General features: G+C 37.5%; 1 protein-coding gene across 1 annotated transcript; it reads right to left on the bottom strand.

The window, feature by feature from the left end:
* Nucleotides 1–21,416: 21,416 nt before the first annotated feature.
* Nucleotides 21,417–54,401, bottom strand: LOC119545312 (olfactory receptor 50-like). The gene is made up of 3 exons (XM_037850810.1): nucleotides 53,913–54,401; nucleotides 38,895–38,902; nucleotides 21,417–22,356 (listed from the first exon to the last, which is right to left on the bottom strand). Exons 1-3 carry the CDS (start codon nucleotides 54,399–54,401, stop codon nucleotides 21,417–21,419), a joined length of 1,437 nt encoding a protein of 478 aa, XP_037706738.1.
* Nucleotides 54,402–60,948: the final 6,547 nt, after the last annotated feature.

A 60,948-nucleotide genomic window follows, 5' to 3' on the forward strand; every position in this document is an offset into this window, starting at 1 on the left:
TTTCAAGAAGTGTCATTTAGCTATTTCTTCTTTCATTACTTGTGCTTTGGGATAAGGTCTAGGAAATCACCTCCTGACACAAGATATTTAAGACATTTCCCTACATTTTCTTCTAAAAGTTTTATGGTCATAGCTCTAATGTTAAGATCTTTAATCCATTTTGAGTTAATTTTTGTATAAGGTGTGAGACAGAGGTCCTCTTTCATTCTTCTGGATGTGAATATCCAGTTCTCCAAGCACCATTTGTTGAAGAGGCTGCTCTGTCCCAGTTGAGTAAAATTGACTACCTTATCAAAGATCAATTGCCCACAGATGAGAGGGTCTATTTCTGAACATTCAGTTCGAATCTGTTGATCAGTATACCTGTCTTTATGCCAGTACCATGCTGTTTTGACCACTGTAGCTTTGTAATATGCTTTAGAGTCAGGTAGTATGAGACCTCCCACTTCATTTTTCTTTCTCAAGGTTTTTTTAGCTATTTGGTGTACCTGCCCTTCCAAATAAATTTGATTATTGGTTTTTCTATTTATGCAAAGCAAGTTGGTGGGATTTTGATTGGGATTGCATTAAATCTCTAAATCAATTTGGGTTGTACTGACATCTTAACTATATTTAGTATTTCAATCCATGTACAAGTATGTCCTTCCATTTATTTAGGTCATCATTGACTTCTGTTAGCAACTTTTTGTAGTTTTCTGTGTATAGGTCTTTTATGTCCTTAGTTAGATTTATTCCTATGTGTTTGATTCTTTTGGATGCTACTGTAAATGTATTTTTTTCTTGATTTCCTCCTCAGATTGCTTCTTACTAGTATATAGAATGATTTTTGCATGTTGATCTTGTACCCTGCTACTTTGCTGTGCTTGTGATTAGCTATAGTAGCTTTGTTGGAGATTTTTCAGGTTTTTCTACATATAGGATCACTTCATCTGCAAACAGTGAAAGTTTTACTTCTTCCTTTCCAATTGGGATGTCTTTTATCTCTTTTTATTCCTAATTGCCCTAGCTAGAACTTCCTGCACAGTGTTGAATAACAGTGGCGACAATGGACATTCTTGTCTTGTTCATGATCTTAGAGGGAAAGCTTTCAGTCCTTCCCCACTGAATATGATGGTAGCTGTGGGTTTTTCATATATTCTCTTTATCATGTTGAGGAAGTTTCCTTCTCTTCCTGTCATTTGAAATATTTTCATCAAGAAAGGATGCTGAATTTTGTCAAATGCCTTTTATGCATCAATTAAGATGATAATGTAGTTTTGCCCCTTGGGTTTAGTGATGTGATATATTACATTAATTTATTTTCTTATGTTGAACCACCCTTGCATACATGTAATGAAACCCCCTTGTCATGGTGTGTAATTCTTTTAATGTGCTGCTGGATTCAATTTGCAAGTATTTTGTTCAGAATTTTTGTGTCTATATTCATCAAAGAGATTGGTCTGTAATTTTCTTTCCTAGTAGTATCTTTATCTGGCTTTGGTATTAAGGTGATGTTGGCTTCATAGAATGAGTTAGATAGCTTTCTCTCCTCTTCAATTTTTTTGAGGAGTTTGAGCAGATTGGTCCTAATTCAGTCTTAATTGCCTGGTAGAATTCACATGTGAAGCCGTATGGTTCTGGATTTTCCATTTTGGTAACTTTTTGATGACTGATTCAATCTCTTTCCTTGTGATTGTTTGTTGAGGTTGTCTATTTCTTCTGAGACGATGTTGGTTCATATTTTCTAGGAAGTTGTCCATTTCCTCTAAGTTGTCTAGTTTGTTAACATATAGTTGTTCACAGTACCTTCTCGTTATCTCTGTATTTCTGTGAGGTCAGTAGTTATGTCCCTCCTCCCATTTCTGATTTTATTTGCATCTGCTCTCTTTTTCTTTGTCAGCCTGGCTAAGTGTCTGTATTAGTTAGGGTTCTCCAGGGAAACAGAATCAATAAAAGATATCTATGAATATAAGATTTATAAAAGTAACTCATGCAACTGTGGGTATGCACGAGTCCAAATTCTGTATGGCAGGCAAGTTGGCAACTCCAATAAAGATGTTCAATGAACTCCTCAGAAAACGAACTGGCAACTTCAAGAAACTCCTCGGGAAATGAAGTGGGATCTTTGATGAATGTGTTCAATGAACTCCTCAGGAAACGAACTGGTAACTTTGATGAATTACTCAGGAAATGCTTTGCTGGTCAGCTGAAGAAGAAATGAAAGTCCTCTATCTGTCTCATTTAAAAGTCTTCAATGGATTAATTGTGTTAAATCCAGCCAGCTGCATTCTCTGATTGTGGAAGACATGCCCTTCATTGATATCATCAGTAACAGCTGCAGCCAACTGACTGATGGTTTAATAAACTAGCCTGTTGGTTTATTAACCAGCCACAAACGTCCTTGCAGCAACAGTTAGGCCAGTGCTTGCTTGACCAGACAGCTGGGTACCATCACCTGGCCAAGTTGACACATGAACTAATTATCACAGTCCACCCCTTCTCAACTTGGCAGTTATAAACATCACCTAAAACCATGCTTAATCTCTAAGAAGAGAACAATAATATATTTTAGCTAACAGTACTTTGGTGTGCAGTGTACAACTGGAAACACACTAAATCTCTCTACAGTAGGGTGCAAGTCCTTGGGTGACATTCACTCTTAAAATTGATTTCCTTTATTTGAAATGAACAATACAGCTTATGCCATATGATAACAGGATAAGACAGAGAAGAAAGCAAAGATATTTGCTTTACAGACAAATGCAAACATACTCATAACAAAACAAGGAGGAAATAGTCATGCCATCATAGTCCTCATTTCTGTAACTGGTCACATGGCCATAGTTCATATTTATCACTACCTTCTTCCACTGCCAATTCCATGTTCCCTTTACCCTCAGTGAGCACTTCAGCTGGCTGTGGTTCTTTGCCTTTTGGGGTGACCTAAACCTTCATTCCTGAAGTTTCTTGGCCATTGGTAGTCCTTCCTGGGTTGGGTTGTTGCAGTTTTTCATTGACTTTAATCACAGGGCATGGTAGTACTAAGAGACGCCATAGGGGATCTCCTGTGTTCCAGGAAAACTCTTCTTTACCTCTATTGTGTACTTGCAGTGCTATTTCCCCTTGATAGTCAGGATCAATCACCCTGGCCTGTAGAGTAATCCCCTTCCTTGCCTGTTGACTCACAGGCATAAGAAGCCCAAAGTGGCCAGGTAGCAGTCTTAACTTCAAGTTCACTGGAATTATTGTTGTGTTTCTTGGTAGAAGCACTCCTCCTTTTGGAACAAAGACTTGTAGACCAGCAGAGCTTAAGCTTGCAGGGACAGCAAGCAAAAATTTACCTAGTGGACCACTAGGAGTGATAGTGAGTGCTGCCACTCCTGTTTTCACCCTTTGATTCCTGGACCCATGAATCCTGGCTATGGGAGAAACAGCACCATAGAGTGGACACTGATTGAGAGGATACACAGCCTCCTAAAGAACACTGCCCCAGCCCTGCAAGGTATTGCCACCTAGTTGGCAGCATAATTGAGTCTTCAACAGGCCATTCCACAGTTCTATCAACCCAGCTGCCTCTGGATGATGGGGAACATGGTAAGACCAGAGAATTCCATGAACATGTGCCCATTTCCTCACTTCATTTGCTGTGAAGTGGGTTCCTTGGTCAGAAGCAATGCATGTAGAATACCTGGATGATGGATAAGGCATTCTTTAAGTCCATGGATGGTAGTTTTGGCAGAAGCATTTCGTGCATGGAAGGAAAACCCATATCTGGAGTATGTTTCTATCCCAGTAAGAACAAATCACTGCCCCTTCCCTGATGGAAGTGGTCCAGTGTAATCAACATGCCACCAGGTAGCAGGCTGATCACCTAGGGGAATGGTGCCATATTGGGGACTGAGTGTGAGTCTCTGCTGCTGGCAGATTGGGCACCCAGCAGTGGCTATGGCCAGGTCAGCCTTGGTGAGTGGAAGTCCATGTTGCTGAAACCATGCATAATCTCCATCCCTACCACCATGACCACCTTGTTCATGAACCCATTGGGTAAAGACAGGAGTTACTGGGGAAAGAGGTTGATTGGTATCCACCAAACAGGTCATTTTATCCACTTGGTTATAAAACCTTCTTCTGCTGAAGTCACCGTCTGGTGAGCATTCACATGGGACACAAATATCATGTTTTTTGCCCACTCAGAAAGGTCTATCTACATACCCCTTCCCCAGACTTCTTTGCCAACAGTCTTCCAATCATGTTCCTTTCAAGTCCCTGACCATCCAGCCAAACCATTAGCAACAGCCCATGAATCAGTATACAAATGCACCTGCGGCCAGTTCTCCTTCCAAGCAAAGTGAACAACCAGGTGCACTGCTCAAAGTTCTGCCCACTGGGAGGATTTCCCCTCACCACTGTCCTTCAGGGACATCCCAGAAAGGGGCTTCAGTGCTGCAGATGTAAACTTTCTGGTGGTGCCTGCATATCATTGCAGAACCATCTGTAAACCAAGCGCAGGTTTTCTCTTCCTCAGTCAACTGATTTTAAGGAACTCCCCATGATGCCATAGCTGTGAGCTGGGAAAGAGAAGGTAAGGTGGAAGGTGTGGGGGCCATGGGCATTTGGGCCACTTCCTCATGTAACTTACTTGTACCTTCAGGACCTGCTCGAGCTCTATCTCGTATATACCATTTCCATTTTATGATGGTGTACTGCTGTGCATGCCCAACTTTATGGCTTGGTGGGTCGGAGAACAACCAGCTCATGATAGGTAACTCAGGTCTCATGGTAACTTGGTGGCCCATGGTTAAGCATTCTGTCTCTACTAAGGCCCAGTAGCAGGCGAACAGCTGTTTCTCAAATGGAGAGTAGTTTCCTGAAGAGGATGGTAAAGCTTCACTCCAAAATCCTAAGGGCCTGCATTGTAATTCTCCTATAGGGGCTTGCCAGAGGCTCCAAACAGCATCTCTGTTTGCCATGACACTTCCAGCACCATTGGGTCAGCTGGATCATATGGTCCAAGTGGCAGAGCAGCTTGCACAGCAGCCTGGACGTGTCACAGAGCCTCATCTTTTTCTGGTTCCCACTCAAAACTAGAAGCTTTTCTGGTCACTCAGTAAATGGGCCAAAGTAGCACACCCAAATAAGGAATATGTTGTCTCCAAAAGCCAAAGAGGCAAATTAAGTATTGTGCCTCTTTTTTGGTTGTAGGAGGGGCCAGATGCAACAGCTTATCCTTCACCTTAGAAGGGATATCTTGACATGACCCACACCACTGAACACTTAGAAATCTTGTTGAGGTGGAAGGCCCCTGTATTTTTTGTTGGATTTATCTCCCATCCTCTGTCATGCAAATACCTTACCAACAAATCTAGAGTAGTTGCTACTTCTTGCTCACTAAGTTCAATCAACATGATATCATCAATATAAAGGACGAGTGTATGTCTTGTGGGAGGAAGAAATGATCAAGATCCCTGCGGACAATATTATGACATAGGGCTGGAGAGTTGATATAACCCTGAGGTAGCACAGTGAATGTAAACTGCTGTCCTTGCCAGCTGAATGCATACTGTTTCTGGTGGTCCTTATTAACAGCTATTGAGAAAAAAGCATTTGCCAGATCAATGACTGCATATCAGGTACCAGGGGATATACTGATTTGCTCAAGCAATGATACCGCATCTGGAACAGCAGCTGGCAATTGGAGTCACCACCTGGTTAAGCTTACAGTAATCCACTGTCATCCTCCAAGAACCATCTGTTTTCTGTACAGACCAAATAGGAAAGTTGAATGCAGATGTGGTAGAAATCACCACCCCTGCATCCTTCAAGTCCTTAAGAGTGGCATTAATCTCTGCAATCCCTCCAGGAATCCAGTATTGCTTCTGGTTTACTATTTTGCTAGGCAGGGGCAGTTCTAGTGGCTTCCACTTGGCCTTTTCCACCATAATATCCCTCACTCCATGAGTCAGGGAACCAATGTGAGGATTCTGCCAGTTGCTGAGTATGTCTATTCCAATTATGTATTCTGGCACTGGGGAAATAACCATAGAATGGGTCTGGGGACCCACTGGACCCACTGTGACATGGACCTGAGCTAAAACTCCGTCAATCACTTGACCTCCATAAGCCCCAGCTCTGGTGTACCAGAGTGACATTTTGGGTCTCCTGGAATTAATGTCACTTCTGAACCATTGTCTAATAATCCACAAAACATCTGATCATTTCCTTTTCCCCAATGTACAGTTACCCTGGGAAAAGGCCATAGGTCCCCCTGGGGAAGGCTGGGAGGAATATTAACAGTATAAATTTTTGGCAGTGTAACAGGGTCCTTCCCCAAGGGTACCCTGCCTTCCCTTCATCCAAGAGGCTCTGGATCTGTAAACTGTGTCAAGTCTGGGAATTGATTCAGGGGCTGTGACTCTCTATTTTTGTAATTCAAGGGAGACTTTTGTTCACTTCACCTAGAATTCTTCTGCTTATATAGTTCAAACAAGAATTTAGTCGATTGCCCATCTATTTTACCACTTGGTACTCCGTGATCTACTAGCCAACGCCATAAGTCTCTGCGAGTCAGATTATTTTGATTGCTACTTTGAGCCTGTATTCCATTATGGGAGCCATGCCCACCTTGTCTTTGGCAATTAACTGCAGGCACTTGGCTTCTGCCTACTCAGGAGCCTGTTATCCCTATTGTTTTTTAGATTTCCAGCTCAGTAACAGCCATTCCTACAATAATATATGACCTACATAGAAGGGCGACTGCAGAGCTCTTTAGGGATGATGGAGCTAATCTCACATATTTATTCCTCAAAGTCCTGGTAAAAGGTGTGTCCTCTGGACATTCCAGGGGTGTGTGAGCAGGTCTTCCATGATAAATCCTCTCTAACATTCCAACTTCTCTAAGCCTTTGAATCCCATCCTCTACATTATACCAGGGCAGCTCTGGCATTTCAAGTTCCTGTAATGCTGGCCACCTTTTGATCCATGTTTCATCCAGTCACCCAAACGAACTATTAACACCATTTCTAACTCCTTGAGCCCCATTGTTTTGTGGGCCCATATCAGTAAATTCAGCCTGATCCAACCTTTATTCCTCCCACCATTATCCCACACCTTTCATATCCATTCCCATACATATTCCCCTGGTTTCTGTCTGTATAGTGGAAAACTCATGCAGTTCTTTTGGAGTATAGCTTACTTGTTCATGGGTCACACTTTGTACTTCAGCCTTCAGGGCCTTTTGGGACTTGAGTTATAGATCTTGAAGCAAAGACTGCTGTTGGGGTGGGTCCTGAAAAGAATTAGAAGTATCCCTCAAGCCATTTACCTCAAGATATTCTGTTACATTTTCATCTCTTAAAACAGGATGAATCTCTCCAGACAGAGAAGTGATGGCTGCTTCCTCAAGGGAGGTGATTACAGGATTATCAGGCACTGAAGGGTTAATCTCTTTAGGTGGAGGTTGGATGGCACGCTCCTTAAGGCAGACTGGAGGTGGGGAAGCTGTTTCCTCTGGGCAGCCCACTACAAGTAAATCTAACAATGACTGAGCATAATCCAGGGTTCCAATGTCCTCACTGCCATTATTATCAATCCATATGTCCCCATCCCAAATTTCAGGATCCCATTCTATTGCAGTCAGTGCCTTTACTTTAACAGCAGACACTCTGAGAGGTTGAGATTTTACTTTACATTGTGAATCTACTCACACAATAAGAGTCTGCATATGGTTTTCAGAAATCTCAAGTCTGCAGGCATAGGAAATAAGATTTTCTTTCAGGACACACATAGAAACCTTTACATCTGTCATGTGGCATTTAAGTTCTAAACTTGAAGACTTTAGCTCGTCCCTTTCTCTTACAACTTTATCCGGTGTATCTAAGAGCATTCAGCCAACAACATTATACCTGTTAATTCTGCAAATTTCTGTGAAGGTGTGGAAACACTGTCACCCAGATCCTTGCTTTGTACAAGAACATGATTAGGAGAATCAAACGGTGCTATTTTGTGTTTCTCCTTTGCCAACTCATGCCATGGACTGTCAGTGCCCTCTTGATTATTGGAAATGGAGTCATTAGTACTTTTGAATCTAATCAGAGTAGAAAACAAATTATAAAAGCCCATTTTAAGATTCTGTGTCTCAAGAACCACTCCCAGTACCAAGTTGTACAAGTTAGGGTTCTCTAGGGAAACAGAATCAATGAGAGATATCTATGAATGTAAGTTTTATAAAAGTGATTCATGCAACTTTGGGTATGCACAAGTCCAAATTCTGGAGGGCAGGAAGCAAACTGGCAACTCCGATGAAGATGTTCGATGAACTCCTCAGGAAACAAACTGGCAATTTCAATGAACTTCTCAGGAAATGCTTTGGTGGTCAGCCAAATAAGTGAAAGTCCTCTATCTGTCTCATTTAAAAGTCTTCAATGGATTAATTGGCTTAAATCTATCCAACTGCATTCTCTCATTGTGGAAGACACACCCTTGTTGATGTCATCAGTCACAGCTGCAGCCAACTGACTGATAATTTAATAAACTAGCCTGTTGGTTTATTAACCAGCCATGAACATCCTCACAGCAGTGGTTAGGCCAGTGCTTACTTGACCAGACAGCTGGGTACCATCACCTGGCCAAGTTGACATAAGAACCCAACCATCACAGGGTCCATCTATTTTATTGATTTTCTCAAAGAACCAACTTCTGGTTTTGTTGATTCTCTCTGTTATTTTCATGTTCTCAATTTCATTTATAACTGCTCTAATTTCTGTGATTTCTATCCTTCTGTTTACTTTGAGGTTAGTTTCTTGTTCTTCCTCAAGTTCCTAAAGGTAAACATTTACGTCCTTGATTTTTGCTCTTTCTTCTTTTTTAGTATAGGCATTTAAGGTGATAAATTTCCCTCTCAGCACTGCCTTTACTCCTTCCCATAAGTTTTGGTATGTTGTGTTCTCATTTTAATTTGCTGCAAAATATTTCTGGATTTCTCTCATAATTTCTTCCTTGACCCCAGGGTTGTTTAAAAGTGTGTTGTTTAACCTCCATATATTTGTGAATTTTCCTGCCTTCAACATGTTAGTGATTTCTAACTTCATTTCATTATAATCTGAGAAAGTGTGTGATTTCAATCTTTTTTAATTTATTGAGACTTGCTTTTTGACCCAAGATGTGGTCTATCCTGGAGAACAATTGGTGAACACTTGAGAAAAAATGTGTATCCTGCTGTTGTGGGTGCAGTGTTCTGTAAATATCTGTTAAGTCTAGTTCATTTATCATTTTATTCAAAATCTGTTTCCTTATTGATCTTTTGTCTAGATGTTCTATCCATTGATGTGAGTGGTGTATTCAAGTCTCTAACTACTGTAGTAGAAGTGTCTACTTCTCCCTTCAGTGTTGTCAGTGTTTGCCTCATGTATTTTTGCGGCACTCTGGCTCAGTGCATAGATAGATATTTATGATTGCTATGTCTTCTTGATGTATTGTCCCTTTTCTTAATTCACAGTCTCCTTCTTTGTCTGTTTTAATTGTTTTCTATTTGAAGTCTGCCCCTGCTCTTTTCTGGTTGTTGTTTGCATGAAATATCTTTTTCCAATCTTTCACTTGTTTTTGTCCTTGGGACTTAAGTAGTATTTTCTAGACAACATATACATTGCTTCTGTTTTGTTTTGTTTTATTTTGTTTTGTTTTTTATCCACTCTACAAATCTATGTCATTTGATTGGGGAATTTAATCCATTAACATTTAGTATGATTGCTGTAAAGGAATTCCTTTATTCAACCATTTTTTCCTTTTGGATTTTCATATCTTATTTTCTTTTCTTTCTTTTTACCCCTTATAGTTACCCTTACTGCTAATCTTCATTTCTACACTCTTCTCCAAACCTGTCTCTCCTGTCTTTTCCTATCTGTCTGTAGTTTTCCCTTTAGTATTTCTTAAAGAGCAGGTCTCCTGTTCATGAACTCGCTCAGTGTCTGTTTATCTGTAAATATTTTAAACTCTCCCTCATTTTTGAAGGACAGTTTTACTGGATATGGGATTCTTGGTTGGCAGTTATTCTCTTTCAGTATCTTGAATATATTATACCACCTCCTTTACTCCACCATGATTTCTGCTGAGAAATCTGCACTTAGTCTATTGAGCATCCCTTGTATGTGATGGAATGATTTCTCTTGCTGCTTTCAGAATTCTTTCTTTTTCTCTGACATTTGACAATGTGGTTAGTATGTGTCTTGGAGTAGGTCTATTTGGATCATTTCTGTTTGGTGTACGCTGCAATTCTTGGACCTTTAATTTTATGTCTTTGATAAGAATTGGGAAATTTTTACTGATTATTTCCTCTGTTGTCCTTTCTGCCCTTTTACCCTTCTTTTCTCCTTCATAGAAACCTCTTGACATATAGTCCTGCATTTCATGTTGTTATTCAGTTCCCTGACACCCTCCTTATATTTTTTCATTTTTTTCCCTATTTGTTCTTTTGTGTGTAGGATTTCAGAAGTCTTGTCCTCTAATTCATTAATCCTTTATTCAACCTCTTCAAATCTGCTGTTGTATGTCTCCATTGTGCTTTTCTTCTCTTCTGTTCTACCTTTCATTCTCAAAAGTTCTGTCATTTCTTTTTTCAAGGTTTTGAGTTCTTCTGTATGGACACACTGTGTCTTCTTTATATCCTTCATCTCATTTGGCACATTTTCTTCCAACTTGTTGATTTAATTTAGAAGATTTGTTTGAACATCCTTAATTAGTTGTTTCAACTCCTGAATCTCATTTGAGGTGTTTTTCCTTTGACTGGGCCATATTCTCATGTTTTCTGGTATGACTGGTGATTTTTTTTAGACATCTAATTTTCTTGATTAGTTTATTCTGGAAGTCAGTTTCTCTCTTTTGCCTAGGATTTTTGTGTTGCTTGTCTTTGATCTCTATCTGGTCTTTGTTTCTCTCACCAGCCAGTTGTCAGATTGACCTTGCCCACCTGTATCCCCCTCTCCAATCAGCAATCAGGTACCCAAAGCTGCATGCCTTAGGGAAGGAGGGTAGGCACTGAGCATGCCAGCAAGTTCACTGTGTGTGGTAAAACAAATCTGCTGGCTTCCAGTGGTGCTCTGTTTTTCAACAGTCAGAAAGACCTGGGTTTGTTTTAGAATGCTTCTTTAACAGTTGGGTCTTCCATACTTCTCAGCCAAGGTTTCTGTGCAGGGCATGTAGACCAGCTCCTGTGGTCCTAAGAAACAGTGTGGAGCATCTTTTTTTTTCAAAATTTCTTATGGAGTTTAATTGAAGACTGTCTATATAGTACAACACAAGCTTTTTAATAAACTTTTAATTTCATTTCTTACATGGATAAAACAGGATGTTTCCTCTTACTGAGTAGAAACAATAAAAGGCAGACATTATTTGGATGCTGAATTAGATTCATTTATAACTCCACTTTCATATATTTTTGTTCATTACTACAATCTCATTGTTCTGGTTGGCTGACTTTGTAAGGAGTAAATATTATAAATTTGAACCTCTAACTTTATACTGATCAAATGCTGCTTTTTGGTTTTATTTAATGTCTTATAGTTTCCATAAGATTTAATGGGGAAAAACAGGTTCTATTACTAGGTTAAATTAGAAACCCATTAATATAAGCAAATAGATACTTGCATTTAGGAAACTAAGGCTTCCCTAAGTTGCACACGTTGACTCCACACTTGGTTTTTATGCATCCCAAGTCTTGCTGTGTGTCAGCTCTGATTTCAGTAAATATTGCTTGAAGGATGAGGCTGAAGGTGGAGCCATCATCTTTTTTTAAAAATTTAATTTTATTGATATTGTTCACATTCCATACAATCATAAAAAGATCCAAAGTGCACAATCTGTTGCCCATGGTACCATCATACTCTGTGCATCCATCACCACAAATATTTTTTTTCAATTTTTAGAACATCTGCATTACTCCAGTAGGGAAATAAAGACAAAAAAAAAGAAAACTCAAATCCTCTCCTACCCCTAACCACACTCCTACATTATTGACTCATAGTATTGGTATAGTACATTTGTTACTGTTGATGAAAGAATGTTAGAATAGTACTAACTGTAGTACATAGTTCACAATAGGTATATTTTTCCCTATATACCACTCTATTATTAACTTCTAGTTATAGTGTCATACATTTGTTTTAGTTCATGAAAGAGATTTCTAATATTTGTACAGTTAATCGTGGAAATTGTTCACCATAAGATTCACTGTTTTGTACGTTCCCATATTTTAACCTCCAACTTTCTTTCTGGTCACATACATAACTCTAAGCTTCCCCTTTCAATCACATTCACACACCATTCAACACTGTTAGTTATTCTCACAGTAACATGCTACCATCACCTCTGTTCATTTCCAAAAACTTAAGTTCAACTTAGTTAAACATTCTGCTCATAATAAGTGACCGCTCCCCATTCTTTAACCTCAGTCTATAATCTGGTAACTTATATTTCATGTCTGTGAGTTTGTATATTATAATTGGTTCATACCAGTGAGACCCTGCAATATTTGTCCTTATGTGTCTGACTTATTTCACTCAATATAGTGCCCTCAAGCTTTCTTCATCAACACATTTTTTTAAGATGGTTTTGTTCACCTACCATAAATTCCATCCTAAGTAAACAACTGATGGTTCCCTGTGTAATCACATATTTATGTGTTCACCACCATCACCACTATCTGTATAAGGACATCTTCATTTCTTCCACAAAAAAAAGGAGGAAGAGTCAATGAAGGTAGAGAGACAAAAGAAAAAGAAAAAGAAAAAATGACAGCTAAAAAGTAACTAAAGGAAAGATAGAATTAAACTAACGTACAATAAAAGAGTCAGGCAACATCATCAATGCCAAGATACCTTACCCCTCCTTTATATCTCCCTCTTATATTCATTTAGCTTTGATATATTGCCTTTGTTATATTACAGGAAGCATAATACAATGTTTCTGTTAACTATAGCCTCTAGTTTGCATTGATTGTATTTTTCCCCAGTACCACTCTATTTTTAACATCTTGCATGGTTGACATTCATTTGTTCTTCCTCATGTGAAAACATGTTTATACATTTTATCACAATTGTCAGGCACTCTAGGTTTCACTGAATTAATACAGTCCCAGTCTTTATCTTTCCTCTTTCCTTCTGGTATCCCATGTGCTCCTAACCTTCCTGTTTCAACCATACTCACAGTCTTCTTCTTCAGTGTATTTACATTGCTGTGCTACCATCACCCAAAACTATATTCCAAACATCTCACTCCTGTTTTTTCCAATCTGTCTGTAGTCCTCCCTTTGATATTTCCTGTAGTGCAGGTATCTTGTTCACAAACTCTGTGTCTGTTTGTCAGAGAATATTTTAATCTCTCCCTCATATTTGAAGGACAGTTTTGACAGATATAGGATTCTTGATTGGCAGTTTTTCTCTTTTAGTATCTTAAATATATCACACCACTTCCTTCTTGCCTCCATGGTTTTTACTGAAAAATCCACACATAGTCTTATAAAGCTTCCTTTGTATGTGATGGTATACTTTTCTCTTGATGCTATCAGGATTTTCTTTGGGTTTGATGTTTGATAATCTGATTATTAAGTGTCGTGGCATAGGTCTACTCAGGTCTACTCTGTTTGGGGTACACTGTGCTTCTTGGATCTGTAATTGTATGTCTTTCTTAAGAGATGTGAAATTTTCATTGATTATTTCCTCTGTTATTGGTTCTGCCCATTTTCCCTTCTGTTCTCCTTCTGGGATACCCATGACATGTACATTCATGAGCTTCATGTTGTCATTCAATTCCCTGAGATGTTGCTTATATTTTTCCTTTCTTTTCCCTATCTCTTCTTTTGTGTGTAGGATTTCGGGCATCTTGTTCTCCAGTTCCTGAGTGTTTTCCACTGCCTCTTGAGATCTGCTATTGTATGTCTCCATTGTGTTTTTCATCTCTTATGTTGTGCCTTTCATTTCTGTAGATTCTGCCAGTTGTTTTCTCAAACTTTTGATTTCTACCTTATGTTCGGCCAGTGTTTTCTTTATAGCCTTCATATCTTTTGCCATATCGTCCCTGAACTTGTTGATTTGGTTTTTGAGTTGATTTAGCATATTTCTTTGAAAATCTTTAAATGATTGTTTCATTAAAGTGAAACAGTATCTCAACTGTATCTTGAGGTGTAAGTTTGTTCCTTTGACTGTGCCATATATTCATTTTTCTTAGTATAGTTTGTAGTGTTCTATTGTCTAGGCATCTGGTTTCCTTGGTTACCCCAATCAGATTTTCCCAGACCAGACTGGGTTCAGATCTCAGAATGGGGTTATATTCAGTGTCAAGTTTCCCTGAGGGTGTGCCTTAGAAGATTGACAGACATTCCTGTGAGGTCTCTAGCTGCTGTGCTATTCCTAACCTGCCCAGCAAGTGGCACCCATCAGTCTGTCCATGCCAACTGTTGTAAGGAGGTGTGGCCCTTTTAGTTTCTGTTTTGGCTGTTTTCCCCCAGGCCCTAGGGTCTGAGTTCTGAAGGGAGGGCTGGCACTATAGCGGGCCCCACCGTCTGCTTCTTAGGGAAGATACACCCTCTAGGGTGTTATCTTCTTCAATTGAATAGCTCCTTTTTCCCTCTGACTCTGTTATCTCCACCTCTGTCTGGGTCAGAGTGCTGCAAACTGAAAATGGCTGAGGCTCACTCCACTGAGCCACTCAGGTTAAGAGAGAGAAAAAAAGGGAAAGAAAGCCCCCTATCAGAGCCAGTCCATGGCCCCCCAGTTTTACCCATTGGCCAGAGATAGCACTTGGTCTTCTGGGCTCCCTTTCCCAGGATGGGAATTTTCTGGCTCTTTAAGGTCAGTCAGCACTAAAAGTCTCTGTTTGCTTGTTAGGGGTTTGCCTATGTTTGTAGCTTGTATTCAGCAGTCCATATTTGTTTATTAGAACCCCAATTGATGTTGGGATGAGCTATATTCACTTGCTCCAGGACTCCTGCTTTCTCCCACAGTGAGGTTTTGCAGCTCAGCCTCCCATGGGGAGAGGGTGTTCCTGACATGGTTCTACAGTTTTTACTTATGGAATTTGTGCTGTGATCTCAGCCATCCTACCCAACCCAGATTGGTGTACAATGTGTGGACAGTCATGGTTGTCCCCCAGCAGTTATTCCAGATTATTTACTAGTTGTTCCTGGTTGTTTATTAGTTGCTCAGGGGGACTAACTAAATTTCATTCCTCTCTATGCTGCCATCTTGCCCTAAATTGAGCATCTTTTTAAAAGTGTTTCAATTTCCTTGCACCTTCCACCCTGTCCAGCAGATGGTACTTTTCAGTAACTTAATTGGTCTCAGAAGCTGCTTTGCCTCCAAGCACAGGCTGCATCTGCACTGGTGAGGTGAAACTGCATTATTCCTATGCCTTCACTTTGCTGGCCAAAATCTGGGTCAATGTGGGGCTGTATCTCCCACTCCACCTGTGGCAGAGTATTCCCCCAGCTGACCTAGTCTTCCAGGTTTCCCCTAAGCAAGTAAGTGGCCATCCATTGCTGCTTCCCTCAAGGGTGGAAGAAGGAGAAGGAGGCCACATCTGAGCAAGAAAAGAGGTTCTTTGGGGGTTACCCTTAGGCATAATTATAAGTAGGCTTAGCTTCCCCTTTGCAAGAAATTTTCATAAGGGCAAGCCCCAAGTTTGAGGGCTTCACCCATTAAATTGGGAGTCCCTAATGCTTGCAGGAATTTCAGGAATTCCCTAGGTAAGGAAGTTTAATATTTCCACATTTTTCTCCAGTCCTTCAAGGGGTCTTTTTTATTTTTTACCCAAGTATTCTGGGATGTATCAGTGTATTACATTAACTTGTACAAAGGAACAAGATCTCATTTCCTATTCTAGGTTCCATGTAATTACATTGTTTAAATAAACTGACCATGCATGGTATATTAGATAATGTGCTACAGAGAATATAATTTGGAACAAATATACTTCTCTTAAATAACTGATAAAACTCAGGAAGCGATGTGACTGCTGTAGGAGCTTACAATCGAGGAACATTTACAATAAGCCTTAATGAACATCTGTACTCCTGCATCATCAGTTGCCTGATCTCTGCCCACATTCTATCCCCTGATAATCTGTGGTCACAAATTCAATTCTCAGCATTTGATTTTATTTCTTCACGTAAATTTTCAGTCCCATTTTCTCTTGTTCCTTTCCTTCTATCACTCAAAATGTACCTATTTGAGTATACGTGAGTACATATATATTTTAGACAACTTGCTATTATACCAGGAGCCACTGACTTTATGTACATATTTTTGCAATCATTTTTCTTTCTTTTCCTCAGATTCAGTAATTCTTTTGATCTTTAAAGTTCACATATTCTTTCTTTCAGGTATTGATTTTTCCTTTCATATATTTAACGTTTTGGTTCTAGAAGCTCTTTTTGTATTTTTACTAGTTTTTCCAATTTTCTGCTGAGATTCTCCATCTATTTACTCATTTTATCCATCTTTTCCTTTATGTCATTGAATATACTTAGGAAGACTTGAAAGTCTTTTTTTGGCAAGTTTATTGGAGGAATTTTTTATTTGCTGTGACAAGGCAAGTCTGGTACCACTTAACCTGTTATGGATGGAAATAGAAGCTAGATAATTCATTTTGTGCCTTTTTTCTTTTCTGATATATGTATTTAAGTCTTTAAGTTTGTATTTATGCACCACATTACCTGAACCCACAAGTACAATGTCATATCATATATTATGAAAACAATTTCTAATTTCTATTGTGACTTTTTAAACAAATTCATTATATAGAAGTTTATTTTTTGATTGAAGTTTTCTGAATTTTTGATTGAGGTATAAGTAATAAATGCTTTCTTAATCACACACATTTTACATTCCCATCTTTTTGTATTTCTTCACTTGTATACGCTAATGAAGTGATCACTCAGGTGAGGTATAGACCATTTCCAGCGCCACAGAAAGCTTTCTTCTACCCCTTCCTATCAGTATCCTCCCAGGGGTAAATGTTCATCTGATCTCTATCATCACTGATTAGTGTTGCATGCTTTTGAACTCCATATCATTGGAACCATACAGTATACAATCTTTTATATGTGAGAGTTGTCCCTCAATATTATGAAAGTGATTCATCTATATTTTTGTATACATCAGTTCATTTTTTTCTGTGGTATTCTACAGTATTCCCCAGAATGAACATATGACAATCTAGTTAACCATTCTCCAGCTGGTGGATAATTGGATTGTCTCTGTTTTTGTCTACCAAGAATAAGTTTCAAAGTACATTCTGATACTGGTTATTTATTGAGCACAAAGGGTTGACTTTGCTGTATATACAGCCAGGAGCGGAAATCCTGAGTCATGGATTATTCACTGCTTAGCTTTACTTGCTCTCCACACAAACTAACACATCATAAATCCATAGTTATTAAGAAAATGGGGTAGTAGTGCATAGACAAAGAATAAAGTTATGGAACAGGGATCCAAGTAAACAATTTCTGCATATAAAAAATCAGATAAATGAACAATTGGCATTGCAAGAGTAATGGAGAAAACATGAATCATTAAAATAATTTTTAAAATTCCATTATTAATATGGAAAATGATTAAAATTAATCTCTATCTCATATTACAGTAAAAACAATCAATTTCCATATGTTATTTCCAGGACTGAAAGCAAATTTTTAAATTTTACATGAAAGGAGAGGATATTCTTTTTATGTACTTGGGACAGGGAAGTATTCTATTTTTTGTTAAAATTCATATATGTTTGGTGTAAATCACAATGCAAAAGCACATGATTCAGTAGCTAATGCCAGTTCAAAAATCTATTGTGAGATAGAAATTTCTAAGTGCTATAATAACTGGGGTCTGTTGAATTCTTATCAAAGCATTTACTGCTGATATTTGATTATTCTAATTCATCAGGTGTCTGTGTATGCATGTGTGTGTGTTGAATTAGTATTGATACCTTTGAGTGCAAAGGGCATTTACCTTGACACTGACACTACAGAACCTCATTAGCCAGCAGAACTCTACACTGTAGCTACTTATGCAAATGGAAGACACCACCTCTGAGTGGAAATCAGAGTTCATCCTTCCTCAGCCACTGCCCCTTTCCTGATTTCATCTCTTCCTTATTGTCCATAAAATGGAATGACTGCCATTTACAAGGTGGCTTCCTCAAAGAAGTACTTTTAAATCAAGAACTAATTTGCACACAGATCATGAAAGATGCATTAATAACTTTAAGTGCAATAAAAATAGGACACTGATAGATAGTCAAAATAAAAGAGTAACAAGTTTCAAATGATAGAAGACTTTTGCAGCATGCACAATTGACAAGGTATTTACTTCCAGATCATATGAAAAATGACCACAAGGCAATAAACAAAAGAAAAACATTGTAATAGAAAAGGAGGAAAAAAGACATAATCATGTATTACGCATAGAGGAATTTGGTAGTAATAAGGGCAATGATGACTGTTGTAAATGTCCAGGTAGGTCTCCTAGTTGGTAGATGACTTTCACTATGTGATGATTCAGGGACCAGGTAAACAATCTTCAGCAACAGTAATGTGCTTTCAGTCAAGAGTGGAGAAGACCCACAAGTGTCTTTAAATTGCTGGTCAGAAAATAACACACATTCTCTTCCCTTAGGGGACAATGTTTTACCTAGATTAATAGGAAATGTGTCAGCTGCCTCCCAGTGTCAACTTCAGTTTGGAAAGGGGGACATGAAATTTTGGTGGAAAACTAGCCATCACTCCCATAAATATCCAATAAATAAAGGCCAAGATGTTCTACCTTAAAAATAATGGAAATAGAAAATAAATGAGACATAACTCTCTATTCCTTGGCAAAAATTAAAAAGCCTATCAATACTAAGTGCTGGCAAAAAGGTAAAATAATAGGCCTTATACTCTGGTGATGCTGCTTTTAATTAGTATAGCTATTTTAGAAGAGAATTTACCAGGCATAATTAAGTGGAGCATACTCATGGCCTACTATCTAGTAATTGTCCTTCTGCGTATATAATTTACAGAATCTATTGTGTACATGCACTGGCTGCATGTAAAGAATGTTCACAGCAGCATTGTTCAAATTAGCAAAATGCTAAAAAGAAATAAAGTGTCCTTAGAAAATAAAACAGATAAATGAGTTACATACTCAGAGTATAATATTATCCAATATGAGTGAATTTTGCAAGGAGATATTAGATGACAAAAGCAAAACCTAGAAGAGTAAGTATAGTATTATTCCATTTATATGAAGTTCTAACAAACGAAATTGAAGGATCGATATTAGAAGAGTTCAAACTACAAATAAAAGTAACAGAATATTGAAAATACACAAGATGCAGGGTACCTTCAAGAGAAGAATATATAATTGAAGAAGAGGCACAAGGGGATTCAACAATATTTTTAGTTTCCTAATATTTTAGAGTAGAGATTGTTAAATATGTATTTCTTTTAATATTATTGTTTGAATTGTGTCATTTACATAAACATACATGTATACAGCATCCTGTATATATTTAAACTGCATATATATATTTATATAAAATATGCTCTTTTGTTTGTATGCTATTTCAATATTTGGTATGCTATTTCAATATTTTTTAGAGTTTAAAATAAAATTTCCAGTAAAGGAGTTAAAAGATTGCTCAATCTGAAAAATACTGAAGGGATTTGAAGGGCCCAGACTTTGACCTCACACATACAGTACTGAGAGAATCAATTCCACTAAATATTGCTAAACCTCTCTTATTTGGAATTCCTGTCTTTATACCAATTGTTAAGAGTAAATGGAATAATGGCTATGGAAATATCTGTCAAGGTAACTGAAATGTAGTAATTAATATGGTTACCTTTGCCTTGAGTGAAGGCAGTTCGAGTCTCTAGACTGAAGACAAAACTTTAACATTTTCTATGACAACTATGTTTAGATATATTTGGATTAAACTACACTGAGGTCTGGCCCTGAATTCAGTTTAGGTTGCCTGGATTTCCTGATATCCTGCCTAGGCATTCTCAAACCTATACCCTGAAAGACTGAACTTCATTATCATAATGGACTGATCACCCATAATAACAACACTACCTAAAGAATAGGTTTATCGTTTATTCTCACTGCTATGCCTTGTTCCCAGTTGGCCATTGTAGGATACCAAGGGTTCTAGACAAGTTTTCGTTCACTACCTGGGCCTATACCAATTCTATCTGGAACACTTTCCTGTCTTTTTGCAGAGACCATCTCATTTCAATTTTTGGCAAGGACCCCCTCCCCCCTCCCCCCTACACACACACAAACACACAAACATACACACACACAAACAGTAATACAGATGTCACCAACTATATTAGTCAGGGTTCTCTAGGGAAACAGAACGGTTCACCAGGAGATATCTATAAACTTGAGATTTATACAAGTTTCTCATGCAACTATGGAGACACACGAGTCCTAATTCTTTTGGGCAGGATGCACGAGTCCAGGTTCTGTAGGGCAGGCAGTGAGCTGGCACTTCTGATGAAGGTCTTCAGTGAGCTCCCCAGGAGAGGATGGCTGTCTAAAGAGAAAGTCCTTAAGGTAGGCTGTGAGCTGGCACTCCGATGGGGTTCTTCAATGAATCCCCCAGGAGAGGTTGGCTGGCTGAAGAAGTGAAAGTTCTTTCTCTTCTTCCTTAAAAGTCTTCAACTCATTGGATTAAATCCACCTGATTGAATTCTTTCATTGTGGAAGACACTCCCTTCATTGATGTAATCAACCACTGATGTAATCAATTGACTGATGATTTAATAAACCAGCTTTCTGGTTTATTAATGATTCACAAATAGCCTTGCAGTAATGGTTAGGCCAGTGCTTGCTTGAGCAGACAATTGTGTACCATCACCTGACCAAGTTGACATGTGAACCTAACCATCATACCATCACTCTGTGCTCACAACTAAAAACCAAAATTTGGACAATGGATAAGAAAATTGAAACAAATGTAAAACTAGTTCACTAATTAATGTCATTCAAAAACTATATTCCAAAAGTATTAAAGACTTAAACTCAAAAATAAAATCATGAGACTATCAGAAGAAATAATTTCATTTTCTTGAGAAGGGGAAAATCTGTGTTAATACAGACTGTAAACTGTAAAAACAAAAAAATGGGAAGCTATGACTACTAAAAAAATTTTAAGCTTAGAGTGCAAAAGATACCATAGTTAAAGAAAAAAAGTTCTAAATGTTATTGGGCAGTTATAAGTTTAATACTCCAAAATGAACAGGAAAACTAAATGGAAGAAAATTAAGTTCAAGATGAAATAGAGTGGCTGTAGAAAGAGGGCACATCAAGACTCAATAAGAAACAGCTATTCAGAGAGGAAAAGATGCTCACACTGCATGTGCAGACAGAGCAGGTCTTGCATCCAAGTTGTAAGGAAAACAGTGTCCATCATGGTGAACATGTCCCTTTACTGAATATATTTCCCAGAGCCCCTTTCATATACCGGTTCCTCAGACTGTAGATAAAGGGATTTAGCATGGGAGTGACCAGAGTATACATTACAGCCACAATGGCATTCTTCTCATTGGAGTTACTGGATGAAGGGAAAAAATACAGCCCAATTATTGCCCCATAGTACAGAGACACCACAGACAGGTGAGAGCCACAGGTGGACAATGCTTTGTATATTCCCTTGGTTGAGCGGACCCTCAGGATGGTGGCCCCGATGTGGCCATATGACACAAGGATGCAGATGAATGGGAGCGTAATGACTACCGACCCCACAGTGAGGATAACCAGATTATTGACTGTGGTGTCAGAGCTGGACAGCTTAAGTAAGGCAGAGAGGTCACAGAAGAAGTGGGGAATGGCGTTGTCTCCACAGAAAGAGAGACAGGCCAGGAGGAGAGTGTGCACCAGGGCACCGGCACAGGATAGGGCCCAGGACACAATTACAAGCAAGAAACACAAGCTCTGACTCATGATGGTGGTGTAGTGAAGGGGATGACAGATGGCCACATACCTGTCATAGGCCATTGAGGTGAGAAGGAAGCTGTCAAGATCAGCAAAATATAAGAAAAAATATACCTGGGAAATGCACCCGGCATAGGAGATGGATTGACTCTTTGTCAGCATGTTCATCAGCATCTTTGGAGCTGTGACAGATGAGAAAGAGATGTCAGTGAGGGCCAAGTGGCTAAGGAAGAAGTACATGGGGGTGTGGAGGCGAGAGTCCAGCCTGATAAGTAGGATGATGAGCAGGTTCCCCAGCACCGTGGTGAGGTACATGCCCAGGAAGAGGGCAAAGAACATATCCTGCTGCTCTGGCCTAATGGGGAGTCCCAGGAGAAGGAATTCAGACACGCTGCTCTGATTATCCTTCCTCATGCTGATCTTTCTTGCTGGAGATGAAAAGAGAGATGGAGAGATGAAAGGAGGAGAAATTATCACAACCATCACATAATGACCACATATTTTTAACTAGTCAGCATGTGAATTTTAACTAGTGATACCTCATACTTTTTACCCTATAAATGGCATTCAGTAATAATCTGGACTCAGGTTATGATGTTTCTACCTAGAAACCAAATCAACCTGTTTTGAAAAAACAGTGAACATCAGAAATATTTGTCAGATCATACCAGGTTCCAATTTCAGGATTCTGAGAATTCATAACAGAAATCTGAGAGTAGGATATAAGGGCCCAGGGTTAGCTCAATTACCAGTTTTTAGAAAGATTACTAGAGATTCTGCAATTGTTCTCTTGCTGTCTCTTAACCTTCCCTATTCCTCTCACACAGTCTTTGGCTAACACTGTATTTCCTGGATTGGATAAAGATAAGATAATCCAGTGGTTGCTGTGATTCTTCCAGAAATCAGCATTTGGAGGCTTGTTAGAAGTAAAACATGAAAATAATCAAGGCAAAGACGCTATTGGAATCTATGCACATAACAAAAGATCTAGTGACATACTTGGTAATAAAGCTGCCCATTCTTTTAACAATACTCCTTCCCAACCCTTGACATTTTCAGTCCACCATCCCTCTTTCTAAAGAAATGTGCAGGGAAGAGGGAGAACATAGTCTACTTGCACTTCAAAGTTCTTACTTCAATTACTCCCTCGAGGAAAAGCAGATCATTCTTGCTCAAATCCTCAGAATACGTAGGATTTGACTCATCCTAAAACTGAGTATGCCAGTGACTCATACTAGAAATTTTTCTTCTTATATTTCGAACACTGCTCCTTGTCTGCTAATACTGTCATTCATCTCTCCATTTTCTTTAGTCAATAAGTCTGAGTGTTATTCTTGTAAATGTTCACAAAATAATAAGGGAGAATATGATGTTTCTACCTTTTAAAAATATAACTCATGTAGTATTTAAAGACAATTTACCAACTCCAAAGTCTTTCTCTTTCAGAGCTGAGAAGGTGCCTCAATATAAGACTCATCACTCATTTTAGGGATTAACTAGCGTTTCCAATAATTACAAATTCTCCAATTTGACAGAGATGATCTCTAAAAATCCCTGTTATACAGTCTACTATGTTAAAATCCTTCTATGTTATTACCCTAAGAATTATGTTCAGCTTTACAGTTCATTAACATGTTAATATCAATTAGTTTATCAAAATAAAGTGATAATTAGCTGTCTGATAGGCATTTAGATTGTTTCTAATATTTTGTTGTTTCCAACAACATTATAATAAATAGAAATGTTGATATGTGATTTTCCACATAAGCAAATATATCAGTTGGATAAATACTTAGAAATGGAATGGCAGGGTATGTACATTCACAATCTTCATAAATACTGTTAAATTAAAAGAGGCTAACATAAGAAAGCTTATTCTGGGAAGGTCCATAAAATGAGATCTGAACCGTAAGGAAGAGCCTGCCATATGAGGATTCTAGAAATGGACATTATGTTTAGAAGGAACAGCAAGTGTAAGACCTTGAGAGACAAAAGGGCTAAGTATGAATGAAGAACAGAGAAAATTAAGGAGCACGGGGAGCAAGGGAAAGATATGAGATCGTAGAATTATCTGGGAGCCAGATCATATAAGTCCTTTTCCATCATAATAGAAAGTTTCAGTAGAAGACCCATTAAAAAGTTTATGAGACTAATTTAAATATTTTAAAGATCATTCTTTAATGATTAAATAGTGGGTGAAGAGGAAATTATAAGAAGTCAAGGGTTACAGCAGGAATCTTAATGGGAGGCTATTGCAGTAGTTCAGGTTCAAAGTAATAGCAGCTTATATCAGGATTGTGGCAACAGAGATGAAGACAATTGAGGAGAACTGGGATAACATTTCGAGGAAAATGCAACAAGACTCAAACGTGGATTAAAGATAACTGAGAGGAAATAGATTTTTGTACTGCTCTCCAAATTGTGGATAGATAGTCAATTTCCAGATTAATTATTTTAGATGTTGCTGCCTGTCATACTCTGGTTTGAGGAGGGGTAGAGTCATGCTAGGAATCAGAAACACACCCTGGATACATGCACACATAAACACACAAACCCATATACTCATATGGCTGAATGTGAATTCAACTCCTGCTCTGACATGGTCCCTTAGGTGAAGAGCACAGATACCTTCAGCTACAAGGCATGGAACAGTTCTTCCATTTCTCTCTAGAAGACCCAGAATCTAGTAAAGCAGGTATGTCTAAGGGTCTCAAAGAGATATTACAACAGGGAGAAGAATCACCAGTTCGCAAGCAAACAAAGAAGATATATTCACACTCTCATTCACAGCTTCTGAGCAATGGACATGGGATCTAACTTTTCAAACCCTAGAAAGGACCCAGGAGAACAAGAATCCCCAAGCCCCAAATTAAAGACAAACAGCAAATAATTGCTTCATTTTCCCTTGAGGGAAGAATGCTTTGTCATTAGCAGGTAATAAGAAGTTCACCCTTGGAAGAATAGTGATAATAATCACAAAACTACCGCTAGGAATTTCATGACTCTCAAAGTTTTTCATCTTGGAAAAAAATGCAATTCGAAGAGTCCACTCAAGCTGGAAGTTGAGTATGTTAACCCAGGTCTTTTGTTTCTAAACCCCATGTTTCTCAGGAGCTACAGAACCACCTAAACTTTTGGTATTTGAGTGAAGGGCCCTAGGGGGAGTGAGACAGGGTTTTTATAAATCTTTGTGCTCCTGTCTCCAAACTGTAGATTCAACATATATGGTTCAAGTTTCTCACAATATTGTAGAATGACATTCGAGGTGGTTTCAAATAAACTTCTTAAAAAATTAATTCCAAATTAATTCCATATATCTCCATGTCCATTTCTTCAATCCACGTAGAAAATGAATGTCATGCCTATTTTTCAATGTGAAGAAGTATATATGTTCATAAAGTGTTATAAATTTTGTTCCGTTTTTGTGTTAAAATCAATCTGCCCTTGTAACTGTTATTTTAATAAAGAAGTTTTGTGAGGTATTTGGACTTCAGAAATTGTTGCTGAGTTATGTGAATCATAGTTGTCCTGATTATAATATGACAGTTGATCTGCTTGTTTTTCCAAAAGTTGAGATTTGACAAGATTTCCTTCTCACACCAAAAGATCATTGAAATCCCTCATTCCTTGCATGGAAACAAAAATAAAATCTTTGACTGTATTAGATTTCTTATTAAACAGTATGAGAACCTCAGTCTCTTTGAGATGGCAAATGACATTTCTACTTCCCCACGTAACATGCCAATTCCTGGGATACTTTCATGTTTATCCTCTGCTACTCCAACTCCCACCCATCTTTCTGGGCCCTGTTAAAAACTTGCTCCCCTGTAATAACTTATTATTTATTAAGAAAAATACGTTGGTTTATGCACACACAATGAAATTGGTAAGTGGACAAAAGAGATTATAAGGATTTCACAGAAAGGAAATGCAAATGAGCTAACAAAAATATGCTCAACCTCAACAGTAATCAGGGAAAGAAAAAATTCAGTAAGATTCAATTTTTTGTGAGAAGAATTGATTTTTTATTGAGATAAAAATCACATAACATAAAATTCACCATTTTAACTATTTTAAAGTGTATAATTCAGTAGCTTCCAGCATATTCTCAATGTTGCACAACCATCACTAATTACAGAAAGTTTTCATCACCCCAAAAAGCCTCAAGCCCATTACCCTTTTCCCCAGTCCTTGAGAACTATGAATCTGCTTTCAGTGGCTATGGATTTGCGTATTCTAGACAGTACATTTAAATGGAATCCTACAGCATATGGCCTTGTGTAGCCAGTTTCTTTCACATAATTTGTTTTCAAGGTTCCATATTGTAGCATGTATCAGTAAATCATTCCTATTTATGGCTGAATAATAGCCATTTGTCTAGATATGCCATATTTTGTTTATTCATTCATTAGTTAATGGACATCTTGGTTGTTTCCACTTTCTGGCTATTGTGGAAAATGCTGCTATACATATTTGTGTTCTACTTTGTTTTCAGTTCTCCCGGGTATTTATTTCAGATTGGAATTACTTAGTCCTGGTGTATAACAATTCTTTTAAAATGCTGTTGGATTGAGTTTCCTTGCCTTTTTTTTTTTTTTTTTTTTTTTTTTCTTTTATGTGTACTTGTTAGGGATAGTGGTCTGTAGTTTTCCTTTCTGGTACTGTCTTTGGTATTGGGGTAATATGGACCTTATAGAACTAGTTAGGAAGAATTTCCTTCTCTATTTTTCGACAGAGTTTGAGAAAGACTGGTGTGTTTTATGATAGATTCACCAGCGAAGCCATCTGATCCTAAACCTTTTTGTTGTTGGAAGATTTTAATTATGTCTGTTATACACCTATTCAGATTTTCTCATTCTTGAATCAGTTTTGGCATTTTGTTTCTAGGACTTTATCCATTTCATCTAGGTTATCTAATTTGAAGGCACACAACTGTTCATAGAATTCTTACATTCCTTTTTATTCCTGTGAATGTCAATAGTAATGTTCCCCCCTTTATTGCTAATTTTAGTAATTTGAGTTTTCTTTTGTTGTTGGTCAGACTAGTTGAAAGTTTGCCAATTTTTTTGATCTTTTCAAAGAATCAATATTGGGTTTTATTGATACTACTGTTTTCCTATTTCACTTTTCTCCACTTTAAACTTTTTTTTTCTTCCTTGTTTTCTAGGTCATTTTGTTGCTCAATTCTTCCATTGCTGCCTTCCCATTAAAGAAAACCTGCTCCTATATGGGTCTGTTCCCACCCCTCCTGTTATTGTTACAAGTTACATCTTTATATGTTGTATGTCCAACTGACATGGATTTATTACTTTATTTAGCTATCTTTTAAATAATATAGGAAAAAAAGAAGTACTGACCAGAAATACATTTATACTGACTCTTGTATTACTTTATTTAGCTATCTTTTAAATAATATAGGAAAAAAAGAAGTACTGACCAGAAATACATTTATACTGACTCTTGTATTTACATATGTAGATAACTTTATGCGTGTATTTTATTTCTTTGGATTCAAGTTACTCTCTAGTGTCCTTTCACTTCAGGCTGAAGGGCTCCATTTAGCATTTTTTAGAGGGCAGGTTTACTAGCAACAATTTTTCTTGGTATGGGAATATGTTAAATTCTTCTTCATTTTTTAAATCATTTTTTTATTGTAGAATATAACATATATACTTAGAAGTGATAACTTTCCAAGTGCAATTTAACAAGTAGTTAGAGAATAAATTTCAAAGAATGTTATGGGTTACAGTTCCACAGTTACAGTTATTTCCTTATTGTGAAATATAACTATGCAAAAGGTAATATCTTTCAAACTATGATTTAACAAGTAGTCATATAGGAAAATTCCAAAAATGTTATGAGTTACAGTACCATAGTTTCAATTATTTCCTTATTTTGAAATATAGCATATACACAAAAAGATTATGACTTTCAAATTACAATTTAACAAAAAGCTATAGAACACATGTCAAAGGATGCTATGGGTTACAGTTCCACTATTTCAATTCTTTCCTTCTAGCTATTTTAATACCCTAGCAACTAAGAAAGATAAAATTATATAGAGATTCACTATTCAAAATCCTTTGTTAAATTCCATCTTTTCTGTTGCTATCCCTTCCTATAGTCTTGCTGGATATAGTGTTCTGAGTTGACAGTTGTTTTCTTTCAAAATTTTGAATATGTCACTCTACTGCCTTCTGGCCCCATAATTTTTGATGAGAAATGAACTCTTAAATCTTATTAAGGATCCCTTATACATAACAAGACCTTTCTCTCTTGCTCCTTTCAGAATTTTCTCTTTATCTTTGATTTAAACACCTTGATTATCAAATGTCTTGGTGTGGCTCTCTTTGAGTTTATCCCATTTGGGGTTCATTGAGTTTGTTTGATGTGCAGACTCATGTCTTTCTTCAAATTTGGGAAATTTTCAATTATTATTTCTTCAAATATTCCTTCTCTTCTCCTTCTAGTACTCCTGTGATACATAGGTTGATACGCTTGATGGTGTCCCATGCATTTTTTAGGATTTCTTCACTTTTCTTCATTCTTCTTTTGTTCTCAGATTGGGTAATTTCAGTGGATCTAAATTCAGGTTTCTTCGTTTGTTTTTGTTTTTTTTTGTTGTTGTTGGCTCAAATTTGTTGATCCTCTTTGGTTGTCGGGAGCCAGATCACCTGATCCTAAACCTGATGGCACGGCCTTAGGTTCAACAGAAGACATTACTGTGGATGTGCCGCACGGCGGCGGGCATGGCCCCTCGGCGGATTCTGGCAAGGTCTGCCACCGATGGACTATTGCAATGCTGATTCTTTTAATCTTTGTTCTTCTGCTTTCTCTTTTTTGCTAATGTTATTACTTGGGATATAATCTGGATAATGATCGAAAGATATGACAAAATGTTGCGGCACCCTTCCGATGATTTTAACCTTGTCGAATCAGCCCCATCCTCCACCTATGAGGAGGCGGCCACCCCGTCTGGCCGCCCCTGGGGCCCCCCTTGCCCTTTCCAGAATCCTCCTTTACACAGTTCCCACCTTTGACATCCAAAAATCTTTCGCTGAGAAAGTGATTAGAAGGCCCAAAGCAGAAGACGATTTAAACCACGTAAGGACGAGCCGTGCTCGTATGCTTGCTGGGGATGGAAATGCGTGTGTGAATATCTCCGAGTGTAGCGAGGAGGAGTTATTCCTCACCCGGCTTCCTTGACAGGCCACGGCCCCGTTGTGTTGTCCGAGGGGTTAGAACCTGGATCAGGAGTCGACACGCTCCACATAGTGGCCTAATGGGCTGGCCTCGGCAGCCAGAGGCATACAAGAAATTTCTTTGGGCACCCACCCCAACGGGGCCCTCATGGTAATGACGAGTAGTTCCGCGAAAAATGGAGCTCACAGCTAATTTACTTTAGGTACAAAAACAAGCCCTTCTAAATAATTAAAAATAGCCAGAGCAGAGATCATTACTGAGAACAAGGAGGATATTATGAGGAACTGTGGAAGGTCTGCACCGGAACAGTTGTCTCAAAATAGGGATAGAAACACACACTGCTACGGTCTCCCCCCGCCCTGTTCGAATCCCAATGTTCCCCTAGAATTGAGTAACAATGGTTTTTGTGATTTCATATGCTGTTGCTTGCCAACTCTCACCCGCGTGATCCAGGTGCAGAGCTTATGTAACTTTGGGCTATAAAAGAAAATCACTTTTTCATTAAAATAGTTGGAGCCCTGAGCTTCGTCCCAGATACTTTGCGTGTCTGTCTCCTTCCTTACTACGCCGACAGCACCGACCCCCCACTTTGGGACCCTGTAACGTTTGCTGAGGCAGGACCTCGGCATTTGGTGAATTAATTACTTCTGTTAGTGCTTTGTTTTATCTTCACGCGGTTCGATTTTGATTGATTTCAACTAATGGAAGCCCTCTCTTAGCATTTCTCTGATTTCCTCCATCCCATTTTCCAATGTTTCCTGTAGCTCTTTGAGGATATTTACATTACTGGAGTATACAATACTAGAGATGGGATTTTGCAGGGTGAATTTCTATTTTCTTACTTTTTTTTTTTTTTTTTGCTGTGAATAGCCCATACTTGACCATTAGCCTGCCTGTCTTATATTTCTTCGTTGAAAATTGGACCTTCCAAATATTACAAAAATGAAAACTCTGGAGCTACAATCTTCCCACTCCTCGGTTTGCTATTGCTGCCTGTTGTGGTATCTGCTGTTTCTTTAGTGACTTTTCTGAACTAATATTGTAAAGTCCATGTTCTTTGTTTTGTGTGACCACTGAATTTTCAGTTTGGTTAGCTAATGATCATCTAGTGATTTGATAAGTTTCCTTAAAACACCTGAAAACTAAAAAACGACAGCAACAGCAATCAAAACGTTCCCAGTCTTTGCTAGTGGGCTGTGTGTCTGCTTGGGCACTCCTTTAATACTTAGCTAGGCAGCTTACAACCTTGCCTCAGCCTTCACTTGCTGCTAGCACAGAGCTGGGATGTCAGTCAAAGGTGAGGACTTAAAGCCTTCTCAGGTCTTTTGTTAGCATGTGCTCCATTCTGGGCCTGCATATGGCCTTTTAGATTCACAGTAGTTAAGTGGGGAGCTGTTAAAGGCCCTTATTCTTCAAAGTTTTTAAATCCCTAATCTTTCTTCCCAGACTTTTTGGTGTCTACTGTTTTCCTCAACTATTATCCCTTGACCCATCTGGAAATGGCTAATGCATGTGCTTTTAAATCTTTTTGAAAAATGCCACTCAGGCAGTCACCTCTAACTTGGAAGAGTTCCAAGGTGAAATAATGGCAACCTCTTTGCACACCATCCTTTTGATACCCCAACATGGGTCAAAGAAACAACCACAATTCTTTGAAAGAAAAGTCTGCCCTACTCCTTCTGGCACCAAAAATCCATACTTGGAATGTTCCTGCTGTCTTCAAGCCACATTCTCAAATGCCAACAAGCATGTTCATAGAAGCCCCTGATCCATTACCAGGTCATGCCCTGTGAGTTTGGTGTAGAGCAGATGCCCAGGCCTTGGTTCTGGATCTGTAGGTGCAGCACCTCTTTTTGCTGCGGGCAGCTTTCCAGGACCTGGATCCCCTGAAAACCAGCCTGACAGGCCCCTCAGCAAGACTGGCCCAAAACAGGAATGCTGGGGCTGGACATGTGCATGAGGGAAAGGAGCATAAATGGAAGGAGTGGACAGGTGTCATGAGCAGGTGGACAAGATTCAATTTTATATCAACTGATTAGAATGAATTAGATTTGAGACTACTTTTTGATGACAATGTTGTGTATTAACTGAAAATAGATATATATGTATAAAGAACATCTAAAGTCAGGTATATATATAATATATATCAAAATACATTAAATTTCATCTAAGATATTAAATTTATTGACATCCAGTTTCTTTCTTATATTCCCTTATTAGCCCATTGATATCTATGGTATCTGTAGTGATAACACAACTCTTAGCTTCTGATACTGGTAATTTCTGTCATTCTCATTTCCTCATCTTCTCCTAATTGGTCATGCTAAAAGTTGATCAGTTCACTGATCTTCTCAAAGAAGGATTTTTGTTTCATTTAGGTTTCTTTATTTTTTTCTCTTTTCTCATTTGTGGTTTCTGTTCTCATCTTTATTATTTCATTTCAACCTATTTACTATGGCTGTAATTTGTTCTTCATCTGTTCTTAAAATCAAATATGAATATCTTTGATTAGAGATCTTTCTTCTTCATTACTAATATAGGCATAATAAGTGGTGTTCGGGATTGAATTGTTTCCCCCAGAAAAGACATGATTCAAGTCCTAAGCTCCAGTCCTGTGCTTGTGAACTTGCTTGGAAATAGGGTCTTTGAAGATGTTATTAAGATGAGGCCAAACTGGATTAGGGTGGACCCCAACCCAATATGGCTGGTGTGCTTGTAATAAAAAGGGAATTGGACAGAGAAAGACACATACAGGGGAGAGTATCATATGACACCTGAGGCAGAGAATGAAACCCAAGTATTACCAATAACTGCCAGGAGATAGGAGAGGAGCATAAAACAGATTCTTCCCCCAAAGACTCAGAAGGAGCATAGCCCTTTTGACACTTTGATTTTCAAATGCTAGCTTTTAGGATTGTGAGACAGTAAATTTCTGCTGTTTTAAGTAAACCATCTCTTCTAGTTTGCTAATACTGCCATTTGCAAAATACCAGAAATGGATTGGCTTTCATAAAGGGACTTTATTTGGTTACAAAGTTATAGTCTGAAGGCCATGAAAATGCCCAAATTAAGGCATCAACACTAGTATACCTTAACCAAAGGAAGGCCAGTGGTGTCCGGAAAAACTTTGGTAGCTGAGAAGGCATATTGCTGATGCCTACTGATAACAAATCGTATTCCAGCTCCTCTCTCAGCTCCTGTGCATTCTTCAAAATATTGCTCTTGGGGTGTTTTTGGCCCTCCTTAAGCTTCTCCAGAGCAAATTGTCAGCAAAAGTCTTGCTTTCAATGGCTGTGTCCAAAATGTCTCTCTTGTTGTGTAGCTACTCTGAAGTCCTTCAGTTTTGTAAGCTTTATAGGGCTCAAGTAAACTAATCAAATCTATGCTGAATGGGTGGGGCCATGCCTCCATGGAAATAATCTAATCAAAGGTATTACCCAGTGTTGGGTGGGTCACACCTCCATGGAAACAAGTTAATCCAAAGATTCCAACCTAATCAGCACTAATACATATGCCCCGACAAGACTGCATTAAAGCATATGGATTTTGGGGTACATAATACATCAAACTGGCACAACCATCTAATTTGTGATGCTTTGTTATGGCAGCCCTAGGAAACTAAACCAGTACTATATGATTTCCACTAAGGACTTACTTTCATGGTGTGCCAGTTTGGAAATATTATGTCCCCTAGAGTTGCCATTATCTTTTAACCCAATCTTGTTAAGTGGAACCTTTTGAATGAGTGTTTCCATGGAGATGTAACTCACCCAATTGTGGGTGAGAACTTTGACTGGGTTATTTCCATGGAGGTGTACACCCCACCCATTCAAGGTGGGTCTTGATTAGTTCACTGGAGTATTTAAGAGAGCTCAAGAGGCAACACAGATGCTGATGCTTGTAGTCACAGATAGAAGGAATTCTGGAGATGCTAAGCTAAGAGATGAAGCCCAGAATTTGCCCCAGAGAAGCCAAGAGAGGACCCTCCAGATGCTTAGAGAGAAAAGCCCCATGAGAAAGAAGCAAGGACACAGAGGAGCTGAGAGAGAGGAGCTAAGACAGACACCCACAGACATTTTGGAGAAAGCCATTTTGGAACACAACCCTGGAGCAAAGGACCAGTAGACACCAGCCATGTGCCTTCCCAGCTGACAGGTGTTACGGATGCCATCGGCCATTTTTCAGTGAAAGTATCCTCTTGTAGATGTCTTAGTTAGGACTCTTTTATGGCCTTAGAACTGTAAACTTGTATCCTAATAAATCCCCTTCATAAAAGCCAACCCATTTCTGATATTTTGCATAACAGCAGCATTAGAAAACTGGAACACATATTATGCCACAAGTTTTGATATGTTGTGTTTTTATTTTCACCCACTTCAAATAATTTCTAATTTCTCTTTTAACTTCTTTCTTGACCTATGGGATACTTGAAGGTATTTTATTTTGTGTTCAGTTATTTGGGGTGGATTTTCCAGAGATCTTTTTGTTATTGATTTCTGTGCTGGTTTAGATGTATTATGTCCCTCAAAATGCTATCTTTGATGCAGTCTTGTGTGGGCAGGAAACGTATTGGTGTTGATTGGTTGGAGACATCTGATTGGATGTTTCCATGGAGATGTGATCACTCAACTGTGGTTGAGATCTTTCATTGGATAATTTCCATGGAGGTGTGGCCCTGCCCATCCAGCTTGGGCCTTGAATAGTTTATTGGAGCACTATACAAGCTCAGACAGAAGGAGTGAGCTTGCCACAGTCAAGAGGGACACTTTGAAGAATGCACAGAAGTGAAGAGAGTAGCTGCAGATGAGAGACAGTTTGAAGATGGCCATTGAAAGCAGGCTTTTGCTCCAGAGAAGCTAAGAGAGGACAGACAAACACCCCAAGAGCAACTGAGAGTGACATTTTGGAGAGAAGCTGAAGCCTAGAGAGGAACATCCTGGGAAAAAGCCCTTTTGAAACCAGAACTCTGAAGCAGACAGCAGCCATGTGCCTTTCCAGCTAACAGTTTTCTGGATACTACTGGCCATCCTCCAGTGAAGGTACCCGATTGTTGATGTGTTACCTTGGACCCTTGATGGCCTTAAGACTGTAACTGTGTAACCAAACCCCCCCCCCCTTTATAAAAGCCAATCCATTTCTGGTATTTTGCAAAAAGGCAGCATTAGCAAATGAGAACAATTTCTAATTTGATTCCATTGTGGTCAGAATACATACTTTGTATTACTGGAGTCCTTTTAAATTTACTGAGATTTGCTTTATGGCCCATAATGCAGTCTGTCTGTCTTGGAGTAAAAACTCTAACTGTAATTGTGGGTTTCTTTATTTCTCCTTGTAGTTCTATAAGGTTTTGCTTTTGTATCTGAAGCTATTGTGATTAGATGCATTGAATTTGGAATTGCTAGCTTGTCTTAAATGAATTGACTACTTTATCATTATATAATATAATTTGTGTTAAATCTACTTTTCTTGTATATATAGTATAGACTCTCAAGCTCGCTATTGACTAGTGTTAGAATTACACTTCTTTTTCCAGACTTTGACTTCTATCCTTTTAGGTATAGTAATTATTTTAAAAATTTTATCATTTGCATCATTTCTGTGCCATTTTCAAATGACTGATTTTTTCTTTCTTCTGGGTTGTATTTTCCTGCAACTTTGGATGACTGGTAATTATTTTATTGACTGGCATACTTCGTGAATTTCACCTTGTTGGTTTCTGGATATTTTTCTATTCATATAAATATTCTTAGCTTTTCCTGAGATGCAGTATGTTATTTGGAATAAGCATAATCCTTTTGGGTGTTACATTTAAGTGTTGTTAGGGTGAGACTAGGACTCTTTTTTTTCTGTTGTCTTTGTTTTAAAGGAAAGCATCCATAAGTTAATAGGAACCAAAGAAAAATGGTGATGGGCCAAAGGGGGATACTCAAGGAGTATAAACCTTTAAGGCATTAAAAGTGACCTTATTGAAGTCTCAGGAGAGTTTTGCCACACATAGATGCGCCAAAATTATAAGAGGTGGGGGAAGGGGGCCCTATTGATTGTATTCCCTGCTTTGGACTGTGAGGTCCTCTACCCTGCCAGGTAGAACATACCACTATAGTACATGTTTGGGGAAAGCACAAGCATTAGAACAAATCCACACTTTCCCCAGGCCTTCCAGTTTGGGTTTTCTATGCAGATGTTTTGTTGAGTTTGGGATGGGTGTTTTGCTTTCCTGAAAGCAGTATGAGCTTTGAGGTTTGGAATTTGGAGAGCTTTCCTTGGTCCTCCTAGAGTAGCCAGGATACCTTTAGGGGGCTAGGGCAGTGGCCACCCAGTGAATCTAGCCTACTATTCACTGTTTTGTATGCATTCTTTTGTCTTTCTCTTTACAAAACCCTTAAAAAGGATAAAATAATAATAAGTAGATAGTGTTAAACATTTTAGCTTAAGGAACTTGGTTACCATGGCTCAGGTTGCAAGTCCCTAAACTAATTCTTGCAGTAGCCAGGGTGAACACAATTTAGTGAAGTGGTGCATTAGGTTTGGGGTGGGATTGAAGAAGTGGGGCAGGACCAACAACTCTAGCACCTTCTCCCTTCCTTTTCTGAAATCTCACATTCCATCAGTCACAAGAGTTGTTGAGGATATGCTGGGGTTACCAAGGAACTCACTTGGCTTTCAGAGCATCATGCCTTGAGGTTTCCAGTGCTAGGCCTGGAGAGTGAAATGTCATTCCAGAAGAAGAGCCACAAAAATGCCTTAATTTGAGCCCATTTTCTAGCCCTGCTGTTGAGTGACCTGCGAGTTCTTGGCTTCCTCTTCTTGTCCTCTCCCCTCTCTCTTTCCATGGGTAAGGAGAAGGTATTTTTTGGTAGAGCTTTGTTTCCAAAACATCTGGACTATTCATTTCACGTTCTCAGGTGGCAGTTTCATTATTTAGAATGCAAGGGAGAATATCTTTTGGATTTTTTTTCTATATACTTTATAAATCTTTACTTATGAGAAGGTGTGGGGAGGTGTTTCTTAAACACCTTAGAACTTTTTTCCCTTAATATCAGAAAGCAAAAAACAAAACCGCAGTTGAGATTTGCCTTTCCCACCCTCAGGTGTTTCCTCTAAATAAGTCCGTATTATAGGGCAGGTTGCAAGCTGGAAACTCCAATGAAGGTTTTCAACTAATTCCCTCAGAGAAATTGGCTGGCTGTTATTGAGATGGAAATTCTCTCTTCTGACTGCTGAAATCATCACTCCTTTTAAAGCCTTCAAATTTTGGGATGAAACTTTTCTCATTGTTGAAGAGAATCTCCTCAGCTCATTGTAGATGTAATCATTTATAGATGCAATCAACATACCGATGATTTATGTCCACAAAATTCCCTCACAGTAACAACCAGACCAGTGTTTGCTTGACCAAAAAACTGGACAAGCTGATATGTGAAAGTGACAATTGTACCAACAAATAAAACTGAGTCTCTTAAGTTAGGGGAAACATCAATTTTTTACAAAATATATGTAGTATGAAAGGAGGGCCTTATGTGTTTTGTCTTCCATAGCAAGCAATGGATATAAAGAAGTCCTTTTTCCACTTGCAACAGTAATTCTTTATACCTGAAAAATAACTTTAGTGTTTTTAGAACTACTGATTCAAACATTTATTGTTCATTTCAGTTCATAGAGTCCTAACTAAGTAAACTTCCAGACTGATGACGGTAATAAACACTATAGACTGTAAATCTGTTTCACAAGAATTCACACATAATTCATAAATAAACATGCTGCCATCAACTCAAAACACTCGCAATCCATAAAGAATAACACAGATAACTGAAAAGTAGTATATATGTGTGTGTATGTATATATATATGTATATATGTGTATGTATATATATGTATATATGGCACTCAGTCACACATATTCAAATCATAACACACAGAATCACACAAACAATACAGAAACAATATGGACATAGCAACTAAAGCACATGCATTGTTCAAAAGGGATTTCTAGCCTCACCTGATCACTGCACATCCAGGTAGAGAGATATTCCATATGTGAGTTAGTGAGACACACATGTGAAGATGCATACAACACACACACCTGTCTCTTATTTGCACACACTCCCATTTTTTTGAGCAAGATCCTGGCCATTCTGACCTATATTAGTCCTTAATAAATTCAGGTACCTCCTGCTCCAGCTGTTACCTGAGTCTTCTCTTCCTATCCAAGAGACTCGGGATCCAAAGAACAAGGTGCAGCCCCTGTGGCCTGAGGACCTTTACAGATTTGCATATCTGTTTACCAGAAACAGAATATTGGGCAGGAGGATTTAATTTACAGACTGAAAGAAGACACTAGGGGAAAGATACCCAAGATCCATGACAAAGCAACAGCCAGCATAGGCCTTTTGAACAAATCCCTGCTGTTTTCTTAGGGAGGAGCCTTGCAGGGGCCAAAGGGGCTGAGTCGATGAGGTCCTTGGGGAAAGTGTCTCTGAAGTCAGTGACACCCTGGGCTCTTTGCTGCCTGACTGTGGTTTCAGGTCTGTGGCAGGAGGGGACACAGTCCCTCTTGGCCTCTTAAGCATCCACAGTAGTAGAGGAAGCCTATCACTGTTCTACAGAGCAAGGCTCCTGTACTTCCTTTAAAGCTTGCAGGTCTCCCCACTGCCAAGAGAAGCCCTGTAGGGCAGGGACTCTGCCTTGTTCAGAAGGTAGAAGAAAGGAAGGGAAAATGCCATGGGATCTTGACAAAGTTACCTCTTGAACTGAGTTCAGTCTTGCCACTTACTAACTGTAAGCTCCATATTCCTTAAGTATAAAGTGGGAATAATAGTAGTGTGAGGATTAAACAAGAAAATTCACATGAAAATTCTTATCAGAGCATGATATATGGAAATGCTCAATAAATGTTAGGGATTATCTCCAATAATTTTTAAAATCTCAAGTCTCTTAAGAAGTATTTTGCAATGACTAAATGAATTTATTCACTCATTTATTCATTTTTTTTCAATAGATATTTATTAAGGATTTCATAAATATGACTCTAATCTAGGCTGTGGGAGACAGCAGTGAACAAAATAGATAAAAATACTTTATCTGGTATAGTTTACATTCTAACGGAAGGAAGCAGATAAAAAACAAAACAAATAATTACACAATCAAACACAAACACAAAACTCAAAACAGTAAAATGAATGACATGGCAATTACTGAAAAGTGTCATGGAGTAAACCAGGAACGGGGCTAAGGACTATCAGTGAACAATTCAAGTTTAAGTAGGATGGTCAAAGTAGGTGTCATGAGAAGGTGAAGTTTAAATAAAAAGCAATTTATTAGAATGGGGATGTTTTAATTAACTTTTCATTATCAGAGTTGGAAAAATCACACTCAAACAAAGAACTTATTAAACCCACAGAAAAATGACTAATATGTGAGATTTACATTTTGTCATATTGTTCTACAATGTTCTCCCATAGTCACAGCTTGCCACCACTGTAATTTCTAGGACAGATGCCTCAGGTAACCCTCAACTTCTCAAAAATACATGATGTTCTGAGTCCTGCTCAAGGCTCTCTCTCCTCATCCAAGATCCTTAACCAACTTTAAAAACACATATAAGACTGATTCATTGTACCCTAAAAAGTTGTAAGCATGTCAAATGAAGAGGGATTTGGTTTACTTTTAGCTTTCTCGAACTGCCTCACCAAGACCTGGGCATATGGAAGGGACTCAATACCTCCCTTCCTACAAACATTGGAGAATAAACACCTGAGTCTGAAACAAAGGATCCAGGCCTGGTCTATGGGCCATTCCTTGGGAGGAGATAGTCACCCAGGCACCTGTCTTTTCTCATCCCCCTTCATCCAGGGTGAGGAAGAGAGAACTCATAGAGTTTATGCTTAGGCTTTGTGCCAGGCTCAGAACTGGGTTCTTTTACTTTAGATGATAGAGTTTTCAAAGCACAAATTGGCTTATGGACTAAAATTCTGAATTGACTTTCTGATCAAAATATTCATAAACAATTTATTGAATATATAATAGGTACTTTAGTAAAGAAAGCCCAAAATATGATGGAAAATCAATTGCCAGAAAGACTAGTTTGTCAAATAATTATTCCTCATACCACTGAAATACAGGTAAAATAAGAAGAGAATTGGGACAACAGGAGCAATCATGCCAAATAATGTCATTTGGGTATATATCACTGACATAGCATGCTAAAGTCAATATGCTGCTTGAAAACTGGCTCCTCAAACCCCCCAATATTGGCAAATCAGAGGACAACTTAAAGAATAAATTGAAAGAAATCAGTACAAAGTTGAAAAAAAACCCTACATAAGAACTGAAATAATGGTATTAAGAAATATAGTTGTCTAGTATTTACTTTATTTTGATTGTCTTGTCTGCTGAATGGGTAAATAGTAGCTCTATTTATGGATGGATGACTAGATAGATATTAAATGCTGGTAAGTTACCAAAACAATGCAAATCAGTTAAACTAACTAATGTTTGGAAGTCCCTGGTGACAAAGTCATACAAACGCAATTGGACAAATTTTGCCTTGAATCTCTCACAAACCTTTCATGAAAACATTACGCTTGTACTGATTTTGATGTACTATGTGCCCCAAAATGCCATGTTCTTTGATGCAATCTTGTGGGGGCAGACATATTAGTATTGATTAGGTTGGAACCCTTTGATTGAGTGTTTCCATGGAGATATGGGCAAGACCTTTGATTAGATAATTTCCATGGAGGTATTACCCCACCCATTCAGGGTGGGTCTTAATTGAATCACTGGAGTCTTATAAAAGTTTTCACAGACAGAAGGAGGTCCTGAAGCAAGAGAGAGACTTTGAAGAATGCACAGTTGCTGAGAGAGGAGCTAGAACAAAACTCGGAATCAGGAGACACGAGCCACATGCCTTCCCAACTAACAGATTTTCCAAAGGCCATTGGCCTTCCTTCAGTGAAGGTATACTTGTGTTGATTCCTTCATTTGGACATTTTCATGGCCTTCAGACTGTAAATTTTTAACCAAATAAACCCCCTTTACAAAAGCCAATCCCATTTCTGGTATTTTGCAACACGGCAGCATTAGCAAACCAGAACACCCCTCTCTTCACACTTTGAAAAAGAAGACCACTTTGTTTAGTCTATTTCAGGGTCAATGATCATTGGATCAGTAGTGATATGACTCATTCTTAGCATATACCTCTGCATGGTTGGAGAACCCAAGACACTGTTCACAAGCATACATGTTCAACCATCTGAGTGACATCTTCCTTTCTTCCTGAGGTTTCATCTGAAAAAACTCGGGCTTCTACATGTATTCTCACTATAATGCTTTCTCTTGGGCTTTCCTTGTAAGCAGAAAAAAATCAGCAAGGTTGATTTTGAAGTATAGGGGAAAATTAAATATATAAAAATAATGTATTTTAGAGAAATTCTAGAAAGCAAGAGATTCAAAATACCAAAATTTAATGGTCCACTTTCTTTGAATTGTGTGCTGAAGCTACAGAATGAGGTACTGATTTGAAGATAGCTTCTCCTAAACTCAAGGAAAAGTCAAAGATTTTTTTCTTTATTAGAGAAGTTGTAGGTTTATAGAACAATCATGTATAAAATACAGGATTCCCATTTACCACCCTATTATTAACACTTTGCATAGGTGTGGAATATTTGTTATGATTAAGGAAAGCACATTTTTATAATTGTACTATTAACTACAGCTATGGTTTAACTTAGGATTCACTATTTGAGTAGTGTAGTTCCATGGATTTTTTTTTAACTTTTGTTATGTTGCCATATGTATAAGTGTACATGTTCCAGTTTGCTAATGCCACCAGTATGCAAAATACCAGAAATGGATTGGCTTTTATAAAGGGGGTTTATTTGGTTACAAAGTTACAGTCTGAAGGCCATAAAGTGTCCAAGGTAAGGCATCAACAATCAGGTATCTTCACTTAAGGATGGTCATTGGCATCCACAAAAACCTCTGTTAGCTCAGAAGGCATGTGGCTGGTCTACTCTTGAGTTGTGGTTTCAAAATGGCTTTCTCCCATGACATTCTTCTTTAGGCATCTGCTTGCTCCTGGGTTTGTTCTCCAAAATGTCTCTGTAAGTTGCAGCTCCTCCAAAATGTCACTCTCGGTTGCTCTGAGGTCCTCTGTCTGTGAACTTCTTTATATGACTCCATTGATCCAATTAACACCCACCCTGAATGGGTGGCATAATACCTCCATGGAAATTATCCAATCAGACATTTCATTCACAGTTGATTGAGTCACGTCTCCATGGAAACACTCAATCAAAGAATTCCAATCTAATCAATACTAATATATCTCCCCCCACAAGATTGCATCAAAGAATATGGATTTTTCTGGGGGACATAATATATACAAACCAGCACAGTACATTTCCCCCTTTTAATCATATTCATGTATATGTTTCACTGCTCTTAATTACGATGTTGTGCTACCATCATCACTATCCATTAACAAAACATTTCCATAGTCCCAAATAGGAACCCTGTACCTTTTAATCCTAAACTTCCTATTCCCTATCTCCACCCTGTCCCCTGGTAACCTATATTCTAGACTCTGACATACGTTTGCTTATTCTAATTACTTCATATCAATGAGATCACACGATATTTGTCCTTTTATGTCTGCCACATTTCATTTAACGTGATGTCTTCAAAGTTCATCCATGTTGTCGCATGGAACAGGACTTTGTTCGGTTTTATGGCTGAATAATATTTCAGTGTACGTATATAATACATTTTGTTTATCCACTCATTGCTTGATGGACACTTGGGTTGCTTCTATCTTTTTTGCAATTGTGAATAATGCCGCTATTAACATCGGTGTCAAATATCTGTTTGGTTTCTGATCTCAATTCTTTGGAGTATATGCTTAGTAGTGGGATTGCTACTTCATATGGTAATTCCATAATTAACACAATGCCAAACTGCCAAACTGTCTTCCAAAGAGGTTGCGCTATTTCACACTCTCCTACCAACAATAAATGCAAGTTCCTGTTTCACATCCTCTCTAACAACTGTAATTTCTGTTTTTTTTACTAGCAGCCATTCTAATGGGTGTGAAATGGTATCTCGTGATTTTGATTTGCATTTCCCTGATGACTAATGATGTTGAGCATGTTCTCATATGCTTTCTGCCCATTTCTATATCTTCTTGGAGAGATATCAATTAAAGTTTTATCCACTTTTTAATTGGGTTTTATGTCTTTTTATTGTTAAGTTAAAGGAATTCTTTATGTAATCTGGATATTAAACCTATGTTGAATATGTGGTTTCCAATTGTTTTCTTCAATTGTGTAGGTTGCAATTGTATATTCATTATAAAGTCCTCTGAGACACACAAGTTTGTAATTTTGATGAGGTCTCATTTATTGGTTTTTTGTTTTGTTTTGTTTTGTTTTGTTTTGTTTTAACCACTGTTACTTGTGCTTTGGGTGTAAAGTCCAAGAAATCATTGCCTAACACAAGGTCTTGAAGCAGCTTCCCTATGTTTTATTCTAGCAGTTTGATAGTTCTGGCTCTAAAATTTAGGTCTTTGAACCATTTTGAGTTGATTTTTGTTTAAGGTGTGAGGTAGGGGTCTTCCTTTTTTTTTTGCAAATGGAGAACCAGTTTTCCCAGCACTATTTGTTGAAGACTATTCTTTCCCAGTTGACTGGCCTTTGCCCCTTTGTCAAAAATCAGCTAGCCATAAATGCAAAGGTTGATTTCTGAGCTCTCAATTAGTTTCATTGGTTGATATGTCCATCCTCTGCCATTGCCATGTTTTTATTATGGGGGTTTTGTAATAAGTTTTAAGTTAAGGAAGTGTGAGTCCTATTTCATTCTTCTTTTTGAAGATGGCTTTGGCTATTTGGGGCCCTTTACCCTTCCATATAAATTTTATGATTGGCTTTTCCATTTCTGCCAAGAAGGCTGTTGGTATTTTGATTAGGATTGTGTTGAACCTATGAATCACTTTGGGTCGAACTGACATCTTAATAATAATCTTCCAATCCATGTAAATGGAATATCCTTCCATTTATTTAGGCCTTCTTTGAATTCTTTTAGCAATATATTGTAGTTTTCTATATACAGGCCCTTATATCTGCAGTGGTTTGAGGCTGTATGCACCATAGGAAAACATGTTTTTAAATCTAATGCATTCCTCTGGGTTTGAGTCCATTATGTGTAATAAACTTTATGAGATTAATTCAGTTCAGGTTTGTGTGGACCAGCCCAATCAGGATGGGTCTTAATCTTATTACTGGAGCCTTTTATAATGAATTCAGACATGAGAGAGAGAAAGCCACAGAAAGCAAGAAGCTGAAATGGAACCTGAAAGTCAAGGAAGAGACAAGAAGACACTGCCATATACTTGCCATGTGAGAGGAACCAAGGATCACTAGCAGCCAGCCCTGGAATGTCACAGTCTTTGGGGAGAAAGTCTTGCCTTGAAGACATTGATTTGGAAATTTCCCAAGCCTCAAAACTGTGAGTGAATAAATTCCCATTATCTAACCTGACCCACTTCCCAATGTGTGCTTTAGTACCCTAGGAAACCAATAGATTTTGGTAACTGGAGAATTGGGTGCTGCCATTGCAAATACCAAAAATGTGAAAACAGCTTTGGAATTGGGTAATGCACAGAGACGAGAAGACTTGTGGGGAGCTTGAGTGAAGAGGACTATATGTCTTTGATGAGACTGTTGATAGAAATCTGGATGCTAAATGTACTTCCTATGAGGCCTTAGAAGGAAATGATGAACGTGTTATTGGAAACTGGAGGAAAGGCAATTCTTGTTTTGAAGTGACAGAGAACTTGACAAAGGTCTATTCTGAAATCTAATATCTCTTTCAAGGCAGAACTTGAAAGACATGAGCTGGGATATTTGGCTGAGATTTCCAAGGTACATGTGTGAAAAAGCAGATGTGTTTCTCCTTGCAACTGACAGTAGAATAAGAGAAGGAAGGGAGTAGCTGAGAACTTAACTCCTGGCACAAAGGAAGCAGAAATTGAAAATTATGATCTTCCAGAAAATGAGTCCCCAGAGAATAGTGTTCCACTCACTAGCTACAGGATGGCCGGAGTTACATGTAACCACTTTCAATTACTCACCAAGGGATGTATCTTTACCTTTGGCCTAAATTTCATTTTTTACAGAGCTTCCAAGTATAAGAGGTTCTTTCAGTTGTGTTGCAAAATTTGGCAGAATTTTCCTCCTGGTTTATACCATATCAATTACCTATAGCAATTCCCAGTTTAGATGTAGATGTTTGTTATCAGGATATGCATCTTGATTCATCTTTGCATTGCATATGTTGCTCTTAATTACTTAGTCTAAGTGTTCTCAATCCAGGCTCCATGTCAGAATCACCAGCCAAAGTCTTGCAGTGGGTTTAAATTTTAAGAAACCATAGGAAACACAAGCTCGTAATTAATCAGCTATTCTATTAGGTAAGCCAGAATTCTGAATTTCCTTCCTTAAATTCAAGGAGTGACATTGAGATTTGTAGCTCTGAAAAAATATTTTAAAAATTGAGAGAGAAGCTAAGGAGCTGCTTGCTAAAGTATGGATTATCAGTAATTTTCCTAGAGATATTTTATGAGTGTCTTAATTATCTATACAACAAGGTTTCACAAACATTGATACAAATTCAGATGCAGTCCACATAAATGCTACTAAAGACAATTATGATCTCCAAAAACCATCACATTTGACAGTTCTAATATTCTTCAATGAAGACATCAAAAACTTAAAGAATGAGAAGAAACAGCTTAGAAAACATGCCTAACGATCCAGAGAACAATCAGAATTTCAATTTCCTGAAAGGAAAACATATAACAAAGCAAGCATTTCTTTTGTGTTTTTTCTTGTGTATAAGGCAATACTGTAATTGTTAAGGATGATAATTTCCACTCCTGGCTTAAAAGATGTTTGGCACTTTGAAGACAACTGAGATAATGTGCTATTTTGTGTGCCAGATCTTGAGGCTTATGGCAAAATAAAGAGACACAAAATAAAACTGAAGAAAAAAGAAATTGGTTCAAAGAACACAGATGGTTACAGCAAGCATCCCTGCGGTGTGACAGTGCCTGGGGGTCTGCATGAACTCACAGGGTGGAGCGGAGGAGGCAGGAGGACCAGTCCAAGCAAGTGACCAGAAACAGGGAAGTGTGGATAAAGGAGGTCACCCTCAGAGTTTTTCAAGAAGGAATCTGCAGAAAAATAACTCCCTACTGGGAAGTCTCCTCAGGGCCCCTTTCATGTCTTTGTTCCTCAGGCTGTGGATGAAGGGGTTCAGCATAGGGGTGAGCACTGTGTACATCACAGAAGCAGTTTTGTCTTTGTCATTGGAGCTGTTTGATGATGGGAAGATGTACAGTTCCATAATTGTCCCATAAAATAGAAATACCATGGAGAGTTGGGAACCACAGGAGGACAAGCTCCGTTCTGGAAAGACTTCTAAACAATGACTTCTTCATACCTATTCTATTATATAAGTCTACTTCTCTTTCTGAGATGCATAGACTATAGTATACGGCTTCCAAAAAACCAAGGGGAAATGAACTAGTTACATCACTTTAACATATGGACACTAATTCTAAAACTTCTCTATATCTTAATTTCTTCAATGCTGCTTCTCATGAATTGTTATGAAATAGAGAATTTGGAAAATTAACTGATTCATTAGTGATTCATTAGTGATCAATTATAGTCTAAGATGTTATAACTTCCTACAGTCCTTTTATTTTAACCATAGTTAATTCCATAACTACAGGAATTAGAGTTCTAATAGTGGAAACAAAAGTACTGTGGCTACCTGTGGAAATAAATTTGTGGATGGAAAGAGAGCAACCTTATCCACTACTATCACATAATAAAGGATGTTAGTTGTTCCTTGAGAGTTAGGACAGGGAACTTCACTGTTTCTGACAAGTTTTTCAGTGTTTTGCTTTCATTTCAGTGATCCAAAATGATTTTAAGCATATTATGATCTCTTTATAAAACTACTGATTGTGAGCTTGTAGCTTTATAAATACACACATACACATTTCAGAGCAATCTTGATAATCAAGCTCTTAGAATGTCATATTTTAATTTTTATGTTTTGAGAAATTTTATGAATATTATTATTAGTTTACCACATCATGTATGTCAAAAAAGTAAGAAATGTTTAAAGTGATAAAAAAATATATATAGAGAGAGAAAGTGATATACAACACCATGCAATAATATTTGGAAAGTGGAAAAAATGTTTGCATGTTTGGATATGAGTATTTTTCAGTGGGAGTATTCTTGAAATTTTGTATGGAATAATTATTTGTGTGCAGGATGATCTGTGCCTTTCAAGACATTCAGTATCCCTGGACACTGACCACTAAATGCTAGAGGCAGCTCCAGTCATTAGGCTAATCATAACCATCTCCACACCTTTCCAAAGTCCCCTTGGGTAGATAACACCCTGTCTTTAAAACACCTGGAGAGGTTAACCTAGAGTATTTTAGGTTATGTTGATAGCATAAGTTATTTTGGAAGAAATCTGTTGTAGTACTAAATACCCATTAAGCATTTTAAAAAGAACCAAATTTTTAAAAAAAAGTATTGCTGTTCAAGGTGTGATTAGGATGAGATGAGTGAAGCACATGTAAAAATTTGTCTCATGCAAAATTTAAGGGGTAACCAAAACCCATTAATTATAAATAAATAATATTTTAATACCATATTTTACAAAATAATAATGAATGCAAAATCTCCATGGTGAACAAAACATCAAAATTTTGAAGACAGATCCAATCCTGTAGTTCTACAACTAAGCCTCACTTGTTTCACCCTAACCATAGCCCTGACAAATTGTGTCTTAAGTGGTCTTCCCCAGGATGTAGTCTGCCTTTTTTATCTGGAGGTTTTGAAGGTTTTTTCTTTATCTTTGGATTTCAGCAATTTGATTATGATGAGCCTAGGTGTGTTTTTTAAAAATTTATCTTTAATTTGATTTGCTCAGCTTCTTGGGTCTTTAAGTTGATGCTTTTAACCAAATTTTAGAAAAGTTATGCTTTTATTTCTTCACATAAATTTTCAGCTCCATTATCTCTTGTTTCTTTCCTTCTGTGACTCAAATTGTGTATGTTTTAGACAACTTGCCATTATACCAGAAGCCACTGACTTTCTGTGCATATTTTGCAAACATTTTTTTCTCTTTTCCTCAGAGTGGTTAATTTTTTTTGTTTGCTAAGAGCACACATACTCTTTCTTTCTTAAAGTGATTCTTCCTTTCAGCTATTTAATGTTTTAATTATAGAATCTACCTTTGTGTTTTTATTCATGTTTCCTTTTTTCTGCTGAGACTGTTCATCTGTTCACTCATTTTATCCATCTTTTCCTTTCTGTCATAAAACCTACCTAGGATGACTGCTTCTAAGTCTTTTTGATCAGTTCCAAAATCTGTGTTTTCTTGCAGTCTGTTACTATTCACTGCCCCTTTCTCGACCGTGGTGCACTTTTTACCCTTCTTCATGTGTTAAGAAATTTTCCAGTGTTTTCTGGAAATTCTGGATGGTGGATTTTGTAGGGAGTGTGGTTTATGTTGATTTCTTTTAAATCTGTTGACTTTCATTCTGGCAGGTGGTTAAATTATTGGTAGATCCCTTATGCTTTCTGAATTTATTTTATTCTTTGTTATTCCAGGCATATTTCAACTTTGTCCTTAGTTCTTGGACATGGCCCTCCCTCTAGGGCATGGTCATACTCCTAAGGCAGAGCTTTCCTTGGGTCTCAGCTGAATATCTGAGGTGCTCAGTAAGGTCTCTCCACTCTGGATGGACCAGGACACTAGTGGTACCATCACCCCTCCATGGTCTCTGTAGCAGAGGTCTCTGGTAAGTCTTGCCCTGTGCATTCTCATCCCAGTCTTTGGCCAAGTATCTATGTTAATGCCTTGTATGCTTCTGAATTTTGTACAGCACCCTCATTGTAGGTACCTTGTCACACTAATTCCAGTTGCCTCAGCAGCCCCGAATTCCAACCTCTGACCTTCAATTTTGAGACCAGCAATCTGAACTTGAGTTGTTGTCTGGAATGTACCTCCAGGTAACAGTACAGGGCAAATGTAAATTGCATTTAATATAGCTTTCTTTTTTTCAAGAATCACAGGTCTTCTCTGACTGTTGTTTAATGCCTACAAACTGTTTTGTTATATATATTTACCCAATTTTTTATTTTCTGTGAGAAGGCAAGTCTGGTATCACTTTGTAATGGATGGAAAGAGAAGCCAGATAATTCATTTTATGCCTTTTTTCTTTTATGATACATGTGTTTAAATCTTTAAATTTCTATTTATGCACCACATTACCAGAATCCCACAAGTCCAATATGTCATATCATTTATTTTGAAAACAATTTCTGATTTCTATTGTAATTTCTTTTTGACAAATTCATTATATAGAAGTTTATTATTTAATTGGAGTTTTCTTAATTTTTTATTGCAGCCTAACTTATAAATAGTTTCTGAAGACCACACATTTTAACTTTTCATGTTTTTGTATTTCTTTTCTAAACACTAATGAAAGGATCACTCGGGTGAGGTATAGACCATTTCCAGCACCACAGAAAGCTTTCTTCTTCTCCTTCCTATCAGTATCCTCCCAGGGGTAAATGCTCATCTGATCTCTATCATCACTGTTTATGGTTGCATGCTTTTGAACTTCATATAATTGGAGCCAAACAATATACAATCTTTTGTATATGAGAGTTGTCCCTCAATTTTATGAACATGAAGTGATATGAAGTGTTATATATATCGGTAGCTCATTATTTTCTGTGGTATTCTACAGTATTCCACAGAGTGAACATATGACAATCTAGTTAACCATTCTGTGGCTGATGGATAGTTGGATTGTTTCTGTTTTTGTCTACCAAGAATAAAGTTTCTAAGAACATTCTCATAGAAGCTTGATTTTGCTGTAAATATAGCCAGGAGTGGAAGTTCTGGATCATGGATTATATTATACACTGCTTAGCTTTACTTGATCTCTGCATGTAATAAGGCATCATAAATCCATAGTTATTAAGAAAATAGGGTAATGATGCATAGATAAAAATAAAGCTATAGAATAGGGATCCAAGTAAGAACTTATGCTTATGCAAAAATCAGATAAATGATCAGTTAGCATTGCCAGAGTAGTGGAGCAAAGATGAATAATTAAAATAATTTTTAAAACCTCATTAGTAGTATGAAAAGGATTTAAATTAATCTCTATCTCACACTACATTAAAACAATGAATTCCATGTATTTCAAAGACTTCAGGAGTGAAGCCAAATTTTTAAATTTTACATGAAAAAAGATTGTGTTTATTTTCATGTACTTGGGACAGGGAAGTATTTTTTTCATGTTAAAGTTCACGTATATTTGGCTTATACCACAATACAAAAGCACATGATTTAGTAACCAATGCTAGTTCGAAAATCTATCATGGGATAGGAATTTCCAAGTGCTATAATAACCGAGTTCTGTTGAATTGTTATCAAAGCATTTCCTGCTGATATTTGATTATTCTAATTTGTAATGGTCCCTAGCTCAGCATTTTACCACACAGTATTAATTACGACAGGGACATTAATTTCACTCTAGGAACTCCATTGGCTTCTATTTTCCAGGGTCACAAACTTTCCTCTGACTCTGGACAATGTTTTGCCCATAACAACCACTAGTTGTAAGGTGTTTGTGTAAGCTTGTGTGTGTGTTGAATTGCTATTGATACTTTTGAGTGCGAAGGGCATTTACCTTGACGTTGACACTGTGGTACCTCATCAGCCAACTGAACTCTGCTCTGTAGCTACTTATGCAAAGGCAAGATGCCACCAGAGTGTATCCTTCCTCAGCCTCCATCCCTTTCCTGATTTCATATCTCTTCCTTATTGTCCACAAAATGCAATGTTTGCCATTTACAAGGTGGCTTCTTCAAAGAAGTAATTTTAAATCAAGAACTAATTAGCACACAGATCATGAAAAATGCATTAATAACTAAGTACAATAAAAATAAGACATTGATAGTAAAAATAAAAAAGTAACAATCATCAAATGATAGAAGACATTTGCAGTGTGCATAATTGACAAAGGATTCACTTCCAGATCATATGAAGATCAACAAAATGATAGACAACAGAAGAACATTCTAATAGAAAAGAAGGAAAATAGACATAATCATGTATTTCACATAGAGGAATTTGGTAATAATAAGGGCAATGATGACTGTTGTAAAGATCCAGGTAGGTCTCCTAGTTGGTAAATGACTTTCACTATGTGATAATTCAGGGACCAGGCTCACCAATCTCCAGCAAGGGTGATGTGCTTTCAGTCAAGATTGGAGAAGACCCACAAGTGTCTTTAAATTGCTGGTCAGAAAATAACACACATTCTCTTCCCCTGGGGACAATGTATTACCTAGATTAATAAGAAATGTGTCAGCTGCCTCCCAGTGTCAACTTCACTCTTGGGAAGGAGGTCATGAAATTTTGGTGGAAAACCAGGCGTCACTCCCATAAATATCCAATAAATATGGACAAAGCTGCTCTACTTTAAAAATAAGGGACATAGAAAGTAGATGAGATATAATTTTCTATTCTTCTGCCCAAATTAAAAAGCCTACCAATACCATGTGTTGGAGAAAAGGAAATTTAATAGGGCCTCATACTCTGCTGATGGGGATTTTAATTAGCATAACTATTTTAGAAGAGAGTTTACCAGGCATAATTAAGTGGAGCATACAGGCCTGCAATCCAGTAATTGTTCTTCTGGGTATATAATTTACAGGGTCTATTGCATACATGCACTGGCTGCATGTACAAGAATGTTCACAGCAGCATTGTTCATAATAGCAAAATGCTGAAAAGAAATAAAATATCCCTAGAGAATAGAAGAGATAAATGAGTTCTATACTTAGAGTGGAATATTATAAAATATGAGTTAAATTTACAAGGGCAATATTAGATGACAAAAGCAAAACCTAGAAGAAAATATTATGTGATTATGGTTCATTAATTTTCTTTTTGAGTATTGGAAGGAATTAAGTTATCTTGGGATATTTGTTTTTCCATCGCTTTGTTTTGTTTGGAAATGTTTTTTTATTTGATAAAGCAATTTAATAAAAAAGGAAGACGTATCTTATTATTCCATTTACATGCAATTCTAATAAACAAAATTGAAGGATCAGTATAGAAGAGTTAAAACTACAAATAAAATAACAGAATATTAAAAATGTGTAAGATGGGGGTACCTTCAAGAGGGGAAGAATATACAAGTGAAGAAGAGGCATGAGGGGTTTCACCAATATTTTTAGTTTTCTAATATTTAAGATTAGAGATTGTTAACTGCATATTTCTTTTAACATTATTGTTTAAAGTGTGTCGTTTACATAAACATACATATATATAACATCCTATATAAATTTAAATTGCATATATATAAAATATGCTCTTTTGTTTGTATGCTATTTCAATGTTTGGTATGCTATTTCAATATTTTTTAAAGTTTAAAATAAAATTTCCAGTAAAAGAGTTTAAAAGATTGCTCAATCTGAAAAATACTGAAGGGATTTGAAGGGCTCAGACTTTGACCTCACACATACAGTAATTTGAGTATCAATTCCACTAAATGTTGCTGGTTTGGTGGCACTAAGCTAGCTGCTAAACCTCTCTTATTTGGAATTCCCTTCTTTACAGAAATTGTTAAGAGTAAATGGAATAATGGCTATGGAAATACCTGTCAAGGTAACTGAGGTATAGTAATTAATTTGGTTACCTTTGCCTTGAGTAGAGGCAGTTAGTTTCTCATGGACTAAAGACAAAACTTTTACATTTTCTATGAAAACTATATTTCAGATATATTTTGATTAAACTACACTGAGGTCCTGCCCTGAATTCAGTTCAGGTTGCCCAGATTTCCTGATATCCTGCCTAGGCATTCTCAAACCTATACACTCAAAGACTGAACTTCCTTATCATAATGGACTGATCATCCATAATAACAACTACCTAAAGAATCGCTTTACCATCTGTATTCTCACTGTCATGCCTTACTCTATAGTTGGCCATTGTAAGACACAGAGGGTTCCAAACAAGTTTTAGTTCACTACATGGGCCTATACCAATTTTATCTGGAACATTTTCCTGGCTTTTTGCAGAGAACCACTTCATTTCAATTTTTGGCAAGGCCCCACTCACATACACACACACAAAACAAACACACATACACACACAAACAGTAAATCAGATGTCACCAGCTGTATTAGCCAGGGTTCTCTAGGGAAACACAACCAACAGGAGATATCTGTAAATATGAGATTCATAGAAGTATTTTATGCAACTGTGGAGACACACGAGACCAACTTTTTTAGGGCAGGCAGGGAACGGCCACCTCCAATGAAGGTCTTCAGTGAACACCCCGGGAGAGGCTGGCTGGCTGAAGAGAAATTCCATAGGGTAGGCTGTGAGCTGGCACTCCGATGGGGGTATTTAATGAATTCCTCAGGAAAGACTGACTGGCTGAAGAAGAAGTGAAACTTCTCTTTCTTCTCCCTTAAAAGTCTTCAACTGATTGGATTAAATCAGCTGATTGAATTCTCTCATTGAGGAAAGACAATGCCTTCATTGATGTAATCAGCCACAGATGCAATCAACTGACTGATGATTTAATAAACCAGCTTTCTGGTTTGTTAATCAGTCATAAATGTCCTTGCAGTGATGGTTAGGCCAGTGCTTGCTTGACCAGACACCTGGACGCCATCACCTGGCCAAGTTGACACATGAACCTAATCATTATGCCATCACTATATGCTCACAACTAAAAACCAGAATTTGGACAATGGATAAGAAATTTGAAACAAATGTAAAACTAGATCACTAATTAATGTCATTCAAAAAATTTATTCCAAAATTATTAAAGAATTAAACTCAAAAATAAAATCCTGAAACTATCAGAAATAATTTCATTTTCTTAAGAAGGGGAAATGCTCTGCTAAATACAGGCTGAAACTATAAAAACAAAAAAGTGGGAAGCTGTGACTATTATAAAAAATTTAACTTTGGAGTGCAAGAGATACCATATATAAAGACAAATGTTATTGGGCAGTTATAATTTTAATACTCCAAATGATCAGAAGAAAATTAAGTTCAAGGTGAAAGAGTGGCTGTAGAAAGAGGACACATCAAAATACAATAAGAAACAACTATTCAGAGAGGAAAAGACGCTCACATTGCATGTGCAGGCGGAGCAAGTCTTGCATCTAGGTTGTATGGAAAACCGTCCCCATCATGGTGAACATCTTCCTTTACTGAGTATATTTCCCAGAGCCCCTTTCATATCCCGGTTCCTCAGACTGTAGATAAAGGGATTTAGCATGGGAGTGACCAGAGTATACAATACAGCCACTATGACATCCTTGTCATTGGAGTTACTGGATGAGGGGGAAAGATACAGCCCAATTATTGCCCCATAGTACAGAGACACCACAGACAGGTGAGACCCACAGGTGGACAAAGCTTTGTATATTCCCTTGGTTGAGGGGACCCTCAGGATGGTGGCCCCGATGTGGCCATATGACACAAGAATGCAGATGAATGGGACCATAATGACTACCGACCCCACAGTGAGGATAACCAGATCATTGACTGTGGTGTCAGAGCTGGACAGCTTAAGTAAGGCAGAGAGGTCACAGAAGAAGTGGGGAATGGTGTTGTCTCCACAGAAAGAGAGATGGACCAGGAGGAGGGTGTGCACCAGGGCACTGGCACAGGATAGGGCCCAGGACACAATTACGAGCAAGAAACATGAGCTCTGACTCATGATGGTGGTGTAGTGAAGGGGGTGACAGATGGCCACATACCTGTCATAGGCCATTGAGGTGAGAAGGAAGCTGTCAAGATCAGCACAAAATAAGAAAAAATATACCTGGGAAAGGCACCCAGCATAGGAGATGGATTGACTCCTTGTCAGCATGTTCATCAGCATCTTTGGAGCTGTGACAGATGAGAAAGAGACATCAGTGAAGGCCAAGTGGCTAAGGAAGAAGTACATGGGGTTGTGGAGGCGAGAGTCCAGCCTGATGAGCAGGATGATGAGCAGGTTCCCCAGCACCGTGGTGAGGTACATGCCCAGGAAGAGAAGAAAGAACATGTCCTGCTGCTCTGGCCGAATGGGGAGCCCCAGGAGAAGGAATTCAGACACGCTGCTCTGATTATCCTTCCTCATGCTGATGTTTGTTGCTGGAGATGAAAAGAGAGATGGAGAGATGAACATCAGAATTATTTGTCATATCATACAGGTTCAGATTTGAGGATTCCAGGAGTTCACGACAGAAATCTGAGAGTAGGATATCAGATCCAGGTTTGGGTCAATTACCAGTTTTTAGAAAGACTACTAGATTTTCTCCAATTGGTCTCTTGCTCTCTCTTAACCTTCCTTATTCCTCCCACACACCCTTTGGCTAACTAACACTATATTTCCTGGATTGGATAAAGGTTAGATAATTCAGTGGTAGTTCTGATTCTTCCAGAAATCAGCATTTGGAGACTTGGTAGAAACATCATATGAAAATAATCAAGGCAAGGATACTAATGGAATCTATGCAGATAATATAAAATATCTAGTGACATACTTTGTGGTAAAGCTGCCCGTTCTTCTAACAAAACTCCTTCCCTATCCTTGACATTTTCAGTCCACCATTCCTCTTTCTAAATGAATGTTCGGGAAGAGGGATAGCAAAGACTAGTTTCTCTTTACAGTTCCTACTTTAATTATTTCCTCAATTCAAAATGATCACTCCGACTCAATCCTCAAAACACCTAGGTTTTATACCAGTGATTCATACTAGATATTTTTCTTGTTATTTTCTAACACTTCTTATTCTCAGCTAATAAAGTCATTCCTCTCTGCTTTTTCTTCAGTCAGTAAGTCTTAGTCTTACTCTTGTAAACATTCACAAAACAGTAAGGGAGAATTTGATGGCTCTACCTATTAAAAATATATTTCATGTAATATATAAAGACTGTTTACCAGTTCCAAAGTCTTTCTCTTTGAGAGGTGAGACACTGCATCATTACAAGATTTATCACTCATTTTAGGGATTAACTAGCATTTTGAATAACTACAAATTCTCCAATTTCAGAAAGAGGTTCTCTAAAAATCCCTGGGTTGTAGAGTCTACTATGTTAAAATCCTGCTATGTTATTACCTAAGAATTGTGTTCAGCTTTACAGTTCATTAGCTTGTTAATATCAGTTTACCACAATACAGAGATAATTAGCTGTCAAATAGGCATTTAGCTAGTTTGTAATATTTTGTTATTTCTAACAATATTACAATAAATAGAAATGTTAACATGTCTTTTTCTACATGAGCAAATATATCTGTTTGATAAATACGTAGAAATGGAAGTGTAGGGTGTGTATATTCAAGATCTTGATAGATATTGTAAAATTAAAAGAGGGTTATGTGATAAGGAAGCTTATTCTGGGAGGGCCATTAAAATGTGTCTTGAATAATATAGAAGAGCCTGCCATATGAAGATTTTAGAAATGGACGTTCTATGTAGAAGGAACAGCAAGTGTAAGACCTTGAGAGACAAAAGGGCTAGGTATGATTCAGGAACAGAGAAAATTAAGGAGCACAGGAAACAAGGGGAAGAAATGAGATCATAGAATTATCTAGGAGCCAGATCATATTAAGCTTTTTCCATCATAACAGACAATTTCAATATAAACCCATTAAAAGGTTTATGGGAATAATTTAAACATTTTACAGTTCATTCTGAATACTGGGTGAAGAGGAGATTATAAGAAGTCAAGGGTTACAGTAGGAACCATAATCAGAAGCTATTGCAGTAGTTCAGGTTCAAAGTAATAGCTGGTCAATTTCCACATTAATTATTTTAGATGGAGCTGTCTTTCATACTCTGGTTTGAGGAGGGATAGAGTCATGCTAGGAATCAGAAACATACCCTGGATACATGCACACATAAACACACAAAGACATATACTCATATGGCTGAATCTAAATTCTTCTCCTGCTCTGACATGGCCCCTTAGGTGAAAAGCACAGCACAGATACCTTCAGCTACAAGGCATAGGACAGTTCTTCCATTTCTCTATAGAAGACCCAGAATCTAGTAAAGCAGGTGAGTCTAACTGTCTCAAAATGGTTTTACAACAGGGAGAAGAGTCACCAGTTTGCAAGCAAAGAAGATATATTCACACTCTCATTCACAGCTTCTGAACAATGGACATGGGATCTAACTTTGTAAACCATGGAAAGGACCCAGGAGAGCAAGAATCCCCAAGCCCCAAATTAAAGACAAACAGCAAATAATTGCTTCATCTTCCCTTGAGGGAAGAGTGGTTTGTTATTAGCAGGTAGTAGCAGAGTTCACCCTTGGAAGAACGGTGATAATAACCACAAAAACTACTTCTAGGAATTTGATGACTGACAAGGCTTTTCATCTTGGAAAAAACAGAATTCAAAGAGTCCAGTCAAGCTGGAAGTCAAGTATGTTAACCCAGATCTTTTATTTCTGAACTCCATGCTTTTCACGAGCAACAGAACCACCTACACTTTTGCTATTTGAGTGAAGGACCCCAGGGGAATGAGACAGAGGTTTTTTTTATATAAATCTTGGTGCTACTGTCCCCTAACTGTAGATTCAGCATATATGGTTCACATTCCTCACAATACTGTAGAATGACATTAAAGAGATAGTTTCCAATAAGCCACTTACAAAATTGATTACAGATTATTTCTGTATATCTCCAGGTCCATTTCTTCAATCTAGTTAGAAAATGAATGTCATGCCTATTTTTCACTCTGAAGAAGTATAAATATTCATGAAGTGTTATAAATTTTTTTCTGTTTTTTGTTTTAAAATCAATCTTCCCTTGTAACTTGTTATTTGCATGAAGAAATTTTGCAGGTATTTGAACTTCAGAAATTGTTGCTGAGGCATGTGAATCATAGTTGCCCTTATTATAATATGACAGTTGATCTGCCTGTTTTTACAAAAGTCGAGATTTGACAAAATTTCCTTCTCACACCAGATGAAGATCATTGAAGTCCCTCTTTCCTTACATGCATGGAGACAAAAATTAAATCTTTGACTATGTTAGATTTCTTATTTAATTGGCCATTATGAGAACCTCACTCTCTTTGAGATAACAAATGACATTTCTGCCTCCCCAAGTAACATGCCAAATCCTGGGATACTTTCATCTTTATCCTCTGCTACTCTAACTCCCACCCATCTTTCTGGGGCCTCTTAAAAACTTGTTTCCCTGGAGTAACTTATAATTTACTGAAAAAAATACATGAATATATGCACGCACAATGAAATTGAAAACTAGGCAAACGAGATTAATAAGGATTTCACAGAAAGGAAATGCAAATGAGCTAGGAAAAAATATGCTCAACCTCAATAGTGATAGGGGAAAGAAAAATTAAAACTTCAACAAGATTCAATTTCTGTGAGAAGAAATCATAAAAAAATTTATGATTTTTTATTGAGATAAAATTCACATAACATAAAATTCACCATTTTAACTATTTTAAAGTGTATAATTCAGTAGCTTCCAGCACATTCTCAATGTTGCACAGCCATCACTAATTAGAGAAAGTTTTCATCACCCCAAAAAGCATCATGCCCCATTACCCCTTTCTGCGTCCTCTGACAACTATGAATCTGCTTTCAGTGACTATGGATTTGCCTATTCTAGACAGTTCATTTAAATGGAATACTACAGCATGTGGCCTTTTGTAGCCAGTTTCTTTCACATAGTATGTTTTCAAGGTTCCATGTTGTAACATATATCAGTAAATCATTCCTGTTTATGGCTGAATAATAGCCTTTTGCCTTGATATGCCATATTTTGTTTATTCATTCATTGGCTAATGGACATCATGGTTGTTTACACTTTCTGGCTATTGTGGAAAATGCTGCTATACATATTTGTGTTCTACTTTCTTTTAAATTCTCCTGAGTATTTATTTCAAATTGAAATAAGTTAGTCCTGTGTCTAATAATCCTTTTAATATACTGCTGGATTGACTTTCCTAGATTTTTTTTTTTTTTTTTGTCTCTTTTGAATATGTACTTGTTAAGGATAGTAGTCTCTAGTTTTCTTCCTGGTGCTTTGTTATTAGGGTAATATGGGCCTTATAGAACAAGTTAGGAGCATTTCCTTCTCTATTTTTTTTTACAATGTTTGAGAAAGACTGATGTGTTTTATGATAGATTTACCAGCAGAGCCTCTGGTCCTAGACCTTTTTTGTTGTTGGAAGATTTTTTTTTTATTATGTCTGTTATAGTCCTATTCAGATCTTCTCATTCTTCTTGAGTCATTTTTGGCAGTTTGATTCTAGGACTGTATCCATTTCATCTAGGTAATCTAATTTGAAGGCATACAAATGTTCATAGTACTCTTATATTCCTTTTTTGTTCCTGTAAATATCTGTAGTAATGTTCCCAATTTATTGCTGATTTTAGTAATTTTAGTTTTCTTTTGTTCTTGGTCAGTCTAGCTAAAAAATTGCCAATTTTGTTGATCTTTTCAGAGAACCAACTTTGGCTTTTATTGATTCTGCTGTTTCCTATTTCACTTATCTCCACTCTAAACTGTATTTCCTTCTTTCTGCTGGCTTTGGGTTTGCTCTCCTTTTTATAGTTCATCAAGGTGGAAGGTCAGGTTATTGGTTTGAGATCATTCTTCTTTAATGTGGGCATGGCTGAAAATTTCTCTAAGCATTCTTTTTGCTTCATTCCATTAGTTTGGGTTGTTTTGTTTTCATTTCCATTAACCTGCAAGCATTTAGTAACTTCTTTGATGCCCTGGTTAAGGGTATATACTTTTTGCCTCCACATATTTATCAATTTTCCTTCTACTGATTTCTAATTTCATTCCATTGTGGTCAGAGTTAATTTGTTGTATGAGTTCAATCATTTAAAATTTATTGACACATTTTGTGGCCTAACATGGTCTATCCAGAATGTTCCATGTGTACTTGAGAAGAATGTGTATTCTGCTGTTTTTGGATGGATTGTTCTGTGTTAGAAATAGTTCCTTTTTATATTACTCAAATCTTATACTTCTTGGTTTATCATTTGTCCAGTTTTTTCCAACAGAAAGTTGGGGTGTTGAGGCTTCTATCTACAATCGTTATTTTCCCCTTCACCAGTCATTTTTGCTTCATATGTTGGGAGTCTGCTGATAGGTACATTTATAATTGTTGTAACTTCTTGATGGATTGACACTTTTATCAATATATAATTGCCTTCTTTATCTCTTACAGCAATTTTTGCATTAAGGTCTATCTTGTGTGATATTAATATGGTCCCTCCAGTTCTCTTTTGGTTAGTGTTTGTATGGAATATATTTTTTCATTCTTTCACTTCCATTGCATTTCTGTCTTTGATTCTAAAATGAGTCTCTTCTCTTGTACATAGCAATAGTTGACTCATGGTTTCCTTAATCTGTTCTTCTAATCTCTGCCTTTGAATTAGAATTTAACCCACTCGCATCTAATGTAATTACTGATAAGAAAGGAGTTAGGTTGTCATTTGCAATTTCTTTTCTAGGTCATAATTTTGTTGCCCAATTCCTCCATTGCTGCCTTCCCATTATACAAAAACTGCTTATATAGATCTGTTCCCCACCCCCCCCCCGTTAGTGTTAAAAATTACATCATTATATGTTGTGTGTCCACAGACATTGATTTATTATTTTATGTAGCTATCTTTTAAATAACATAGAAATAAAAGAAGTACTGACCAGAAATACATTTATACTGACTCTTATATTTACATATTACCTTTAGTTTCCCTTCACTTCAGGATGAAGGACTTCTTTTATCATTTTTTGGAGGGTAGGTTTACTAGCAACATACTCTCCCAATTTTTGCTGATTTTGGAATATGTTAAATTCTTAATTTTTGAATGATAATTTTGCTGGATATAATATTCTTGGTTGACAGTGGTTTTCTTTGAAAATTTTGAATATGCCACTCTGCTGGCTTCTGGCCTCCATAATTTCTGATGAGAAATCAACTGTTAATCTTATTGAGGATCCTTGTACATAACAAGACCCTTCTATTGCTCCTTTGAGAATTCTCTCTTTATCTTTGACTTTAGACAGTTTGATTATCATATGTCTCGGTGTGGATCTCTTTGAGTTTATCCTATTTGGGGTTCGTTGAGCTCCTTGGATATGTAGATTCGTGTCTTTGATCAAATTTGGGATATTTTCAATCATTATTTCTTCAAATATTCCCTGTCTTCTCATTCTAGGACTCCTATGATACATATGTTGGTACACTTGATAGTGTCCCAACATTTTTTAGGTTCTCTTCACTTTTCTTCATTCTTCTTTCTTTCTCAGATTGAGTAATTTCAATGGATCTAAATTCAGGTTTGTTCATTTGTTTCTTTTTTGTTCTTGTTGGCTCTAATATGTTGATCGTCTTTGGTGAATTAATTACCTCTGTTAGTGCTTTGTTTATCTTCACCAGTTCTATTGTGATTGATTTCAACTCTTTGGAGTGCTCTCTTAGCATTTCTCTGATTTCCTCTGTCCCATTCTCCAATGTTTCCTGTAGCTCTCTGAGCATATTTACAATATTGGAGTATACAATACTAGAGATGTTATGATGACTTGGGTTTGAGGGTGAGTCCTATTTTCTTTTTTTTTTTCCAGTATATAGCCCATACTTGACCATTTGCCTACCATATATTTCTTTGTTGAAAACTGGGCATTCCAAA

This window comes from Choloepus didactylus, chromosome 10 (assembly GCF_015220235.1).
Source record: "Choloepus didactylus isolate mChoDid1 chromosome 10, mChoDid1.pri, whole genome shotgun sequence".
Taxonomy (NCBI): domain Eukaryota; kingdom Metazoa; phylum Chordata; class Mammalia; order Pilosa; family Megalonychidae; genus Choloepus; species Choloepus didactylus.

What these genes read in the sequence shown, in the direction of transcription:
- LOC119545312 (XM_037850810.1), bottom strand. Translation starts at nt 54,401, where the DNA reads ATGAGGAAGGATAATCAGAGCAGCGTGTCTGAATTCCTTCTCCTGGGG.